General features: G+C 44.8%; 3 protein-coding genes, 1 long non-coding RNA gene and 2 other non-coding genes across 9 annotated transcripts; 5 read left to right on the top strand and 1 right to left on the bottom strand.

Moving 5' to 3' along the window:
- Positions 1 to 4,958: 4,958 nt before the first annotated feature.
- Positions 4,959 to 50,768, top strand: phf21b (PHD finger protein 21B). 3 transcript variants are annotated; one of them, XM_069519925.1, is made up of 14 exons: positions 4,959 to 5,358; positions 26,754 to 26,798; positions 39,220 to 39,480; positions 44,159 to 44,251; positions 44,379 to 44,711; positions 44,977 to 45,105; positions 45,207 to 45,258; positions 45,373 to 45,449; positions 45,564 to 45,618; positions 46,075 to 46,097; positions 46,538 to 46,696; positions 47,007 to 47,073; positions 47,185 to 47,288; positions 47,514 to 50,768. In XM_069519925.1, exons 1-14 carry the CDS (start codon positions 5,305 to 5,307, stop codon positions 47,766 to 47,768), a joined length of 1,707 nt encoding a protein of 568 aa, XP_069376026.1. In that variant the 5' UTR covers positions 4,959 to 5,304; the 3' UTR covers positions 47,769 to 50,768. The 3 variants fall into 3 exon arrangements, with proteins under 3 accessions (XP_069376026.1, XP_069376025.1, XP_069376027.1); XM_069519924.1 differs by lacking the exon at positions 4,959 to 5,358 and adding an exon at positions 5,627 to 5,826; XM_069519926.1 differs by lacking the exons at positions 4,959 to 5,358; positions 26,754 to 26,798 and adding an exon at positions 30,492 to 30,513.
- Positions 28,346 to 28,946, top strand: LOC138406779 (uncharacterized). Its single transcript, XR_011240154.1, has 2 exons — positions 28,346 to 28,447; positions 28,663 to 28,946. It is a non-coding gene; the product is annotated as an uncharacterized lncRNA (long non-coding RNA).
- Positions 50,769 to 50,927: 159 nt separating the features above from the next.
- On the bottom strand, positions 50,928 to 56,331 carry LOC109644584 (rho GTPase-activating protein 8-like). Of its 2 annotated transcripts, XM_020110001.2 has the most exons (13): positions 56,162 to 56,331; positions 56,009 to 56,050; positions 54,960 to 55,091; positions 54,589 to 54,676; positions 53,147 to 53,278; positions 52,990 to 53,076; positions 52,817 to 52,915; positions 52,627 to 52,737; positions 52,470 to 52,543; positions 52,167 to 52,244; positions 51,887 to 52,015; positions 51,701 to 51,804; positions 50,928 to 51,430 (listed from the first exon to the last, which is right to left on the bottom strand). In XM_020110001.2, exons 2-13 carry the CDS (start codon positions 56,046 to 56,048, stop codon positions 51,233 to 51,235), a joined length of 1,272 nt encoding a protein of 423 aa, XP_019965560.2. In that variant the 5' UTR covers positions 56,049 to 56,050; positions 56,162 to 56,331; the 3' UTR covers positions 50,928 to 51,232. The 2 variants fall into 2 exon arrangements, with proteins under 2 accessions (XP_019965560.2, XP_069376033.1); XM_069519932.1 differs by lacking the exon at positions 56,162 to 56,331 and having other exon boundaries at positions 56,009 to 56,155.
- A 1,785-nt stretch (positions 56,332 to 58,116) lies between these two features.
- Positions 58,117 to 61,776, top strand: rpl18a (ribosomal protein L18a). The gene is made up of 5 exons (XM_069519921.1): positions 58,117 to 58,277; positions 59,680 to 59,859; positions 59,941 to 60,070; positions 61,253 to 61,362; positions 61,630 to 61,776. Exons 1-5 carry the CDS (start codon positions 58,203 to 58,205, stop codon positions 61,720 to 61,722), a joined length of 588 nt encoding a protein of 195 aa, XP_069376022.1. The 5' UTR covers positions 58,117 to 58,202; the 3' UTR covers positions 61,723 to 61,776.
- On the top strand, positions 59,480 to 59,610 carry LOC138406869 (small nucleolar RNA SNORA68). Its single transcript, XR_011240271.1, has one exon. It is a non-coding gene; the product is annotated as a small nucleolar RNA SNORA68 (small nucleolar RNA).
- On the top strand, positions 60,833 to 60,963 carry LOC138406870 (small nucleolar RNA SNORA68). Its single transcript, XR_011240272.1, has one exon. It is a non-coding gene; the product is annotated as a small nucleolar RNA SNORA68 (small nucleolar RNA).
- Positions 61,777 to 62,448: the final 672 nt, after the last annotated feature.

Genomic DNA, 62,448 nt, shown 5'->3' with positions numbered 1-62,448 from the left:
TTGAAAGAAAATGAATGAATAATACATTTTCCTTTAGATTTTATTTTAAATATTTCAAATGTTTCCTGTAGCTCTCGTTCATCTTTTCTGTTTGTGTGAAGACGAGACATCTTCTCTTAATAATCATCTCATGTCATCGACCTTCACATTGACTCTCCGTCGTTGTATTTCATGCGTCTCGTCTCTAATTGGCCGCTCAGCAGACAGATCTATGTGTCAATTAGGCCTCAGCAAATGAAGCTATAATTAGGTTGAATTAATTGACAGTAATTAGTACAGTGACAAATTAAAAGGAAGCAGAACTGATGTTTCTTAATGATCCCAAAATACCATCCCCATTTTAAAAAGGTGAGACGACAAGTTTTAATCATCTGACGTATGTGTTTTTAATTAATCTTCTGAGTTTCTGGATTAGAAAATAAGGTAACGCCTCTTAGTGGCTGAGAAATGTACTGAAGTGACTTTACTAATCGTTCTGGCCCATAATGACCCACGAGCTTGTTTCACTGGCACGCAGAGAAACGATGAAGCTGACGTTCGACATCGTTTCACTCAGTTTTCTTTGAGATTTAAAAAGTTCTCCTCCATTGACCAACCTGAAGGTTCAAAGGTCAGAAGGAAAGTGTTGCATGCTGGGAAATCCCTAAACCCAGCACCCTGCAGTTTAACTGCAGAGTGAATCGATGAACCCGGAGAGACCAGAGGCCTGTTCTGTTCCTCATGTGTGATCCATGTAAGAAGCGTGTGATGTTCCCCTGCTGGACGTGGAGCTGCAGCTCGGTGTCTGACGGTGTGTGGGGACTCGACTCTTCCTGCTGCTCTGGATCAGAGCCTCGAACAGTCTGTGACGCTGACTCTTCACCTGGGAAATCTCTATGTGATCTTTAAAAGTGCCTGATTGGTTTGATGTGAAGAGGCTCGGCCAACACGAAACAATCAGACTGAGACGATTGAATTATACTGATTAATAATTCAGCCCTATTAAATCCTCACTTAGCTCCAGTGATCGGCTGCAGCGGTTCCTCTGAAGAGTTTAAATCTGTCAGCGAGTCGTTCACCAAACAACAGAACTCAACGTTACATTTCTCACCAGCTGCTGAGTGACTGAAATAATGAAACTGAGCTGAAACAGAAAAGAATTTGAATACGACTTAATGTTTCATCCTCACGCTCAGGAATTAATTTGCTTCAAGAAGATTATCTTCAAATATGATTTAGTTTGATCTTAATTTCACAAATATAAAACTTGTTTTACTCAACCACTTAAAATCCAGCTTGAGTTTCAAAGTGTAATTTTTGTCTATTTACCCAAATTTAAAAGCTTATAGAAGAACTGTGAGGTTAAAATACACAGAGACGTCGTTTGAAGGGTAAAGTCTTATTTTTATTTTTCACATGACGAGAACACAATATATCATAGTTTTTTATTATCCGAACTTTGCACTCTTTAATTAGAGCTCATGATGACGTCTCTTCAGACAAACACCATAATGAGTGATTTTAATAATTCGCACCTAGTTTGTTGTTGTCATGTTGTTGTCATGTTGTTGTCATGTTGTTGTCATGTTGGTGAAAACAGCTGTTTTGATGGATTGATAAGTTGTCGTGTGGAGCTCCTCTGTTCAGGTTCAGTAATAATTGTTTTGCAGATTTCTCCTCACAAGCTGCTCCGTGTTCCTTTTTCTTTTCTGAACCTTTGCAGCCTCTTAAAGTAATAAAACCAGAGATAGTCTTCAGTCGTGCTGCTGTGCGTGTTTCTGACACACAAAAACACAGTGAGTCATTATTATGTCAGCAAATTATCTCCGCATGACAATTTCCGGCTGAACAATGAATGTTTCTCCCATTCACAGGAGCAGAATGGCACCGCCGCCTCCTTTCTGCTCAGATTCGACTCCTTCAGCGGCTTCGAGCTGCAGAATCGCTCGTCTGAAAACTTGTGTTTATTGTTGTTCGTTCGAAAGAAGCTCTGAGCAGGAAACTGGGTCACAACCACGACGACAGAGAAACTATTAGTTCAGAACAGAGGAGTGTTTGGAAACAGGAGCCGTCGACTGTCAGGGACGGTGCATTGAACAACGGGCCTCGAACCTGAGATGTCGGTTGTTTAGCATGTTAGTCTCTTTCAGTGCGAGGGCCCTGCTGGAGGGGCCCCTCTCTGTGTCCAGGGGCCCATCATGTCTTTTCCTGGGCAGAGGAATGCAGTGACTTCTCTGCTGCCAGCGCTCTGACTGCTCTTGGCTGACATTTATGTCAAAGCTCTCATAAGCCCAAAGACACAATCCTCACAAATGTCACAGTATCTTCTCATCAGCGCTGGAGGAGGAGGAGGAGGAGGAGGAGGAGCTGCAGCGATGCACTTTGCCAATCATCCATTTGGAGGAAACAAATAAAAATGTCAGAGCAGCTCTACAGTGATGGAGAGTGTCGCTGATGTTAGACCTCAGCTGTCCACCTGTTTGTGCCACGTGTTCGTTCAGAGGTGTGTGTGCAGCAGGTTCCTCCTGCAGCTAAATGAAAAATGAGAAGGTTCATTTGGAAATAAACACACTGCCTCCTTCCTCCTCCTCATCGTCATCTATCTGTGAGACTGTGCTTTGTTATTGACTCTTAATTACACTGCAGCTCAGAGCAGAACATATTCAGAACAAATAATGAAAGAGCTTCTAATCTCCAACCGCCGGCTCATCACGCTCACTGCGAGCTGCTCGTCAATAAAGACGACCCACTGCTGGGATTTCTTCTTCCAACTCCTCAAACTGCTTTTCACTGAAGAACAAATGTATTTACTTTATATATTACTTTACCTGTGTTTTTTCTGTCGGCCTGAGGTTGGTTTTAATTGTCTCTGATCTAGTTTTTATTCTCGTGGTTTTTGTTCTTAAGGGTTTTTCCTCTTCTCCTTTTTCAGGTGCTGTGTTATGAAAGCCATCCAGAGCAGAGACGGTAAGTTATTCACCTCAACTTAACTTTAAAATGTGAGTGAGACAATAAAGAACATCTGTGAACATGTATCACCAAACAAACTCCGACACAAAGAGACTCAGAATGTCAGAGTGGTTATTGATGTCAACTCTGGGGCAGAACAAAGTTGTGTGTCTGTGTGTTTGTGTGTCAGCGTCCAGTCGAGCAGCTTGTGAAACGCTTCCTGTGAATGACGACCTCGGCCGGGTCCAGGACCGGCCTGCCTCCAGTGGCTGCTGCCAGCACGGACAGATGGTCGGTCCAGGCCTGGCCGGGGCGGACGATCGGATAAAGACGAACATCCAGCTGATATCAAATCTGTCTGAGTTCATGTCTTCCTCTGATTGGAGGAAGAAATATTTCAGTTCTGTCGACTCTCCAGCTGCTGTTTCAACAGAGACATCAGCTTCTACTTTATATCTTCTACTTTATTATATCTGCAGCTCCTGAAACCTACAAAATAAAAGGCTTTAGGTTTTGAACCATCTACAGGTTTTCTTCTGAGCCCTGACGTGGTGACAGCGGAGGTCACATGAACCAGAGTGACGTGAAACATCTGTGTCACCTCCAGGTTTTCATTTAAATACGTTTTGAGCACCATAGTGAAAAAGGAGCCAGAACTCTGCCCTCGGTTCTCTCAGAGATTCTCCAGTAGAATCCTCTGGAGCTGGAGACAGTGGACGTCACCTCGGAATCTACCACGGCCGCCATGTTGTGTCCACACACACACTGACTGTGTTCTATCACAGTTCAACTTCTTCTGTCTCTTCTTCATCAACTCACACTGCTGCCTGTGGCCCCGCCCACACTGTGCATCCTCTAATGCTCATTGGTCCTGACACCCGTCCCTCCGCTCTCACAACTCCTGATTGGCTCATCCCCCCTCGATTTGCTGGCCTCTCACCACTGAAGCAGCAGCTTCAGCCAATAGCAGCTCAGCGTGTGTCCAGAGGGCGGGAAGAGAGAGAGAGGGACAAGAAGAAGACAAGATGAAGAGGAGATGAAGAAGAGGAGATGAAGATGGTTTTATTTCTTCCTCGTTTCTTCTTCTGTTGTCTCAGTTCAGTCTGAAGCTTTTCAGACTCATGTTCCATAAACACCCACGTGTCAGTCTGGATTAAGATTAGGATGAGCTAGAATAACTTAATCTCCTGAATGTTCACCCACATGTTACGACAGTGTTGAAACAGAGGAACTCTTCATGTTGGACGTACATCTGTAAAATCATCAACAGATCACAGTTAGATCTGTCTTCAACGCATCAGATCAGTTCAATGTGTTTATTCAGCACAGTAAGTGTAATTGTACAGCTGTACCTAATGAAGTGACGTCTGAGTGTGTATAATATATATATATATATATATATTTATATATATATATATAAAGTATTAGCTCATTTGGCCTGTTTATAACTCTTTATAAATGCACATGTACAGGAGACTGTTTACAGACGTTAGATATCAAGATATTGATGATGAGTAAAGAGAAAATATATTTTATATTTTATTTGTTGACCTTTGACCCACAGCATATCGTGTGTATTGTGTTTTTCTTTGCACTTGTGACTCTGACTCCTGAATCGCAGACTTTAATATGTTAATTAGAGGAAGTGGAAAGTTTATAACATTAATGTAATCATGGGGATTGAAGCTGAGGATCTCTCAGGGTTTTGATGCAGTTTTCAATAACTCGTCCACACACTCATTGTTTGATAGTGTTGTATTATTTGTGTTTATGTTTCTTTGCTTTTTATTCTCGTGATTTAATTTCATAATAAACATGTCTCTTCTGAAATACGACTGAACAACATGATTCTAGTTTTTATAACATTACAATAATACTTTATATAGAGTGACTCACTGCGCATGACTGTTGGGAGGGGGGTCTCTCTCTCTCTCTCTCTCTCTCTCTCTCACTCTCTCTCTCTCTCTCTCTCTCTCTCTCTCTCTCACATCCGGGAACTTCAGAATTACCATTGACAGCCGCAGCGCAACTTTTCCCGAGGCAAAGTGAAATCAAGCCGCGCACTCGGACAAAATATAGTCCCCGCGTTTCAACTTAAAATTACCGACGGAACCCGCCGGTCGCCGCCCGCCGGGACCCGTCGACGTTGGGCCGAGCTCCGGGGAGGAACCAGCCGGGCGCGGAGCCGCTCTCGCCGGGTTTGGAGCACTTTTGTGCGCGGGGCGGAAAGTGTGTGATGAGTCCTGGGCTGCGAACAGAGAACTTGCAGCTGAGGAGTTGTTCTTGTTGTTGAGCCCGAAAAACTGTTTCCTCTCCGGGAACTCTGCGGCGGCGGCGGCGGCGAAAGTGCGAGAAAAGTGTATTTGTGGCGGGGACATGGAACTACAGGGCCTGCACGAGGCGCTGAAAGTGGAGCTCCAATGTCATCAGGTAAAGAAACATGGTGTTGTTCCTGAGAGGAGGAGAGAGTGACGGGGAGGGAGAGGGGAGCTCTCCCGGAGCCGCCGGAGCTGCCGCTGCCGCTCCGCCGGCTCCGGGCTCCGGGGCTTCGTGTCGCCTTCTACCGTCTCCCTCCTCCTCCGCTGTGGTCCAGGCCACTTCGGGGAGTAGTTTGCCCGGCGGTGGGAGCTGTTTTCTGGGGGAATTTGAAGCTGTGATGCGGTGGAGGAGGAGGAGGAGGAGGAGGAGGTGGTGTGTGGAGATCAGGACGCGACCTGAATATTTATGAGGATCCGGGCTGGTTGTCTGTGGCCGTCAGCCCCGCTTTGTTTCCCCCGCACACACACACTAAACTTCGGGCACTTCTCCTCTGAGCCTCCCCGGTTCCTGAGCTGGTTCCTCCGGCCGCTGCTCCGTCAGGCCCGTGAAGTAGTTGCCCAGATGAAGCAGGACCCACAGGTAACAGACAGCCAGGAAACTTTACCAGCATCCTCCTCCTCCTCCTCCTCCTCCTCCTCCTCCTCTTCATGGCCGCTCTGCTGCTAACATCAACTTTCATTGTTCGGAGCAGACTCCTGCTGCACTGTTGTGTTGTGTTGTTGTGTTGTGTTGTTGTTGTTGTGTTGTTGTTGTGTTGCAGCTTCTTCCTCAGCTCAAAGTTGTGTAATGTTGAGAAATGTTAGCGTCCATTTTGTGTGTGTGTGTGTGTCTCGGCATCATGGCTGAAGTTTGACGTGGTCTCATTATTCCTGCGTCTGATTCTCTGAAGCTTCGTTACTTCTCACGTCGCTGGTTCTGCTCGGTCACATGATCGGTGCCTTTGGGTTCGCCCACATTCCGCTTTCACTTTTTTCTCCTTTAGCGTTTTACCGCGCGGCCTGCGAGTGTTTCCGGGAAGTTTGCAGCAGGTTCCCGGTGTCGGTGCCGGTGCCGGTGTCGGTGCAGCCGGAGCTGGAGGCTGGATGGAGGCTGCGCCAGTGTTCAGCACCACGGTCAGCTCCTCCAGCCTCCCCCGCTGCACCGCCCCGCCGGTCGGTCCCGGCCCGACAGCAGAGCACCCAACTTCCCATCAGCCCCAGCTTCTCCACAGAGACGTGCGTCTGTGTTTCAGCTGCTCGGCCTCAGTTTCCTCTGCTCCTCTTCAATCGATGCCATTTCCTGTGGAATGCAGTTTGTTGTTTGCTGCAGTTAAACACATGGAACTGGATTTGTCTGTAAAAGCTGCAGCTCCGCTCTCATCCTGTGTTCTGTCAGTGTTCTGTCTGTGTTCTGTCAGTGTTCTGTCAGTGTTCTGTCTGTGGTCTGTCAGTGTTCTGTCAGTGTTCTGTCTGTGTTCTGTCTGTGGTCTGTCAGTGTTCTGTCAGTGTTCTGTCTGTTCTGTCTGTGTTCTGTCAGTGTTCTGTCAGTGTTCTGTCTGTGTTCTGTCTGTGGTCTGTCAGTGTTCTGTCAGTGTTCTGTCTGTGGTCTGTCAGTGTTCTGTCAGTGTTCTGTCTGTGTTCTGTCTGTGTTCTGTCAGTGGTCTGTCTGTGTTCTGTCAGTGGTCTGTCAGTGTTCTGTCTGTGTTCTGTCAGTGGTCTGTCAGTGTTCTGTCAGTGTTCTGTCTGTGTTCTGTCAGTGTTCTGTCTGTGTTCTGTCTGTGTTCTGTCTGTGTTCTGTCTGTGGTCTGTCTGTGTTCTGTCTGTGTTCTGTCAGTGTTCTGTCTGTGTTCTGTCAGTGTTCTGTCAGTGTTCTGTCTGTGTTCTGTCTGTGTTCTGTCAGTGTTCTGTCAGTGTTCCGTCAGTGTTCTGTCAGTGTTCTGTCAGTGTTCCGTCAGTGTTCCGTCAGTGTTCTGTCAGTGTTCTGTCAGTGTTCTGTCTGTGTTCTGTCAGTGTTCTGTCAGTGTTCTGTCTGTGTTCTGTCTGTTCTGTCTGTGTTCTGTCAGTGTTCTGTCAGTGTTCTGTCTGTGTTCTGTCTGTGGTCTGTCAGTGTTCTGTCAGTGTTCTGTCTGTGGTCTGTCAGTGTTCTGTCAGTGTTCTGTCTGTGTTCTGTCTGTGTTCTGTCAGTGGTCTGTCTGTGTTCTGTCAGTGGTCTGTCAGTGTTCTGTCTGTGTTCTGTCAGTGGTCTGTCAGTGTTCTGTCAGTGTTCTGTCTGTGTTCTGTCAGTGTTCTGTCTGTGTTCTGTCTGTGTTCTGTCTGTGTTCTGTCTGTGGTCTGTCTGTGTTCTGTCTGTGTTCTGTCAGTGTTCTGTCTGTGTTCTGTCAGTGTTCTGTCAGTGTTCTGTCTGTGTTCTGTCAGTGTTCTGTCAGTGTTCTGTCAGTGTTCCGTCAGTGTTCTGTCAGTGTTCCGTCAGTGTTCCGTCAGTGTTCCGTCAGTGTTCCGTCAGTGTTCTGTCAGTGTTCTGTCAGTGTTCTGTCTGTGTTCTGTCTGTGTTCTGTCAGTGTTCTGTCAGTGTTCCGTCAGTGTTCTGTCTGTGTTCTGTCAGTGTTCCGTCTGTGTTCTGTCTGTGGTCTGTCAGTGTTCTGTCAGTATCTGTTCTCCACCTCCTCCCTCTCGTTCCTGATGTTTGTGCTGTAGTATTTTCTCCTCATTCTTCTTCTCTCAGTTTGGTAGTGGAAGCTTCCATTTTGAGAGAGAGAAGGGGGTGGTCCTGCCCCCCCCCCCTCCAACATGGAGAGGAGAAAAGTCTGCAGAGTTTCGTGCAGGAGGAGGTGGAGGAGGGGGGGATGGGCCTCATTCATGCCGAACATTACCATTTTGATTGCTTTGATGCTGTTTTTGGTTTGGAGGGGGGAGGGGAGGCAGGCGGAGAGAAAAGAGAGAGACACAGAAAGCCCAGTCAGCAGCAGCTCGGCCACCTCGCTTTGAATCACTCCTCCTGCGTTCTTTCTCCTCCTTCTGTGTTCGCAGCAGAAAACGTGACCTTTGCTTTTCCTCCGCACACGTGTGAGCATCAACGTCCGACAACACAACCTGAGATCAGACAGGAAGACAACGTCTGCTCAGAAACTCAACTCCCCCAACTTTCATTAGCCAGCGAGCGTAACAGAAACACTGAGACACGTGTGACGGAGGAGGCGAAGGAGGCGACGGCCTGGAGGTCGTTTCATGGTCACAGTCTGAGGCCTGTGATGGAGGGAACTTTCTCTCTCTGGACCTGGAGTCCATGTTGTCAACCATCCTGCTTCTTCTTCTTCTGTCTGTGCACATGTGACACTGAGACAGGAGAGTTGAGCAACATTAGTTTTTTTCCGTACTGATGCTACATCAGTACTTTTAAAACAGAAAACGACGGTTCATGACAATAGCTTATTTTTAAGTTTAAAACCTGAACTGGGAACAGTTTCAAATAAACGTCAATATACAAATGTAAATAAATCCAAAACACGTTTCCATTAAATTCAGAAGAACGTAATAATAGAAGTGAGGAAGCCTCTTGCATCAGAAACAAGAAACACGTGTACAACAAGTAAGAAACACAGCTACAGTAATTTAACGCTCACACGTCACGTTAACAGTCAAACACGGAGCGTCGCTCTGCTTTCACATGTTTCTGTGTTTCTCCCTTCAGCCTGAATCCTTTTCAAATCCTTCCACGTGAAATGCAGACACACTTTGACCGTGGAGCTTTTGGTGTTTTGTTGTGGTGTCGACTGGAGTTCGAGGTAGCTGCTAGTTAACTTTATGCTAACATTACGGAACCAGAGCCACGTGTGGAGTGTGTTTCCACCAGAGTGTCATGTTAACTAGTCATGTGTGGGGATGTTTCTGTTGCCTGTAGCAGAGAAGCTTTTTCAGAGATCAGGCTCCAAAATGAGGCACAGAAATCTGCGTTCTTCAGTCTGGTGGGTACGGACTGTGTAGGATTGTAATACCCATGAGAACTAGAGGCAGGACATGACGTTTAAATTCTGCTGTGTAGAGATGTCACGTGTTAGAAACCTGTCAACACGTCCACTCGCTCACTGGGAAGTTTCCAGATGTTTTCCTGCTGTTTTCATTTTACATTTGACTAGAGGCTGCAGGAGAAGATCCAGAACATGTCCAGAGACACTGACTCAGACATTTGTTCTCACATACAGAACCTGCAGAACATGTGAGGGACACGTCAGGAACACATCAGGAACATGTGAGGGACATGTCAGGGACATGTCAGGACTTCAGTGCAGGTCTGAAAACAGTTTTAATAAACTGGAGCAGAGTAGAAATAGATGTGACGTGCTCTTGAATCTTCAATCTCCTCCTCGTATGTTCACATTCACTATCAAGGTCTCTCTGTTCCTCTCCGTGCTGCCGATCGACCTTCATCCATGATGGTCGTGTTGTTGGCCCTTGAAGAAGAATGGATTCATTGATTCTTTTTCATTCTGCTCCACTTGCTCTCTGTTGCATCATGGGCCCAGTTTGTTACGACTCCTCAGGTGGAGAGAGACGTTGTTTTCCTTTTTCTTCTTTAACAGACGTTTCTGCTCTGGTTGCAGTTTGTTTGTATTCATTCCCTGAAGCAGATCGTCATCGATCACTGAGTTAGCAGCTTCTTAAGTGGATTTATGTCTCAAAACATCTTTTTAAAACTAGTTTTATTCAGTTTCTGGAGTAAAGCCATCGAGTTTCTTTTGTTTAAGAGCCCAGGTGCATGACGTGAAAGATTTCCAATGTCAGGAGTAAAGTCCTATTAGAGGCAGCATCTGTAACCATGGATACGCCTGCTTCTTACACATTCAGAGTGTAAAGCTCGTTAAAGCTTTGTTGTTTTTATATATTTATGTTCACAGTTATATATTTCTTTTGTTTCAGTGCGACTCTTCAGTTTCTCTGTTGATCCATTCATTTAAAAATCGTCACTTTAACAGAACGTCCGTGAAAAAACAGTCCAAGTGATTTCCTGCAGGATTTTTTTTTGCTGCTTCAGTTTCACAAAAAATGTTTTTTTGATTTTCCAGCTGTGAGCAGCTGCTCTGCTTCCTGTGTGTCACTCTGTGGGACGTCAGCCAGTGAGTTCACACAGGAAACCAGGTCAGTTCAGGATGAGTGAACATGAAGTAACGTGCTGTATGTGAAGTTTATCTGCAGGTCAATCACATCGTCTCTCTGAGAATTATTCAGGACCTGTGAGAGTTCGTTAGAGGAAACTGTCACAGACTTGGACAGTCTTCGAAGGATTTAAAGTACTCTGAAGACGACACCTGGTCTAATTGTCTTTCTGCTCGTACATTAACTCTGTAATTGGACGTTTGAGAAGCTGCTGGTCGCTTCCTGCTGGACGAGGGGGAAGCGCTACAGGAAGCGGTGTCACATTCAGCCGCAGACGTAGGGCGGCCTCGTTTCTCTCATGGTCGCCAGTGAGCAGGTGAACTTTCTCAGCGGCTGAAACCAAACTCTAATCCCAGGACGTCTCATTACTGGCTCCTGAAGCGCTGATTAAACCAGCAGCAGGTTCAGGGATTTGTTTCTGGACTAACTCTGGTTCTACAGAGCGGAGGGTAGTAAATTACCCAGGATCCCTTCAGGCAAACACACACACACACACACACACACACACACAGGTTTGAACAAATCTCTCGATTTAGACTCTTCTTCTTAAAAAATGAAGGAAAATAACCTGAGTAGTTTTTTTACAACACAGTAAAGTTCCTCAAACACATCATGTACTTCATTAAGTCAATTAAAGTGACTATACTGACACATTAATACTCCGTTACATTACTGGATCATATTAATACTCCGTTACATTTGTACACAGTAAAAATACTCCGTTACATGCAAAAGTCCTGAATTTAAATGTGGAACAAACAACCACTTGATTTGTTGGATCCTTTTCATTTTGCACTGGTGTCCACAGAGAAATGATGTCACAGTGGATCTCTCAGACGGACTCTAAACAACATTGTTTGGTCTTTAGCACAAATGACATACGTGTTAATTGCATGTGGAGCGGGGGGGTGAGATGGGATCACAGGAGACACATTCAGGACACATTTTAACACCAGGTGTGAACACGTCAGACGTCTCAGGACGGATGTCTCAGTGTGTTGTCAGAATGTCGTCTCGTGGTCACAGATCACGTGTTTAACATCCAGCGTCCAACTGTTCACGGGTTCTGAAGAAGCGTCTGTGACTTTCTCAAGTCCGAACCTTCAAACTCAACTTTTTAAGCTGAAGAGGAAGAGGAGCAGTTTAGAGTCCCTGACTGGACACGTGACCCGAGTGTCACATGACGTTAGCCGTCAGTCAGACGAGTGCAGAGCTGCTGTTTATCATCGCAACATGAACTCAGATTCAGATCCAGCTCTTGCGGCGGCAGCGACTCATCCTCTCGTAGTTTTTTTGTTTGCAGACTTTTTAATCATCACTGGAGGCGCGCTCGGCTTTAATTAAGAGCAACGTGGCAGGAAGCCCTGCGATGACTCTTCCTGAGGGAGGGCAGCGCTGCTCAGCGACGCTGCCGGCTGCAGCTGCTCCGACAAACACGAAGCTCGTCTTCACGTCCAGTTTGAAAACCTCACAGGAGGAAGAAAGTTAAAAAACTTTGCTGACAGAGGAAGGAAGGACGTAGATCTTCAGTTTGTCAGGAAACATCTGCATGTTTGTGTCTTTCAGCTCGTTCTTCTCTCTCCAGTTTCTCCGATCACTTCGTTTGAATCATTGATATTAAACAGCTGAGACGTCATGATTGACAGCTGACACTGACTCAGGATTGGTCAGGTGCCTGAATGGGTGGGACCACTCCTCCATCACTGCTGCTCAGACTCTAACTGCAAATGACGACAAAATCTCAAGATGGCGGCGCCTGTGTCCGAGACACTCTGTTGTCACTTTTGTAGAACAGGAGGGAATCTTTGATTTAAACATCATCATGAGAAGATTCACAGAAGTTCACGTCTCGGGGCGTTGCACCTGAGAAGTCACTGAGTCACAGAGCGTTCAGTTGTTGGTGAACAGGTTGCTGAGGCCCCCCCCCGTGGCGTCGGCCTGGTTCTGTGTCTTCCTGCAGCCGTCGTGTGACAGCTCCTTATTACCCAACAGCAAACAGTGATTTCCAGAGACTGAGAGGAAAGTGCTGACGTGGCTCGGCCGCCGCCGCAGCAGCAGCAGAGAGGCTGCGATGAATTAACCCGTGTTGACTGCTGCGCTGCTGCTTCCCTCTAAACACTCTGTCATCTTTCTGCTCGCAGCAACAGTTTGTAGACAAACGAGGGACCAACACTGCATCTTCTGTTTTTAAATCTGAGCAGGGTCATAATTCACGCGCTGCACAGACGGATGAATACGACATAAATCACACTGTCAGTCGCTCACCAACACATTTACATGTGACGTATCATTTCCCAGAGAATTAACCTGGAGCAGTCTTCACACTGTTGTTCTGCAAATCCTCTAAAACACTATTTATCTTTATTTACAAGTGAAATCTGATTTGTCCTTCCTAATGTTTCAGCTCGTATTCTTTTATTCTTTAATTATAGAAACACTGAAGAGCTTCTACATTTATGTAAAACTAAAGACACCGTTCTGTTTTAACCTTTGACCTTAACTACTAATGATCTATTTTCTAGTGTCAGATTCATGTACCTCTGTGTATTTTATAACTTTATCTCAAAATGAAGTCCATATTAAACAATATAATAACTTAAAACTTTTATGAATTTATCATTATATGATGTTTTGGTGATAATATGTGTCATAAGTATAAGAAATCATATTTTTTCTTGTATAATTAAGTAAATTCAGTTTTTTCTTTCAAGAAGTTTCAGCGTTGCTTCTGTATTTGTAGTAACTTAGATTCTGTCGCACTTTCCTCGTTGTCGTCTTCAGTTTTGTAATCACATGACCACAGACGTATCCTCTCAGGTGTCGTGACACCAGGAACAGACTCACACTGAGGCCGTGGCCTCGTGTTGAACTTTCTTCTTCCTTCTCTCGTCTCCAGAGAGTTAAGTCGTCGTCAGGTGGAAACATCCTCACCTTCATCAGTCCTCCCTTCAGGGAGCGTCAGCGGGCGGATCATCCTCCTCAAAGAACCATGAAAATCGCTGTAATGATTCAGAAACTGCACCGAGCCGGCTCCTCTGTCTGAAGACGATGTTTGTGCCGACAAAGCGACGCTGCGCCTCAGTAATTTGCAGGTTTTGTTTACGGGCGTCGTCTTCTGCCCTTTGTGCTGCTGGTGTTTTCAGCAAGAGTCCGTGTCATCGCTCAATTTCACGCAGACCTGAAGTTAATTGTTGCAGTTTCATGGACGTCAGAGTGTTTTCACTGTCAGAGGACACACACACACACACACACACACACACACACACACACACACACACACACACACACACACACACACACACACACGCTGTAGAGGGAGGCAGGTGACTGGGTTCTGGTGAAGGTGGTATTTACACAGCTCAGCCTGGTGGAGGCAGCGTCACAGATGAAGCAGGTTGTGATGCTCAGTGATGATGTCACTCACAGGATGTAGTTTCATGTTGTGTAAGTTGAAGGATCCTCTTCTTCCTGCACTGACCTTTGACCTCGTTGGACGCCACACTTTCTTAACCATAGAGCTGTTTCCACATCTGGAGGATGCAGTCGGCTCGTCGGTCGCGAGGGTCCAACGGAGACTGTCTGAATCTTGTCGCTGTCGAAAAGGCTTCGGGGGTTTGGTTTTTCATGTGTACCGTTGGTTTCAGTTGAACTGATGTTAGCGTCACTTAATACAGTCACTGAAGTGCAAGGAATCCTGGGAAAGGTTAGCCCGAGCAGGATCCACCCATCGCAGCTTCGAAGGAGCCTGTCAATGTAACGCAATAACGACGGTTTGGCTCCACCCACGAGACAAACGCCATGTTCTTAGCTCCGGTGTCGAACACGTTTCTCTAAACACACAGTTAGCTTAGCAACATGAAGGCTAAACCTGTGGTGTGTGTGTGTGTTGATGAACTCCTCTGCTGTAAGTTAAAGGGCAGTTCTGTCTTTTTCCTTCTCAGATTAGAATCAGCTACTTGTTGAATCACGCTTCCTGTAAAGGTCACCTCCTCATCCTCCTCCTCCTCCTCCTCCTCCTCCTCCTCCTCCTCCTCCTCCTCCTCCTCCTCCTCATCAGCAGCAGCGGCGGCTGTATTGACTTTTCTTCTCTCTCCCCTCGATGAGGTTTTCCAGCTCGTCTCTGTGCAGATAACCGAGCAGAGCGGCGTGCCGAGGCTTCGGTCAGCAGTCGACCGCGCCGCTGTGCACAGTCAGCAGCCGGACTCGGCCAAAAGAGCCAGTTCATCATCAGATGCTGAGCCGCAGCATCTCTGCCGCCGCGGCGCTCTGACAGTTACCATGACAGCAGCGGTGAAAAGAGACTGGATGTCAGGCGACGACTTTTTAGATTCTTATGAAAATAACATTTACTTACTACTTATTACTTAGTTAAGAAATCAACATAGGATACGGATTTACATCGTCTTCATCATCTTCATCATCACACCTTCAGAATAAAACACACCTTGAAACACAACCTGATATAAATATAATAATGGTTAATTCAAAATGAACAAAACTCCTCCCGCCTAGGAAAATATTAAGTAACTTAATATAACTTAAATAAGTACAAGATAATATCCAGGCTTCCAATGGACGAACGCAAATGAAGAAAGTTGTTTCCTGAGCAGGACAGGAAGTGATGTCACTGGGTTTGCAGCGTCCCTGGTGTGGAGCAGCAGAGAAACAGAATCATGTTTGGGACTCTGAGGGCGGGGGGGCACTCTGCTCACATGTGATTGAATGAAGCGTGGGACTGACGAGGTGACGGACTGAAGCCGCCCGCTGCTCGTCTGACCCCGCCTCTCCTCCATCGGTCTGACGGAGTCCATCGAGCTTCAGCTCCTCTGGATTCTGTCCAGACCAGATTTTCTTCTCCGTCATCGTCTCAAACTGAACTCTGCTGTAACGTGGCTGAAATATGAACGATGTGAAACGTGTCGGCTGAGCGTGGAGCAGGAGTTGAACATGCATCTTTTAGTATCGCTGGTCGCTGCAGCTTCAGGAGCTCAATGAGCTGATTTAGCAGATTTCTGATCTGAATGTGACGACACTGAGGCTCCACCCACTGTTGCTGCTGCTTGTATAGATGATGTCGCTCTGCTGATGCTCTGGTCGTTGCTGCTCTTGCTGTGATTGTCACCGAGTCAACGTCTCTGAGCGTCTCACTCGTCTGATGCTGTTGCTACAGTGGCTCCTGTTGCTGTGGGTCGTTGTCGGATGATGTGAGTTTTCTTTCTCCTCTAATTCATCCTCTGAGTTAAAGAGCTCGTCCTGACGTCTGACCTCTGACCTCCACAGCTTCAGAAGAAGAAGTGTTGATCAGTGGTTTTCTTCAGAGACTGAAGGAGATAAAATGTTCAAGGAAACTAAAGACGAGCATCGTGCTCGCTGAGCTCTGATTGGCTCAGATGTCTTTGGTAGTTATGGCGAGATTGGTGGTGGCGCTCCGTGAATAATGCTGAACCGCCGCTCGCTGCTAATTGTTCATAGTTTAACTTCATCTGTCGCATCTTGGGGGGCGTGTCACTTCTTCCTTGTCATGTGACCTGCGTCGCCACGTGTCAGTAACGTCAGGTTCCAGTTTTTAAAGATTCATCATCTCATGGTTTAATGTTCCAGTCAAAGTTCAGGAGTTTACAGTCAGCCGGTGAAGTTTCTCCTGCAGCAGGTTAACAGATTAACAGATTAACAGATTAATAGTTTAACAGATTAACAGGTTAATAGTTTAACAGGTTAGAGTTTAAGTTTAAGTTTCTTACAATTGAAATAAATATTAGAAAGAAGTCATAATAAAGTTCTTCTGCTTCTTCTTTATTCCTCCTCTCATTCTTTTTCCACCTCTCTTCTTCCTCGTATTCTTCTTTTCCATCTTGTACAACTTCTCTTTTCTTTTTTGTCTCGATCATCTTCTTCTAATTGTTTTCTTTCTTCCTCTCCTCCTTCAGTCGTTTTACCTGAAAGCAGCTTTTTAAGAAGCATGTGAACATAAAGTGATTCAAACTCATGTAAATGTCTTTAATTATTAACTGTCAAACTTAATTATTATGTCGACAAACTTATTTTACTCACGACAACAAGAGCAAACAGTTTTCAAACCTTCACACGAGAGTTTTTCTCGGAGATGTTTCCGGTGCCTTCAGTATAAACGTGTCTGAAACTGAGTCGGAGACGTTTCTGCAGCGGCAGTTTGTCTCCGCAGGTCTTTGTCTCTGTGAGACGTCGAGCGGAGAAAAGAGACGAATGGTATTGTCTTTCCCTCAGCAGCTGGTTCCCTCTCAGCCCCTGCTGCTCTGTGTGTGTGTGTGTGTGTGTGTGTGTGTGTGTGTGTGTGTGTGTGTGTGTGTGTGTGTGTGTGTGTGTGTGTGTGTGTGTGTGTGTGTGTGTGTGTGTGTCTGTGTGTGTGTCTGTGTGTGTGTGTGTGTTAAACAGAAAGAGGTCAATTATGAAAAAGGCCGAACAAAGCGAGATGTGTGAATGTCGAGCTGATTGGTCTTTGTTCTGAAACAGTTTGAGACTTCAGCTCCACGTCGCGCTCTGATTGGACGTCTGAAAATATGAGCCAGTGCTGATTTTCTAGCTTCATGTGAGAAACACAAACTTCAAACTCTGTGAAAATCCTCGTTGACTCATTGTAAACCAGAATAACATGTGGGAGGAGCCGAGTGCCTCATTTACATACTCCTTCAAGGCCGCCCTCCCACAATGCTCTGCTTTTTTGATGCATTATTGAGTCTCCTCGTAGCGTCCTGAAAAGGGGGAAGAGGCCCCGCCCATAAAAGGAAGTAGGACTCTGTGGAAAACAGATCAGTTCTGTAGCTGAAGAAGATTCAGGTTAATAACATGAGACAAAGAGAAACCTGGTGAAAGGACACGACGGAGGAGACGGTGGACGTTTGACTTTATTAATCTCTTCAATCAGTAAAGTGGATAATTCCTCTAATGCTGTTTTTGAATTGATTCTACTTTAAAAGAAGTTTCCAGCAGCTGCTCACATGTGAGCGTTCGCAGTTTGTCTTCATGTCATGTGACGCTGACGTGCGTCTCTGACATCGACGTCTTCTTCTGGTTTCCATGGTGCTGTAAACAAAACAACTGAGCAAATATAACCATGAGAAGAATATTTCACAACGTGAAAGAGAAACTTTTAAAGTTCTCTAATGTGTCATCAGTCCTTTGTGTCCCACGTCCTCCACACCTCCAGAAGGTCAGTTAGGAAACTTCATCACATGAGACATGAGACATGTGAGAATGTGCAGAGACATCGTCAGATACAGAAACAGGTTCAAGGACCAACTAGGAAAAACTTTAATTTAATAATCAAACTAATTGATAATGGAGAGATGATGGATGGATGGATGGAGAGATGGATGGATGGAGAGATGATGGATGGATGGAGAGATGGATGGGTGGAGGAATATCGACGGCGTCTTGGGACCACGCCTCTCCTAAGCAGTGACGAGCTGTCAGGTTATGTGACATCACGATGATGAGGAAACACGTGTCCAGCAGTGACGAGTGTGTGTGTGTGTGTGTGTGTGTGTGTGTGTGTGTGTGTGTGTGTGTGTGTGTGTGTGTGTGTGTGTGTGTGTGTGTGTGTGTGGCAGGAAGAGGAAGTGATCTCATGATGTTTATGATCTTCTGGTCGGAGTGATGTCATCGTCTGTGACTCAGACTTCAGCTGAGCTCATGTTCATATTGATTTTACTTTGAGGCGGCGACCTCAGAATAAATCTAGAGACACCCGGAGTTAATGAAAAAGCTTTTTCACGTCCACGTTAAAACCAATGATCAGGATTCATCCTCTGAGGATCATGAATGTTTCTTTTAGTTTCCATGGAAACGAGTTGAAGGTGAAATGTATGTGAAGCTTTGAAGTGAGGCGGGTTTTCTTACTCGCGGCCGTGGATGAGCCTTCATCCAGGCCCCTCCCACCTCCCATCGCCAGCGTCCCCCATCAGCTGCAGAGTTCAGGACGTTCCTGAGCTTTGAAGTGAGAACACGGCGACAACACAGAGAAAGAGACGACACTTATCCTGCCGTGGTGCCAGGTCTGTGATTTCACTGCCGCAGGTTCGTCAGGAGCGAGTGAAGCGCTGAACTCACAGCGACGCTGATTCTGCTGAAACACAAACGTCTCTGACAACGATCCGCTCAGTGTCTGCGGGGGGGAAGTGACGACGTCTTGCTTTGTGATGTTGAACAGGTCACTGAGAGTTTCTGTGCTGCAGACTCATACAGAACCAGAACCACGTCACATACTTTATACACAGTCTGTATGTACCTGCATGTAGTGTGTACTAATACCTTAAATGTACCTCTGCACCTTTAAATCCTCATATTCTTCCCCGTGACCTCAGAACGCTCTTTAGCTGCTCGTTGGATTTTATGTTTGATTTCATGTTTAAACTCTTAAGTCTCGTGATGAAGAAGCAGGAACCTTTAGAACATGTAGAACACGGAACACGGTACATGGCACATGTTCTTGTAGAGAATCCAGAAATGAATCCTCGTCATGGATTCAAATGTGAGAGAGTTTCAGTCTGTGTTCACTCATGTTCACTCAGTCCTGCCCCAGTTCTCCACCAAGACGTTGTGTCAAGAAGTGAGAGACGTGTGTGTGTGTGTGTGCGTGCATGTGTGTGTGTGTGCATGCATGTGTGTGTGTGTGTGCGTGCATGTGTGTGTGTGAGTCACGCACCTAAATATATCGTCCATGTTCCTCCCGCTGCCGGTTACACTGACCCGTGACTCACTGCTCCAGCTGGAAACGTTAGGAAGCAGCCGCTGTTTATTTTGGGGGGGGGGTGATGTTTGTCGGGGGGGGGTGAGGTCATGTGACTGTGGCGTTCAGACGCTAAGCAACTTCCACAGGCCTGATACAAAATGGCCGCTCTGTTAGCAGAACAACACGTCCTCATCACATCTGCGTGATGCACGTCGAGTGGCCAGTCTGACACGCCCCCTGACGGCTCATCGGAGGTCAACATTAAACACGGACATAGACGTACGGAGCAATACCACTGGAAACCAAGGGGGGGCAGTGTAGTTCAAGTGAGACGACCACAGGAAACAAGGAATCATTTTCACCTTTTGAACCTTTTGTGGACGAGTTAGAACGAGTTAGAACGAGTTAGAACACGTGACCAGGGCAGAACAAACGAGATAAATCCTATATGAGCTGGTTTAACGCTGATTAATGTGATCACTCTGATTCAGAACATGTCTCCATCTTTAACTTATGAGCTTTGAGTTTGTCTAACGACGGAGACGTTGGATCTGACGTCTGCTTGTCGTGTCTGATTCTGTGGAGAAGTTTGGTTCAGAGCTTTGAGGTGAAACATCCTGATACATGAACTCTGCTCGTCTGTGATCGCTCGTCTGTGATCGGTTGTCTGTGATCACTCGTTTGCGATCGGTCGTCTGTGATCGGTCGTTTGCGATCGGTCGTGCCGGTGATGTTGTGGTGAACGTGTGCTTGTTGATTTCTTCCTCCTGCTCATCGTCTCTGCTGCAGCCAGAAGATGGCATGGTTCGTTTGCACTCTCCTCTCAGAAGTAGAGAGCTATTAATATCTGTCGTCCTCTGAAACGTCTGTAAATAAACTGCTGCTTGCTGAGAACTGAACGAAAAACAAACGTGCACACGCAGCAACATGACAGTTTATTGCCGTGTTAGTGGCTCATGATCGTGATTAAAGCTGAGAGGGGATTTCCTGCTCTGAGCTGAGGTTCAGGCCGTCACCTTCTCTTCTGACGAGACGGTTTTCCGACACGTTTCCTCGGCTGCAGGGCGCCATCGACAGCACTTTATTTTATCATGCGGCCGCAGTCGCTGGATGAAAAGGGAATTAAAAGCAGGAGTCACAGGCTCAGGGCCGCCAGAGCGGAGGATCATCACGTCTCATATAAAAATGTGCTGCCAAGTTGCCTGGTAACTAACGTGGAGCGGAAGTGGTTGACTTAAGAATCACGATTTAACAAAAGCAACAGGAGTCAAGGCCTCAGAAATGTCCCTGAACGTTTCAGTGCGATGCTGCGTCGCCTTCAGGATCACAGGCTCCTGCTGGGAAATTTCACGAGTCTGTGACGACTCAGCATCTGAATGAAAGCTGATGAAAGGAGCAGTTAAATGTGTCGTCAGCAAATTATTCACAGATGATGTTAACAAGGTGCAACAGCCTCAGTTCTTCAACCTCAACAAGAGTAAAGCTCTCAGTAATATTTTTCTCATATTCATTTACATGTTGAATTCAGGTTTAAGTTTATTATCAAGCCTGGATTCATTAATCCTGGTTTAAATATAACTTCACAAATGTAAATCATGATAAAGTGTTAAACTCGTCACTACGTTATAATAAAACCTTGAGTTAAAGTCCGATGAAAACACGTCGGCTCTGAAGGAACTCCTAAATAATAAAAAGATTTCTTCATTTCTTCTGTGAACGAGAGGTGACGAGGATTTACAGCCGCAGACGAGCCGATGCTGTCGGAGCAGAAAGAAAGTGGTGTTGGTTTGACTGGAGGAAAAAAAAAAGCTATTAAAGCACCGAGGAGCACCTGTGAGATGCTTCAGTGTCTCCATGGCAACAGGGCCTGTAAGGTTTATGGATGTTGTAGTTTTTAGAGCGGGGGGGTGGGGGGGTGGAAACACTTCTCTTCTCCAGAGGTCGTCTCAGCTCCTCCTGATAAAATCTGGATTTCTCCTCTCTGACTCTGAGGGACCAGCCCCCCCCCCCCTCCTCATCCAGACGGCTGACTCGTCCTCTTTGCCCTCTCTCTCTCTCTCTCTCTCTCTCTCTCTCTCTCTCTGACTTACACTGTGTTTACATGTCGTCCGTCCGGGACGCTGGCTTGCTCCCTGAGCACGTGTGTGGAAATCTAAACGCCGTGCGGAGATACGAACATACCACAAGTTTTATTTTAGAGGCTGACATTTCAGCTCCTGTCTGTAAATGTATTCAAATTAATTTCCCATTATTGCTTTGCTTATCTGAGGCGGCAGAGACGCAAACAAAGATGAGAACAAACGCTGGAAAGCAATTAAAAATAAATGGAGTCTGGACAGAAGAGCCGCAGAGAAACAGATAAAGGCAGAAAGAGTCCGAGCTGCTGCTGTCACCTCTGCTGGATCTTTTTGTTTTGTCTTAAAGGGATAGTTCACCCAGTGTTTTGTGGACTCACACACTTCGCCCCCCCCTCCGTCGGAATAGTTGTGAGTAGATGATGAGAGAATTTCTTGTTTTGGTGAACTATCCCTTTAAAGCTGTTGCGGACGTGTCTTCAGGCGCCATCCTGCGGCATCATGGCACTAAATGGTCACGTTAACCCAGTTATTTGGAGCAAGCTGACGCGGCGCTGCGGCCTGCAGGCGCTGGGACTTCAGAGGCCTGAGCATCCATATTGTCTGTCCACAGCTTCTGGTCATGAGTGTGTGTGTGTGTGCACATTAGTCAACGGTCAGCTGAGTCTTGGGAAGCAGAGTGATTACCATGCGGCTTCGCTTAATGAAAAATAATGACTCCTTCTGTTTGTTCTCGTCGGTGCCTGAGCTCCATGTCAAAGAGCCACTTCATAAATGAAAAGAAAAGCTCAGCACAGTTTGTTCTGCCCTCCGCAGGAGAGGCAACAATGGTTCTTAAACGAAGGCCAGTTTCCGTAGCAACACGCCAAATATAACAAGGCTTGTGCTCGCATTAAAAATAAAGACACACGGGTGCAGACGAGCGGCGCTGCAGAGGGCGTGAGGACTGAAGGCCTCGTCTCATTCCAACATGGAGTTTAAATCAACGTGAGCAGAGTGACCAGCAGACTCTCCGTCTCTGTGACAGGAAATCTACATCATTGTGGTTTTCTTCACCCCAGATTATGGGATGTCAGAACTTTATCTGCTGAAACTCTGTTTATTTCTCCACTAATTGGAGATCTGACCTTTTGACGTGTTTTTCTGTCTCGGTGTTACGTCAAGTAAACGTTTAAGATCTGGCTGAATTTAGAAACGCTGCTGCTGCCGCGTGCGACCGAGGAGACGCTTCCTGTGTGAACACGGTTAAAAGGTTTCAGGCTGCAAACAAGAAAATCTGTCGCACAAAGAAAAGGAGAGAGACGAGTGTTCACTGTGAAAATTGGAACCTGTGGATGATTTACTGGAACATTACACTGAGCCGATCAAAGCCTGAGGAGTTATTCTTATTATACAAGTGAACGTGGGGAACAAAGAGCTGATTTAACTGAGAAATCTTCTCCCACAGAGAAAAGACGAGACTCAGGATGAACGTGTACATTTATGTATATTCATATATATTTATATATGTGGACTTTGATCAAATATTCACCTGGAAACTCTCAAAGACGCTGATTCCAGGAACTGTTTGTTTTTCTCTGAAGTACTTTTGTTGTTCCCGTCGAGAGCAGACGAACCTTTCGGGTTCTTCACCTCAGAATCAAAGAGCCGGTGGAGCCGAGTGTCTTCCAGGCAGAGACGTTCTGCAGAGGAGATAAAGAGTTTCTGGAAATCACTTCATCCTGTGAAGGTAGATTGTGGAGGACGAGAGCGTGAGGCTGAGAAAACAAGGACAGTTTGTCAATGAAGTGAGAATCACAGACGTGGAGCTGCTGCTCATGAATCTCATCAACTGTGAAACCACAGAGGAGTGAATCTCTGCAGCTGCTGGATGTTTGTCAGGGATCTTAGTGTGGAAAGATGCTGCTGGGTCAGAAGTAAAGATGGAGGACATCAGATGTTTACCTGTAAAACATCATCAGAAAACAAAGTCACCTGACTCTTCAACCAGTATTTACATTATTGATCAATCTGTCAGTCGCTCCGGATCCATTGGTTCATCTATAAAATGTGAGCTTTAGTTCACGTTTTGTTTTATTTCACCGAGAGTCAAAGTCTGTGAGATGCAGAGGATGAACCGCCATGAAGCTGGAACCAGAGAACGTTAAAGATCTATCAGTCGTCAGATGAGACGGATTCTTTTACTTTATTTGATTTATCGATGAACAGAATCTAATTGATCTAATTTACTCTGTGAAATGATGCAACTCTAAAATCAGAGGAGGAGACACGACGAGTCTCTGAGAAGAGGCGGCAGCATCAGAGGTGTTTCCTCGGGCAGCGGGGGTTTCCCTCTGTGACGCTCGTCTGCGTCTGTCGAGGACATAAACAACGTCCGTCTCACAAGAGGAGCAGCAGCAGAGACGATCTCATTTACCTGCGTCTAATGAAAAGCCAGTTTGTTGGAGGAAATGATGGAGTGAGACGCTCTGGGTTCAGACTAGAAATAAAACAGAGTGAGAGGCCGCAGCTCCGCAACCTGGCGTCCGAGAGGACGAGCACAGCGAGCGGAGCGTCACAGAGAGAAACAGACGAGCAACCAGACAGAAGTGCATTTCTCTGGTTTTATTTTTCTGCTGGTCGTTAACCAACAACAATAAAATATTATTCGCCACAAAAAAAGATTTTTCTGATTTTAAAAACTGAGCTGGTGAAACTAAGATAATTACGAATGAGCTTTTTGATAAAGCTTCCCCCGGGATGAATAACTGTTTACATGTTTCTGTAACAAATCATTTGTTAAAAATAACTCACACACATCTGTACAGCTCAGTTCAATTATTTATTGACCATTAAACCCATGAGGGGTCGTAAACCCCTCTGTGAACGCTCTGTTATTAAGAACCAGCTGCTGTCGGAGAATCCTGCTGCTGAGAAGAAAAATGTATTTTCTGTAAAAAGTGCCGAGCAGCTGGTGAATGGAGCTTCCAGGAGCTTCCTTTAATTAACATGTAGAAACAGTGTCCACAGGCGTCCTCCGCGATGCTGCTACACTCGCTAAGTGACTCTTTCTCCTGCTGGAGCTGTGAAGATGTGAGGGACACACCTCTAATTGAACGCTGGCATGTCGGAGCATGTTTCAGCCGCCGTCACTGTGGGGACCACACGACTCCTCCTCCTCGCTGGGCCTCCGCTTCAGCATCGTCACCTCCTGACACCTCCTCACAGTCAACGTCTCTTATTCCTCTCCATTAAAAAAAAAATATATATATATTATTTCTGGATATTCGTTATCCTCAGAAGCTGAATCTGAAAGTTTGTAGTTCAGTCATCAAGCCACAATTTCACCTCCACTAAACTTTTAATCATGGATTTGTTGTTAGCAACATTTTCCGGCTCCCCTCGTTCTCCTGCTGCCGTCCTCAGTCAAAACACATCCACGACATTTGACTCTCTCTGTAGATATTCTCAGTTCCAGGAGGACGAACCATTTCTATTTTGAACATGTGATCATCATCTTCTGTAAGAAAATGACACTAAATCGAATATAAGTATAAATATAAGTATGAATATAAGTATAAATATAAGTATGTATATAAGTATATATATAAGTATATTCATTCCCTGGACACCACACAGTGTTCCTTGTTTGTCAAGAGTTAGATTTGGGATTGTTCTGCATCGTACGGCGCAGCGTTGGGAGGAAGCGATGGCGGCCGCTGGGCAGGTGGTGGTCGTTTCCCATGAGTCTCCACGGCTGCAGGTTCTGAGAGATGAAGCCGGTAAAACTAACAACAGCAGAAATCTTCCTGACGAGAAAACAGACGCAGGCTGTTTGTGGATTCTGAACAGATGCTCAGGATGTAAATATTCGGTGGGGGGGGTGGGGGGGGGGGACATTTGTTTTCATTTGGCTGCGTTCAGGTGCTGGAGGGGGCGGGGCCGTGTTGTGTTGTTTGTGTTGTCAGATGTGATTCTGACGTACGAGCTCAGGTCTGGTTGTTGGTGTGGACGCTGCTAAAGAGTCTTTATATCAACTCTTCTACTTTCACTCAGCTCTGCTCACCAAACTTTTAATATGTGAAGTTAGAAAAACTGAGCACACACACACACACACACACACACACACACATACACACACACCCTATACTGCTGCTGTCGTCGTCACAGAGGTCACTTCTTCAGTTATTGGCTGCTGACGAATGAAGTTACACTGAACTGAAAACTAGAAAATCCTCTGCAGCGACACACACACACACACACACACACACACACACACACACACACACACACACACAGAAGTAACAGCCAATGAGTCGACATAGTAAACTGTCAGACTCAGTGTTGCTGATGTAAAACCTTTGTGGGGCAGTAATCTCTCTCTCTCTCTCTATATATATATATATATATATAGAGAGAGAGAGATACAGTATATAATATATATATATATATAGAGAGAGAGAGAGAGAGATACAGTATATAATATATATATATATATATATATATATAGAGAGAGAGAGAGAGAGAGAGAGAGAGATATTATATACATGTATAATATCTCTCTCTCTCTCTGATGTAACTCCGTATGAACACCCGGCGTGTTCAGCTGATTTGGAAACTATCAGCTCTGAGCTTATAAATTTCCCCTGTGTGAAAAGCAATGCATACAGAATGAATCCGCTTGTTTATCTGCCCCACCACACACACACACACACACACACACACACACACACACACACACACACACACACACACACACACACACACACACACACACACACACACACCCTGTCCTGCTGGAGGGAATAAAGAAATAGAGGCTGTGGAGTTTTTCCTCTCCAGATGTTTGAACACATACGTGTCAGATCACAGGTGACAGATAAACACGTCTGCAGCTCGGATGTTGCAGCATGACAGCGTCGCGGTTCCACTGGTTAGGTGCATGCTGGGTAAAGACGAGGAGTGTGAAGTAGATCAGACTGAAGGATGAGAAACTCTGCTGATGATTAAAGAAGAGTGACGTTAAAAAGACTTTTGTTTTAACAGGTTCACTGAACTTTTATCCTGATTGAAGAGCGACTGGTTCCCAACCTAAGGCTCATGGTCCAAAAGATGGCCGCAGCAACATTCTTGTTTGAAATACTGTACCGTGCTTTTATTTTGACAGCCAGGTTTACAGTATAAACAGCCAGTCAGACAGATGAAAGATTTTCTGATGATCAGATTTCTATTGGAACGGTCCTGTGATGGATGTTGAACTCCATGTGTGTGTAGTTGTTGTGCAGAGACTGTGTCGTGTTGTCAAGTCAGAGAAATGAATTGATGCAGAGTTCACATGAAGGTGATTCTGATGTTTTAGGATAAAACCAAAATAAGAAGTGTCTGTTGTGTCTGTTGTTTGTCTCGAGTTCAGCTGTTTGAAGATATCAACATTAAACTGGTTAAAATAAATGTGCAGCTGCAGAACCTCAGTTCAGTCTGAATGTCAGATCTGGGAACAGTTGAAGCGCTGTGACTCGTCAGTTGTGTAACTGATGTGTCCAGTTGTTATTGTTGTCGACTTAAAGATTTGGAACATGTGATTTTCACTCATGTTGTCTTGTTGCTCTTCCACAGAATCAGACGTTGTGTAAAGGCCTGAACGAACTTCAGAATGGACAGGTAAGAGACGCACACCCGCTGTGTTTCATCTGTTCACAAACACACAAACACACAAACACACAAACACACACAGCTCAATGTGTCAGAGTGTCAAACTGTGGAAGATCACGACACGTGTTAGAAACCTAACACGCCCACCCGCTCACTGGGAAGGTTCCAGATGTTTGAGGTCTGAAGAATATAAAAGTTTTCCTTTGGTTTAATGCAGAGACGAGAAGAAGAGACAACATCTGTCCTGTCACATGTCTCAACACATGTTTAATTTATTAGCTGCTGTGTTTCTTCTCTCGTCTGTTTAAAAACCTGTTGAGGAATTTTATTTGAATCGTTTTATTCCTGTCGAGCTGATGAAAGCTTCGCTCTGTGTCGTCGCGTGAACTCAGATAAACACAAGTTATGTTTTGAAGACTCACTGAGTCGTCCTGCAGCAGCACCTTCGTCCGTTTCCTCCCGGAGACGTAATGAGACTGAGAGAGACGAGATCAATCGTGAACGTCTTAATAGGACTGAGTGAAGCTGTGAAATGAATCTCAGGAGACGTTGAACAGCTCGTCAGCGTCGACAGAATCAGCTCGTCTCAGGACGATGAACGTCTCGTTAAGGATCATTACACCACTTGTTGTTGTTTGATTGTAAACAACTCACTGACTTTTGCTCTGATTCTGCTCAGTGTCGTGGTTTTTCTTGGTTTTGTGTCACTTTTAGATTTTTCTTGTCTCATCTTGTCGTCTGCTCGTCTTTACGTCTTTTCCATCTTTGGAATGAACGGTCCCTCGTGTCCCTCCTCCCTGTCTCCGCCCCATCCCTCGTCAGACGAGACTCAGTCTTTGAGATTCCGAGGATCCACCCCGTCGCCGTCCAACTCTCCACCTGCTTTGAGCAAATTAAATATTGACTTCTGGTATCGACCGGTGGATCTGATTTGAAGTGATTGTGGAGAACGAGTCAAACACCTGCATTTTATGAACCAATCAGAGACGATGGACTGAATCAAGAGGACGGAGCAAAGACAGCGATTTTAAAACTTCCATGAATCAAAACCAGAGGAGGTGACGGCAGCTCGTGATGAGATGAGGCCTCACGCTGCCACCAGGTTATCCTCCACCCTCCATCCTCCACCCTCCTCCTCCTCCAACACCCTCCTCCTCCATCCTCCACCCTCCTCCTCCACCCTCCTCCTCCTCCAACACCCTCCTCCTCCTCCAACACCCACACTTCCTCCTCCTCTGGTGGTGGCGAGCAAACTCATCTCTGAGCAGCGGTGCAGAGCTGCCAGCGTCTTTCACTCAGATCCACTCGGTCAATATTTGCTTGTCGGCCTCAAACTAAATACAGCGATATTGAAAGTCGTCACGTGGAGCGAGAAGAAGAAGAAGAAGAAGAAGAAGCAAAATAAAGAGACGGAGCTCCTCCAGAAAAAGATTTAAAGGAAACGTGAGCAGCGTCAGAGTCGAGCTGATTTATCACATTTCACTGGACCAGTCACAGAAATATCACTGTGCTTTATTCATGTGCAGTTAAAAGAGTGGCAGCAGTTCAAACCCCCCTCTGCACTGACTTTCACATGGTACACTCCAGATCCCCCCCCCTGTAAATGGAGTTGGAATCTCCCACTTCCTGTTTGCCAGTGGAGGAGACCCTGCATGAAGGTGAGGGGGGGGGTGAATATAACAAGACACTTTAATACATGTTGGTGAAGTAAAACTTCAGTCTTAAAGGCTCCAGCTGTGTACTCTGTGTATAAGTACAGAGTCCGGTGCTAGCTTAACATGCTACCATATGCTACAGTCATGCTAATGCTACTGATACTGAGGTGGTGCTCCCACAGTGAGCACATGGTGTCATGGCGTTCTCTCTCCACCAGGGGGGCTCTGACGTCATGTCGAGCTTCCTGCTGACGGAGCAGTTGGAGACGACCTGGTTCAAACGAGCAGGAACGTGAATGAGTGCAGACGATATGATGAGCGTGAGCAGCTTCCTGTGGAACCAGAGTCCGCTTTGAAACGGAAGCAGAACCTGGAGTTCCACTCAAACGTTCCTCCTGCACAGTTTGTACTTCCTGTTGCTGTCGTCAGCTGAGGTGCACCAACTATAACTGTCCCTCGCTGTGAGCACATTCAATATCCTGTTCGTCAGGATTAAGATAAATTCTGCTGCCGATGTGGTCTACTAACTGTAGGGGGCGCCGAGGAGTACAAGTGTGTGTGTGTGTGTGTGTGTGTGTGTGTGTGTGTGTGTGTTGGACTCATGTGAACTCAGATGTTTTTTGGCCCCTCCCCCTCTGTGACATCACAACAGAGAGATGTTTCCTCTCTTCCTCAGGCTGTGTGGACCCCCCCCCCCCCCCCCCCCCCCCCCCACACACACACACACACACACACACACACACACACACACATGCACATACTTGTATATACATGCACACATCCATGGATGGGTGGGGGTTGGGCAGGGTCTTTGTCCCCCTGTAGACCCCCCACCCCCACCCCCCCTCCACAGGAAGCTCTCAAATGTCGGATGAGACGCAGCGAAAAATCTGTCGACAGATGTTCAGAGTGAAAGTTTGATGTCATCAAGTGAAAACTGTCGGATGAACATTTCACTGAACTCTTTATATTTGATATCTTTACATCTTATACATGTTTAGATATAAAGTGATTTCACTTCGGAGGAAAACAAACAGAGACGCTGAATTAAAGGAAAAGCCTGAATTAACAACAGGAAACAAACAGGAACACAAGTGATTATTATTTTCTGTTTTTCATCAGTTAAAAATATAAAATCTTTTTTATTCTCCAGACTCAAAGCAGACGTCTTCAATCCAATTTAAAATAAAAGAATTAGATCGTTTCAAAAGATACAACAACCAGAACACGTTGGACTTAATCACTTTGATTATTGAAGTTAGTTTAAATAAGTCTTTGTCTTTTTCATGATTCACTTTAGATTTATTTGCATACGTGTACATTTCCTTCCTTCAATGTAAAATCTTTCTGAAGTTAATTATATTCATCTCTATATGTGTGTTTTTTAATTGACTCAAGGAAAATAAGATATTTAACACTTTATCAAAGTCTCTGATTAAGAAACTTTAACTGTGACGAACGTTTTACAGCTAAAAAGTTTGTTTTATGAAAAAAGTTTCCATGAAATTATCTGTTCATTAGAATTAATTTATTATATTGATTAACTTCAGAGCCTCTGCCACAGTGTGTGTGTGTGTGTGTGTCTGTGTGTGTCTTTGTGTGTGTGTGTATGTGTGTGTGTGTGTGTCTGTGTGTGTCTTTGTGTGTGTGTGTGTCTCTGTGTGTGTGTCTTTGTGTCTCTGTGTGTGTGTGTGTGTGTGTGTCTGTGTGTGTGTGAGTGTCTGTGTGTGTGTGTGAGTGTCTGTGTGTGTCTGTGTGTGTGTGTGTGTGTGTGTGTGTGTGTGTGTGTGTGTGTGTGTCTGTGTGTGTCTTTGTGTGTGTGTGTGTGTGTGTGTGTCTGTTCTTTGTGGCTGCATCTGTCTGAATCTATTGTTCCCTGACGTCCATCTGCTGGCCCCCAGCTAACCTCCCCCTCCGCCACTGAACACCCCCACGCTCCCCCGGCTCCTCCCACTCTCTGAGCGTTCTCCCAGCTGCCCCCCCCCCCTCCGTCAGTGACGTTAGTGTCGTTCTCACTTTAATTTGAGATTAAACCTCAGAGACGACACACACAGGCCTGGTGCTGAGCAGTAAGTTCACTTTTCTTTATGTCAGAGACTGAAAACATCTCAATCAGGACTTTTACTGCTGAACACAATCAATGATTTAAATTCTAATGTAACTTTAAGTCTCCTGCTTGTTTTAGTTTCTACATTTCTAAAAGAATTTCTGCTTTTCTTTGTCTCTTTCATGTTAAACTTAATATTTTATTCAAAAAGTGTTTTTCTAAACAGTTTGTGACAATTTTCATCATTTTCTGACGTTGAGCATCTTGAAGACTTGAATTTAAATGAAGAGAATAAGTTAGAGACTGAGTGATTCTGAAAACAATCCATATCTGCAGCTTTTTTATTTCTGTTTCTGTGTCTGACTTTTGATTCAGTTTTGTGTCGACTCACACAGAACTGAGTTGATGAAATTTGACCGAGGTTGTGATACCTGCAGATGGCGCGGGGCTATAAACGTCTGGTGAACGGCTGCGATGGGTTTAGATTTACGTTTGTGATCGATAGTTCAAACTGACGACAGTGATTATTGATCGAGATGAGACCAGAGAGCAGATCAGGATTCAGCCTCTGATCGTCCGTCTGACTCATCACCTCATACTTTGTTCAGTTGTTAGTTTAGATCGAACTTTACTTCATTTATCTTCTTTTCTAACTGTAAAAGAGAGAATATATTGAAGAAGAGGGAACAAGCTAACGTTGGTGTCAATGTGTGAATGGTTGACACTTATTGACCCGGAACCTTCATCAGTTCATTCATATTTCACAATTATAATGTGATTGAAGGTTTTGTCACATTAATAATCTCCAGGTTTGTGATTCTAAATGAAATGAACGTCTGAATGTTCAACACAGAGTGAACAAGTATGAACTGTGAGTCTTTAGATGATTGAAGGTTGAGACTCAGGATCGTGAAGACTTTAAAACAAGGAGTCAGAGAAACTCCTGCAGGAGAAACCTTCACTCTTCTGTCAGAGAACCGAGCTTCAGCTTCAGTTTTATTCTCCCTCAGTCTTTGACTCTATTTCTCCTCCTGGTTCAGTCGCTGCTTCTGCAGCAAAGATAAAACACTCGTCTCATTTCGCTCAACAGATGTCCGTAATCCCAGCTAATCCAACATGTTAAACGGTTGTTGTCTCTGCGGCGAGCGCAGGGCAGCGACCCAGCACCGGGGGCTTCCCACGGGCCAGTTGGACTGTGTCAGGCGCCCTCTGGTCCCGGTCGAGTGCTCTCAGCTCCGAGACGTTCTGCCAAGTCCGGGCTGAGAGAGTCGAGTGCCGTTTGTGAGGCTGGAAATGTGAGCTGCTGGTTGAGGAGGAGAAGTTCTCTGAATGTTGCTCGACCTTCGATCCACGACATGTTCCAGCATCAGGAAGTCACATCTGCATAGATGGATTTCACGACAATCCACGAGTTCTTCAAAACTCACAAAAGCAAAATTCACTGATTGGACATTTCTGAAAATAATGTTTGATCAGTTAAATCAGTTAAAATTCTGTGGTTGCATCGTTTCTGATCTTAAATAAAACCACAGGTTTAAACTCGTGCAGTCGTACGACAACAACAGAAACGTGCAGCTGATGAATCCGTTTGTTAATGTGGTCGTTTAAAAATCAGCTCCTTAAATAACCTTTGAGTTTCTCCGTTTATGAACTCACACGTTGACGCTTCAGTGTGAGCGAGCTCCCGGTGGCCGAGCTGCTCACACTGACACTAACCAGCCTTTTAATCAGCACCAATAATGTCCACTGCTGCTCTCGCCGCCGTCTTTCATGACCCTATTATCAGCGATTAGAGGAGCAGAGTGATCAGCGGACGCAGCTGCGGCGCCATCACTTCTCCTCGACTCTACACTTAATATAGACTTTGACCTTTTGACGCTTTGTGATTGTCGCTGTCGCAGCCGGTCAATATCCTCTCTCTGAAGGTGTGCGAGCTCGTGGCAGATGTCTTCATTACGGCCTCGAGACACATTCCTCTCCGTGACGTCCAGATCGTTTTCATTTCACTGATCTGATTAACTGATAACTCTTAACCCTTCAGAGGACGGAGAGCGAAGTGAAAACCTTCAGGTGATTCACTGAGATGGAGGAGAAACCACAGGAAACAGGAAGCAGCAGCGTGCGTCTGCATCTGTCCAACAGGAAACTTAAATATACTTTCAGTATAAAAGCATCAGCGGAGTCACCTGCTGGGCGATGGGAAGCTCTGAAAGGAGCGTGATGCACATACACACGAAGACGTTGCCCTGACAACAACAACGCTGAGCTTTTATCAAAACCAGGGCCGAGCGGCGAAGCTCTAACGAACCCCGGGAGGATTCAAACCTCAAATCAAACTTCACTCGCTTGGTTTTCCTCTTGTTGTTTTCATTGACACACCGACTCTCCCGCCGTGCGCACCGCCGCTGTGATCAAGTGACACGTCGCTATGGCAACATTTCTCCACACGCTCGTGAAGCTGCACACGGTGGAGTGAAGACGGACAGATCACAGACACGGAGCAAACTGATGCAGTTCAATCTAACGCAGAGGAGGCGGCCCCGGCCACCAGCTCTCCGAAACAAGGAGTTTCCAAACTTTACAACTGAACCTTTGTCGACCTCAGTCCATGTGTGTGGCGCCGCCGCTCCGTCCCTTCTGAAAACCCAGTCAACACTGACTGATGGTGTAAATGTGAGGCCTGGAAACCTGTGGCGGTGACATCGGCTCAGAAACAGTTCTGTCTGTTTTTAAATTCAGCCGGTGAAACGTCTTCAGGGCTCTTTGCTGAGAAGTTAATTGAGATGAAAAACAAACTGATGCTGTGAGTTCCTGAGAGAACCTGAAGGCAGCACGTCGTCAGAAAAACAAAGTGATTAGTGTCGACGGCTGCGATCGATTGAAGACACGTCGTCACCGAATCTGTTTCTGTGATTAAAGCTTCTGTCTCGTTTCACAAGTCGACTCAGGAAACAGCTCCAAACATTCCTTCAAACTTTCTGTTGAAAGTTATTTTCTGTTTCCATCAAAGTGAATTTCCCAGTTTGAGAATCTGTTTGAAGTTAAACATCTGAAATACTTAATTACTAATTGATCCATTAATCAATTCATCGATTGATTGTCTCTGCACTGTGTGTGTGTGTGTGTGTGTGTGTGTGTGTGTGTGTGTGTGTGTCACATTCCGGTGAACATGAGGGAGATGAAGCCCAGGGCGTGTTTGATTTGCATTTAAATGGATTTATTGTCCGCTGCTGGTGTGACGGGCGGAGACTGACCACATGATCACATCCTGTGCAGCGTGAACAGAACGTCACAGTTTGACTAAACGCCTCCTCGTGTTTGTGATGCAGCTGAATAACCACATACATATATATATATATATATATATATATATATATAGATATAAACATGTCTCTACTTCCTCCTTTTGTATAAACATGAAGCCAACACATGTGGACATGTGTGTCGCCATCTTGTGCTGGAGTCAGTGATCGTGGAGGTAAATGACATCATATTCATTAGATGTTAATAAGTGAAAACTAAGAATATTAAGTCTAGAACTTAATGTCAGAATTTATCATCAGTGATTTTGGATCAAACCTTGAGCTCATGAAATAATTTTTATGGCGTAAGTTTGACTTTTTCCCGTTTCCTGTTGACGAAGCTTGTCCGTCTCTGAGCGTTGTCTCTCTGCTCTTTTGAAATGTGTCTCAATGGGAGTGAAGTGGTTTAAATTCACATTTGTCTCCCTCAGAGTTTTGTCTCCTGAGCAGCGAGAAGTGATTTTTATTCTGTTTCCACCTGCTTCAATATTTAACCACAGGCTGACGTCTTTCAGCTCAGGGACTAAAACATTCATCAGTTCAAACCTAATCTGACTTTAAGAGACTTGTCTCTGTCCTCTGGTCGAGCGTCCTGCTGCAGACTCACGATGAGACGGTCCAGCGCTGGACGAACCTGCTCTGCTTCACAATTACATCCTGAGCCGGAGGGGGAGCGCAGGGTCTGTCACATTTACACACACGACAGCGGGTCAAGATATTCTTTGTCTCAGGGGGACAGACGCTCGGCGAATCCTGTGCTGGGTCTTGGCCACCGGTCTCACCGCTGCCCGAACCCACGCTGTGTTTCCTGGCTGCAGCTCCACCTCCACATGTGGAGCAGCAGGGGCCTCTGTCTCTGTGACGCCCCCTGCTGCCAAACTGTGGGCCGGGGGCCAGACTGTGTCCTGTGTGCCCCTGCTGATAAGACGACCCACTGCCGGGGGGGGGGGGGGGGGGGTCGACTCTGCAGGAAATGACTCAACAACAGGAGCTGAAACACTGAGGTTCTGTTGGTTCTGTTCTGTTGGTTCTGTTCTGTTGGTTCCGAGTCTGTAGATGTTGGATCTGATTTGGGATCAGCTGTAGTTGAGTTTATCTCCACTGCACCAACGTGAAACCTCAGTTTATTTAAAGGTTCATTCTCCCCCCCCCCCCCCCCCCCAACGAGGCCCCATGCTGCTAACTTTCTGTTTGAGTCTGATGCGGGGCCCCTCTGCCCCTTTTACCTGGGGCCCTCAAACTCCAGTGAAACGCTCCTGCAGCATAAAGGACCTGAGCTGTTGGTAAATGGACCTCGGGGGGTTCGGTCCGCTCCATTCATGCTCTCGCTCTGAGGACACTCTCAGCTGATCATCTTTCCGTGCGTTGGACCTTTAATGGAGTGTTCTTCTCTTGTTTCACTCCTGAAGTGAAGGATGTGAGTTTTTCTTCTTCATTGGTGGAAAAAGGACGGACTGCAGCCGCCCGTCTCCTCAGCACCTTTCAGGAGTGAAGGGCCTCACTGGTAAATGGAGTGTAAACAAAGAGAACGTCTGGCAGCTGCGCTGATGGAAATCTGAACAGCTACTAATGCGTTTTTCAGCAGCGCTGTTATCTCAAAGGCACACTATCAAAACGGAGCACATAATGAGTGTGGATAATCCTGTCCGCTGCTGGATCCGCAGTAAACAGCGCCGGGCTGACGGATGACCTTAACTGTGGCCTTCCAGCGAATTAAATTGTGCCAGTGGAGAGCAGAGAGACTACGTGTCCACAGATCCTGTTAAACTCGTCCTGGACGAGACGTTACAGCAGAATGTCTTCAATCTGTAACTCAACAACCAGACGTGTTGTATCTTCAGACACGTTCCTACATTTAGTGTTTGTTAGTTTGAATCAAGGTATTTGACGTGAAGCTGTTGGTTCAGCAGAGGAGGAGCCGGAGGAGAATTCGCTCCAGATAAAAACCTCCTGAGCCATCAACACTGAAGGAGTCCTCCCCAGGAGAAGGTTCCTGACTCTCCCGTAGTTCCGACATCAGTAAACATCAGCTCTGGTTAAATATCTCGAGCGTGTTAGCGGCTCGATCTCCTGTCACAGCTGGGGGTTGATTTGTGGCAGTTGGAGGTTCACCAGCTCGGGTACAGAGACGAGACCAAAGTGAATCATCGACTCTTAAGTTAATTCACGTAGCTGCGGAACATTGGGCTCCGCCCCGCTCAAGCATCACGGCGTGCGGCCGTCATTAGAGCGTGTGCATGAAAGGTGAGCGCTGAGTGGACGTTGATGAAAGCCTCCGCTGCCTACGTCCAATTAACACAGTCGGAAACAGAACACAGAGAAAATGGCTCGTTAGGAGGCGGCTTTTTAAAAACTGTCAACGTTCTGCGCGCAGACGTCTGGTCAGAGGTCAACGTCCCAGCGTGATCCGCCAATCAGGAGCCTCCGCTGTGTGATGGACGGCAGCTTCCTGCTGACAGACAGAATGTTAATAAGAGTCAGGTATTCAAATGTCCTGAAGCCAGAGGTGATAAGTGGATCAGCGGCAGCTGTTAGACCATAATGCAACACGGTGAAAACACTGTGTTTTTGTGTTAATTAACCAAAACGAATTCTCTAGTTTGTCAGGAGCTGAGGAACCAACACTTAAAATAACATTCGATCCTGTTGGAACGAGGAGAAACAAACTCTACGTCTGTTACGTACGTGTTGAGAAATTAGAAACACTCTGTTTCCTCGGGGGAGGAACCGTTCATCACATCGTTGTGATGAACGGCGAAGGACGCTTCTCTTAGCAGCGCTCGATTCTGAGGAGGACACAGTTCGGCGGCTGGATAAAAACACTGAGGAGAAGGAAAAATGTTCAGATCCTTGTTTTACTGCTGTTCAGTCTCACGAGGACGTCCAGTGAGTCGGCCGCTGCAGCGAGACGTCCGTCAGCCGACATTCTGACCTCGTTCTCCGGGATTTTAACCAGAGTTTGAAATCGCCAGAGGCCGGTTCAGAATGAATTAGGTTTCTCTGACATTTCAGTAAATCCCCCTGTTAGTTGGATGTTTCAGATGGATATCAGTTTCATTTCAGCGTGTCCATTACTGGGAGACATGTCGGGCCGTCGTTGTATTCAAGTCACAGGTTTTCTCTTCAGGATAAATCCCTCGCAGCTTTTGAAGAACCCAGAAGGTCATTTACCGACAGTTAATCCTGGTTTAAAGGTTCCTCCAGGAAAACTGTTTCAGACCATTTCACAATATATTTCAACTTCCTGATCAAACCAAGAACAAAACAGAGGATCGTCAGTTAATGGTTTTTAAGTGAAGTATTTTTATTTCTGCTTAAAGGCCAAAATTCCGTTTTCAGTTTTTTTAAAGTTAATACATGATTAATATAAAGTATAATTGAAGATGTGAAAGTAATTTGTTTGTTCTAATAAAAACTTGATCCTCTTCAGACAAACAGATCACGTTAGAATGTTTCACTACTTTATTTTTTTATCAGAGAATTAGAGAAAATCACCTAAATGAGAACTCAATAATATTTAAACTGTATTTGTGCTCGTGAGCTCGTCAGTTAGTTTCTACAGTTATTATTTATATACTAATCTTTTATTTTAATCGTTTTTATTCGTCGAACCTCAAACACAATACTAAAGAATTTCCTGCAGCTGAAAACATTTCCACCGATAACTGTCACAAACCCAGTTATTGAAATGATTATTAATCAAACAGATCGACATGAACGAGCTGCAGCTCATTAAGGATCCACAAGACTTTCATTCAGTAGTTTTCAACCAGTTTTACTTTATTAAAAACTAAAAAATAGATAATTATATATATTTAATAACTTGACCCACTTTCTTTATGATAAATCCAAACTCTCTCTGCCTTCTTAATATTGATATAGTTTTTAGTTAAAGTATTCACAGAATCACAATAGAGATCTCTCTGAGCACCTTGTGTCTGTGATACCTGCTGCCCCCCCGTCACCTCTCTCCAGGAGGGTGAGGCTCGGCTCTCAGCCCCGAGAGGTCGGTGGAGGAGTAGTGACCTTTGAGACAATCGGAGGTGGCTCCGCTCCAACAAACGCTGAATGGCGAGTGGCGGCCCTCGGCCCTGATGCGGGGCCCGCCTGTGGATTACATTGATCCTGTGAAACAAAGGAGCCCGACAGGCTCTTTGTTAATAAATAACAACATGAGAATGAAAGAAGGCGGCTGACGCTGCTTCAGTGAAACTAACAGGAAGAAGAAGAAGAGTTGGAAAAGTAAAATAACCCAGAGACACATTCTGAGATCCTCCACCCTCTGAAAACACTTCAGTTCCACCTTAAGTCTCCGGCCTGTTTTTTAAGGAGGACTAACTGATTAGTGATGCAGCAGCGAGGCCCGAAATGAGTCCGTCAGCCCCCCCGCCTCCCCTCCTCCTCCCCCTCTTCCTCCCACTCTTTCTCCCCTTTCACAGGCTGAATAATAGAGACTGATGCTGGTGTGTGTGTGTGCGTGTGTGTGTGTGTGCGCGTGCGTGCGTGTGTGTGTGTTCCTTTAAATCAGCTTGAATCAGCTCATTTAGAAACTTTAGTTGAATCAAACAAATGAAGCTGCAGACAGAAAATATAATCAACACAGCGACTCTCTTCTTCAAACACGTATATAAATATATAAATATATAAATATATAAAGTAGGAGTGTTCTACTTCGTCTCTCGTATCTGATGTCGTGTATCAGAGCGTCGGCCTCTTTGCTGATGTTTCTAATCGCTGCAGCAAAACGCACTCGGTCTGAAAATGCTTTCAAAGTGTAAGATGTGTTTTATTTGTATTTTTTAAAGCGGATGCAGCCCCCCCCCCCCATAGACCCACTGTAGTCCATAGAAAAGCATGAGAGTGGGGGGGGGGGGGGGGGGGGGGGGGGAGAAGGGCAGTGGGATGGAATATGAAATATTTACAGAGCTTCTTCTTTTCAGCAGAGCGAGGGTGAAGCGGAGGGGAAAGTGAGACGTACTTATCTCGAGGTGTATTTTTCTTTTCCAGGCTGAAGAGGAGAAGGTGGGGGAGGGTTGTGTGTGTGTGTGTGTGTGTGTGTGTGTGTGTGTGTGTGTGTGTGTGTGTGTGTGTGTGTGTGTGTGTGTGTGTGTGTGTGTGTGTGAGGACACACTGAGCTCCTGGACTGTTTGTCAGCAGAGACTCAGCAGACGATGAGCTTCAGTTTTACAGAAGCAGTAACAGCAGAGTACAAACATTCTCCAGTAAAACGACTGAAGTAAAAGTACAAGTACTGATTCAGCATCTTTCCTCCAGTAAAAGTCTAAAAGTTCAGGTTCTGAAAACTACTCAAAGTATAAAAGTAAGAAGTGTGATCACTGCCGACAATGACACTACTGTACCGCAGCCAGCCACCAGGGGGCGATCCACATGATCTAACCTGTCTGTCCCTCTCTCTCTCCTGACAGAAGCTGGCGGTCAGATCTTGTCCTGTAGGGACGACCAAGCCGCTGTCTCTCATCAAGCCGCCCAGCCAGAGCATCGCCATCTCCGTGGTGCCGGCCAAGGCTCCCGTTTCCATGGTGACCGCACACATCAACGGACAGAAGGTGGCGAGTTCGGAGCCGCTGCAGACGTCCCCCATCAACCTCCAGACCGGCGGCAGGGTGGCGGCAACCGGAGTCCACGCGTTCAGCAGCAGGAGAGCAGGGGAGCTGCCTCCGTCTCAGGTAACACCTGAAACATGTGGAACACCTGAAACATCTGGAACAGCAAATATACACATCGATACAGATGTGAGCAGTTTGTGATTCGTCAAACTTAACGTCTCAACACTCTAACTGCAGATTAAAGTGTCACATGTGATCTACACACGTGTTCTGCGGAGCTTGAGCCCACACAGTTATCGAAGCCAAAGACACGTGTGCAGCACATCTGCATCTTCTCAGTCCGCACAGGAAATCAGCTGTAAAAACTGTGACATCACAGATTCTGTCCTGTGTCTCTGGACGTCTGTTCTTCTTCTCGTCCCGGCGGTTTGTTGCAGTCCGCGTGTGAAGCCGATGATCGGCTGCGCCTTTGGTTCAAAGTCACTTTGTGTCGTTGAGTGAAGCAGAAAACGACTTCCTGTTTGTCTGAAGGTTCAGGTCACAGAGAGACGTTAATGAAATCGAAGCGCTCAGATGCTCTGAAGTGCGATCGTCCAGTTTATCACTCAAGTGTTTGTCTCTTCGTGAGGATTCAGTCTGGGCTCCTCTCGCTCTGTATTCAGCTCCATCAGCTCCGTCAGCTCACAGCCGGGATCAGACTCCACACTGGCAGCCTGCGCACTTTTACTGTAATTGTACGACCCTGTAGAGGGGGGGGGGCGAGCCCTGGGGCCCCTCAGGCTCCTGATTCATGATCCATGAGTCCGTGCAGCAGATTCTGTCCGTCCACACGTCTCTCGTACGATGGACCGTGTTTGTTTTCTGAACGTTGGAGATTTGTTGTTGCAGATTTAAATCCTGTGAAGTAAAAGAAACCCCAGATGTGTTTTCACATCACGACCTGACTCCTCGGAGGTGTGTGAAGGAGAGCTGCTGTGACTCCCTCCTCTCCCTCCTCACCCTCCTCTCCCTCCTCTCCCTCTCTGTTGGACGGTGGAGGTGAGCAGGTCGAGGTGGGGGTGGGGGGGGTTCTTTATGACTGTATTGTTCGGTGTGAACGCTCCTCACCCAGCTGCTCACCCGTTATCACAGAGCAGTAAAAAGAAAAAAACCCTCACAGGCTTCTGCTCGTTTCTCACCTCCGCCAATCGAGAGTCATAAAAGCTCGGCCAATCAGAAGCCGCACGCAGAGGAGGTGGGGGGGGGGGGGGGCCTCTCGACCACCTGGCTGCTAATTTGGAGATCAATAATGAGGTGTAATGGGTTTGCTGCTCCGCGTGAGTGCACATGTTAAAGCTGCATTGTCCCAACACGTCAGTGAGAGCGGCTGCAAACGAACAACACGACTCAGTGACGTGAACTTTTTATCTCACGTTTATATTTTTTCACATCTTCTCCTGCAGCCTCCCGGAAACACGCGTGTAAGATGTCAGAGTGCGTCCGTGTGAGAAAACACGTGAAACTCGACGAAGCTTCGGTGAATCTGTCTGAGAATCTGCTGCTTTAACGTCGATCCTGCTTCTGTGTCGAGGCTCCTCATCGTCTTTAACCAGCCGTCGACCTCGCCTTCCGCCTCCGAGTCTCATCAGAGCTGGAGGACGGCTGAGACGGCGTCTTCGAGCAGACCATTTCGCTCTCAGAGCCGAGAGTAACTAACGCATCTCCATTTCCTCCCGTTAAAAGAAGTTAAATATCTCAGATGAAACGCTGCCATGTTGTGTTGTGACGTCATTTGGCTTCATGGAGGAGGAGGAGTTTATGACCTATACTGCAGCCAGCCACCAGGGGGTGTTACAGATGTTTTGGCTTCAATTTAAAGGAGCTGTAATGTCGTCCATCTTTATTTACCCACAAATAATAATTGAACCTAATTTTTTAAATAATAATATTTGTTTTTTTAAACTCCTCAGAAAACCTGATTATATTTAAAGTACCCTTCATTTGTTCGAGGAGAAGTTCTGCAGGTCACGGAGCAGGTTCCTCTGGTGCGTGAGCAGCAGAAGAAGTTATAAAAGTCTGTCTCATATATCACAGGAGAAGCTCCTGGATCAATGAAGGAGAGATTTTATCATCAGAGTTGAACGACTCTGTTTCTTTTATTAATGTCGTTTTTGCAGCTTCAGTGCAGATGTTGTTTTCTCCGTCTTGTTCTTCTCTGATCCAGTTTGAGTCATGACCAGGTTTATTTTGAACTCCTGATAATGAACAGTGACGTTGAACCTGCGTCTTCAGTTTATCGTCCTGCAGCTCAGAGCGTGAATGAAAAGATTCTTTATTCACCTTCATGCTGAAGTGTGTGTGTGTGTGTGTGTGTGTGTGTGTGTGAGCCTCGGGCAGCGTCCTCTGCTGGCGGCTGCAGGAACAACCCACTGTGCACCAAAACTAGAAATTGAGTTTCTTCACATTTTCATCCAGATAATTCAAAAGATTTTCTTCAGTTTGTAAACGGACGTGTTGTCTGAGGAAACTCCACCACAACTGATTCAGGTTTATTTAAGTTGAACATCAACAACTACAGGAGTTTAACCAAAGTGTTGAACAATCCTGGACAAAGGAAGTAACACAAACATGGATGAAGTAAATAGAACGACATGAACAGAATCATGAGGCGGTTTAAGAATTAATGTTCAACTTGTGGTTGTTTGATGAAGTGAAATGTAAAATACAGTCGTGACAGAACTGAACTCTGCTGAGAGGAAGCGTTCTGAAAACACCACAACATCCAGAAACAACTCTGTGAGAATCTATGTTCCTGATTTAATCTTCACGTTTTCAGAACAGGCGACTCGAGTCCCTCTGGTGTCGTGTTTTCAAACGAGAGCTGAAACAGAATCAGGCCGAGCCGTGTCTGAGCGATGTGTTTAGCTTTAGCTTAGCACAGTGACTGGAAACAAAGGGAAACTGTTAGCATGACTCCATCCTCATTAGAAAGCATGATGCACTTTCATATGTTTCCAGTAAATACACAGCTCCCTCCTCTGTGTGTGTGTGTGGGGGGGGGGGTTTGCTGCAGAGCTGCCGTCTGTCAATCATCGTGTCGACTTTAGAATTTGAAAGAAGAAAAGAAAGAACAATCATAAAATAAAAAACAGTTTCATGGTTTGTTAACGGCCGACACTGGAGAGGAGGAGGAGGAGGAGGTGGAGGAGAGACGGAGGAAAAGAAGCAGCAATTACTAAATGAAAGACTCTGCACTGCAAGAATTTTCATCTCTGCAGTTGCCATGGGAACAGGCCTCGGCCGCCTCCTCCCCCCGCCTCACTGAGCGGCTGCAGCACAATACAAAGAAATGAAGGGGGGGAGGGGGACCGCGGGGGGGAGGAGAAAGTTTCCTTCCTTTTATTTGTCAGATTTTCAGATGAGGGGTCGAGACGACGCAGGGCGACTGAAAGTCTGAGAGAAAGTTCCAGACAATGACGACGACTTGTTTTCTTTTTGATACCAATGGTTCAGATCTGATGGATCCTCAGAGTCTCTGCTGCTGTTGCTCCGTCACACTGAGGCTCATGTGCTGCTCGGACGTTAACGCAGGTTTGACCTTGGGGCTTTGCTCCATGTCAGCTGATCCACGGCCTCCACGTCAGGTCTGAGCTCAGAACCAGGAACATAAACAGGAAACACCTTTCTGAGAACCTAGAAACGCTCTGTGTTCCAGTAACGTTGAGATTCACACACTGTGGTAAAGTCACATGATTAAATCTCAACGTCACTGAAACACTTTTTTAATTATTCAGAAGTTTTTAGAAAACCTATTAGTTACTTTCATATGAAACTCCACCACTAGAGGGCACCAGAGTGAGGCACCCTGGACTCATAGATCAGATCCAACGAGGCGCGACGTCGTGTTTGTTTCTCACAGTTTCACTGACGAGAAAATATGTTTTGATTTCTGTCGTTGAAAAATTCAGGTTTTTGATGAAAAACAGATTTTTTAAAAACATAATTGTAAAATAAATGAACAGATAAACATCGTCCAAAATCTGAGACCACTTAAAAATGAAAGTGTTTCATAAAACACTAATTTAATGGAATGGTAATTTATTTAAAAAGAAACTAAGACAGAATTAAAAATAAAACTTAGTTTTTTAAATTATATTCATATGATTGTCTTAAAAAGTAAATGTTTATTTTATATTCAGACAAATGTACATATCTATATTTTATATATGTAGCATGTGCAGACATATATAAAATATTTAATATTTGAGACGTCTCCTCTGGGTTAGATTGTTTGTAATGTTTTAAAAGTTGTAGTTTTGAATCTACAGGCAGCTGCTCTGGTGTCAGATTTAAACAAATAAATCTAATCTGCAGAGACTTCAGCTGCTTTTCTTTCATTTCTAAAGCAACACGTCTCCTCTGATGAGGAAACTGGTTTAATGGAGGATTTCCGTTTCCTTCAGGAGGTTTAGTGAAGCTCAGACTTCCATCAGAGGTTAAACTGAATTAAAGCTGCGTTCATGTCGCCTGCAGCGTTTTAGATTCGCTGAGTCTTCACAGGAATCAACCCGTCGTTCAGGCTCCAGATCAAACCTCTGGATTTATTTCACTTGTTCTAAGTTTTAGAGATGTAGAGGATGATGAGTGTAGTGTGCAGCACAGTGGGGCTCCCCTTGTGGTTGTTGTTGGTCACTACAACAACAGAACGTGTTCTTTAGATCCGGTGACGTCGGTGCAGATGTTTCAGAAGCAGCACGTGTGTAACACGGCTGACGTTCATGCCTTCGTGTCCCTGAAGTAACTGATGCATGTGTTTCAGATGCTGGGAACTCTCGCTGCTGTGCCCATCAAGGTGCCTCAAGTCAGCTCCCTGCACCGGCTGGCAGGACAAGCAGCCACTGTGCTACCTCAGGTAAGGTTGAGTACAGTGGTTACTATGGTAACCTGTCCCCTCAAAGAGAGACGGGACCTGGTCCGAGTTTAGTTCCAGGTCCTGAAGGCGTCTGAGTCATTAACACTTTCTCGTGGTCGCTGTGCAGGTCAGGCCAAAGACCCAGATCCCGGACAGCCTTCCCCACAGCCCCTGTCAGGAGCTGCAGCCGCTCAGCCTGCAGAGGGCCACCGCCGTGGTCAGTCCCAAGAGCCAGGGCCCCACCCTGCCCACCGCCAACAGCACCTTCAGTCCCGACCACCAGCCCAACGGCCAGAGCGACGCCTCTTCGCCACCCGCCCCTCCCCATGACCCGTCGGGGAGCCCAGACTCCAGCAGTCCGACCCAGCACGCCTCGGCCGGACCCGGCGTGGCGTACGCCATCATTGCCGCCTCTCCCGCCACAGGAAACGGAGTGTCTGCTGTCAGCGAGGCCGTCAAGGTGCAGCCACTGTTTATCTGAATCAAAGTGTCGATCGTCTCTTCGTGTCACTGACGTCTGATCAGTTTATTATTTTCAGACACCAGCTTTGTTTTCAGCGCTGAAGAAGACTTTTATTTTGAAAGAGAAACTAAAGAGATTATTAACGGTTTAATAACGATTCATTTTTGAGAAATTTCATTTCATTCATAAAATAATTAGACTGATTTTAAATGATTCCTCTGATCAACAGTTGAAGATTGAAAACACTTGTTTGTGTTTCCAGGTGATAATAATCCAGCCTCAGGCTCCCAGCAGCACTGACGGGCCCCCGGGGGCCCAGGCTGACCTGCCGCCGCAGGAGGCGCCGCCCGCCCCGAAGTCCCCGTCGCAGAAGAAAGACGAGGATCCTGAGGTGAGAAAACCTGATTCATGAAAACAACAGCGACGCTCTGACTCTTTGCAGCGTCGCTAACGTCGCTAACGTCGCTAACGTGTTCTCTGCGTCTCTGACAGAAAATCGCCTTCATGGTCGCGCTCGGCCTCGTCACCACAGAACATCTGGAGGGTGAGTTCACACGCCGAGCAGCAGGAACACACTTCACATGATGAACGTTTAGTTAACGAGGAAGAAAAGGTTTGTTTGTTTCATTGGATGATTGTCGTCTTTTGTTTCGAGCAGAGATTCAGATGAAGCGACAGGAGAGGAAGAGACGAAGCACAGCCAACCCAGCGTACAGCGGCCTGTTCGAGCCCGAGGTCCGAAACATTCTTAATACAGCGGAACTGTCGGAGATTAAACTTCATCGTGGAAACAAGTTACACGCTTTAAACTGATCACATTTAAATTCATGTGTTTTTGTTTCTCTGCAGCGGAAACGTCTGGCGTCACATTACCTGAACAGCTCCCTCTTCCTGTCAGCACGAGGTAAAACACTTCGTTCAGAACCGTTACAAACACAATTATACTTTGATTCAATTAAAAACTTATTAATGACAAAGAAAACATTTTCTAACTTTCATACATGTTTCATGTTTTCGAAGTTAGAAAGAAAACACTCTGCTTCAGCTGCAGCAAACAGATCAATGAACGAGTCCGGAGAATAAAAACTAATTCAATGACTTCTGCTTCCGTTGAGGCTCCGCCCACACTAACACACCTGAAAACACGTCACATGACCATTCACGCACGCTGGTCATGTGATGTAAACAGGAAGTAGTGTTGACTCGTCTTGAGTTTCAGCTTTTATAGGAAAGGATTTGGACTTCCTGTTGTCTCGTTCTTCTTCTGTGGTGTTTTCCTGCTGCTCGTCTTCACCTTTAACCTTTAACCTTGACCTGTGTGTTGCCACTAACCTCTGCTCTGCTTCCGTTCACACGCCAGACTCTGAGGATTTCTGCTGGAAGGTACGTCACATGACATCAAAATATCTTACTTTGAAAAACTTTCTTTAATCACAAACTCTGAAAAAAGTAAAAAAATAAATTTCAGCTTCTGATGATGATCAAGAAATCAAATGTTTTTCAGAGTAAAATACACGTTTCAGTTTCATGAAATCTTCAGTTTAATAAACACTTTATATTAATATCAGGTTTTTATCTTTGAAAAAAGAAAACGATCAGATCTTGTTTGTGTCATTTCACTGCTGCTTCACGTTTAACACTTCGATGGTTCCTGAATAATTTCAAACGAAACAAACGGTTCATAAAATAAGGTTCTGAAGGTTCTCAAGGTTCTGAAGGTTCTCAAGGTTCTAAAAGTTCTCAAGGTTCTGAAGGTTCTGAAGGTTCTCAAGGTTCTGAAGGTTCTCAAGGTTCTCAAGGTTCTCTGGTGTTTCGTCCCTCAGGAGGACGTGGAGCATGACGACCACTGTGCCATCTGTAAGGAGGACGGAGAACTGCAGCTCTGCCACAACTGCCCCCGAGCCTTCCACCCCAACTGCCTCCACCCGCCCCTCAGAACCCCCCCCAGAGGCCCCTGGTACTGCCCCAAGTGTCAGAAGAAGGTACTGCATTTTATTACACTGACGTCAGTGAGGTCGTTTGTTTTAAATCTGCGAAAAGACGAAAGAACATGTTGGACTGAGAGTTAGCTTAGCTTAGCATAAAGACTGGAAACAGATGGGAACAGTTAGCTTGTCTCCACTAAAGTTTCCACGGATTTTCTTTAATTTAAACAATGAAACAGTTTAAAGAGAAAAACAACTGATGATGATGATGAAGGTGATGATGATGATGATGATGATGAAGGTGATGATGATGATGAAAGTGATGAAGGTGATGAAGGTGATGATGATGATGTCGTCTGCTCCTCAGGTTTTGAACAAAGAAAACATGTCGTGGCCTCAGAACTTTGTTCAGTCCTACGTTACACACAAGACGGGTGAGAACGAGCGTCTGTCTTCACATGAGTGTGTGTGTGTCCTTTTAAACATGCTCTGATGAAGTGTGTGTGTGTGTGTGTGTGTGTGTGTCTGTGTGTGTGTGTGAGCAGTGAGGCAGGAGGAGAAGCGACGACTCCTGAGAAGAAACAACGAGCTGAAGACAGAATGCGCTCATCTGGAGGAACAAGACGAAGAGCTCAACCAGACACTGAAGGTAAACACACACACACACACACAGACACACACACACAGACACACACAGACACACACTGACACAGACAGACACACACTGAGACACACACACACCAGAGAAACGTCTTCTATCTGATGAATCCTGAAGAACGAAGTCGTAGATCAGCTGATTTGACATCAGTTGACAACAGCCGCCTGAGGTCATGTGACTGTGAAAGACAGGAAGTTGACGTTGTTGTTTCCGCAGCAATGTCAGGACCTGAGGGAGCGGCTCCTCGATCAGCAGAGAGACACTCACGCGTCGCTCGACCGCCTCAAGGCTCTTATCAGGCTGATCCAGCGCGACCAGCTCATCCAGGTCACCATGACGACCACGGCCACCATCGCCGCCTCCTTGCTCTCCCAGTCTTGGATCAAACCCACCAGCACCGCCGCCCCGGGGCCGTCGGCCACACCCCTGCCGAAGAACCACGCCCACAGCCAGGACAGTGTCAACAACTAGCCCCGCCCCCTGCGGTCGTCGAGGAAGGTGATTTCTTTCAAGGTTTTCAAACATCTTTTCTCCGAGAGCCGAAACAAACTGAGCCTCGATCCACTCGATTCAAGTATTTTTTAAATCCAACACCTACAGTGCTTACGAGATTTCTTTCTTTTTTAAGTTCTTTTCTATTTATTCATGTTCTTGGCCTTAATGTATTTATTACAAACCGTTAGACGACTGAGCCGTCGCAGGAAACCAGGAGTTTTTCTGCGCGCTCCGAAAGATATTTCCCTTTTTTAAACACAGGTATAATAACTGTTCTGCGTATAGAGAGAGAGAACGGTAGAGTTAGTCGTAGTGGAAGAAAACAAAGCGTGGATGGAAGTGAACGACTGTACATTGATATATCTGAGTAGATGTTTGTTCTCATTCTCCTATGAACAATGTTTTTTGCCATAATAATTCAGGAAGATGTTTCATGGTGTATGTAAACGAGCCTTCGAACAAAAACAGAGAATAACTTTTTTTCAGTATTAATAGAGTCAAAGAAAAAAGTATTTAAGATAAAACTACAGAAATTAGCATTTCTAGTGGAGATTTTAGTATTTTCATGCTGATGCCTGTTGATAAATGTAAGTTTGGAGTATTCAAGGGGATCACTGTACATATGTTGTATTATTATTATGATTATTAATATCATCATCGCAGGTTTTCTCGGTTGTCAAACATCTGAAACTGAAGCGAGTCCCTGTTTGTAAAACTGACGAAACACAAACAAGAGAATGAGTTTGGTCATTTTGAACTGACGTCTCTGTCCATGATCGTAAAACGTTCCGAAGACGTGAACAAAGACAGATAATGGACCGAACGCTCTGAGGACACAGTGTTGAGCATCGACACGAGAGGAGACGCTGGAAAACTTCGTGTCTCCTTTAGATTAAAAATGATTTCATGAATTCAACTTTTTTCTCCTTAAAAAGTGAAAATGTTTTCTTTTCTTCACTAATTTTCTTGTTTCAGTATCTTGAAGACAAATCAACTCATTTTCTTGTTTGAGGAAACAAACAGTTAAAACCAACAGGAGCTCCAGTTTCGTTGGTTCACAGCTGCACTCGAACACAACACGTCGACGTGCGATGCATCCGTTCGTCCCCGCCCCCTTTAACCAGTATAGAAAATATGCCAAAAACTCTTTGTTTTTGTACTGGGGTCGTTCATCTATCAATAATGTCCATTGTGCTTTCTTCTCCTCCCTGCCTGTTTTATATTTCTGCCGTTGAATCTTTTTTTACTCGTGTTTCCGAGCGTTTGAACAGCGACGAGCCTGTTGAGCGACAGATGAACACTGCCTCAAGTACAAATCCTTTCAATCCAGGGTTTTCTCTTTGTTTGCGTCATTTTGTAGAAACCAGTCAATCACACACGGGACAACTCTGTCAAACTGCAACAACTTTGACTGTCGCTGGACGAGCGGATGACGTCGTCCTGGTTCAAAACAAAGAGAAGCAGGACGCCGCCGTCACGTCTCGCTCGCTCCATTTATCTCGCTAGTCTTCCTGCTGGTCCAGAGAGGTTCCGTCCAAATGTGGAGAACGTAGATTTAGTCCATTTTTTATTTCCTGTCTCTCTGACACACGCTGATGCACAAACATGGAGAAACAAATAGTTCAGAGAAAAATGCCTTTTAAAGAAAAGAGGAGATTTGTGACGTTAGAGAAGAGATGATTTTATTTGAATTGAATCATATCCTGTTTGTCCTGTGACGTATCAAAGATACTGAACTGATCCTGGTTCATCCCAAGCTTCAAAGTTAAACGAAGTAAATATATCATGAAGTATATCATCAATGTTCAAGAAGAAATACACGTTAAAAAGCTCCAGATCATCAACACGCGTGTAAATCAATGAAGTCACTTCCTCTCGATCCGGAGTGAACGTCAGAAACTTTAAGAATCTGAAACTCAAACCAACGATTCTTCGGCTTGTTTTCATCGAACTGAGTCAAACTCTGTTTTCATTCGAGTCCAAAATGAAAAGTTAAACTAAAGTACAGATTCAATTCTCTGTAAAGTAAAACATTTGAAAACTGAAACTTTTGTCTGTTCAACAAAAGAAAGATTTGAGAACCAGATGATTTAAAGTCATTTAAACTTTAACATTAGGATCAATTCTACACGTGAAACACGTCTCATTTAAACTCTGTTGGACTCAGAGCTTCACTCGACTGAGACAAATGAAATCCATGGCCGGTGGAATCGTTGCAGCTCAGGAGCCCGGAGACGTTTCTAACGTCTGACATTTGCCTTTTTAAAGAACATGATCGGTTGGAGCTGCCTCCTGTCACTTCTGTCACTGCGGACGTCATGTGATGCATATTCAGTTTCACCGAGAGCCGCCGGCGCTCCAGGTGACGTAAAAAAAAAAACATATCAGCGCTCTGTCACGTCGATGCCGCCCCCTTCAGACCCCGCCCCTGCAAATTAAGCGTTAAAAAAGGCCCCTCCCACCACCACCCACCACCCCCACCCAACCTCGTCATCCATTTCTAGAAATCTTCTCCGGGAGAAACTGTGCAGTGCTTAAACAGATCTATTTTAATACACAACTCAACATTTGAACAAATAAGAAAAAAGACGTAGAACATTTTTATATTCTTTTACCAAGGAGCAAAAAAAAGAAGAGAACAGAACATTGGGGTTTTCTATCGTTTGCTGGTTCTGCATTCTGACTCTTTGTATTATTTGAGCCACAAGGAGGCGCTGACACGACGAGGGCGTTTAGATGGAAATGAAATGTCTGTTGAAGTAGAAGTTTTCTTTGTCATTGCTAAGGGGACTGTCCAGTGGATAGTGTGTATAGGAAAGTGTTTGTCTTAAATATGCCAATGTAGTTTTTTCTTCTTTATGATGCATTAAAAACTTGATGGATGGACGTTGGTAAATGGTTAAAGAGTAGTCTCACTTTTTTGTACCAAGTTCTTACAAAAAATTGAATCATTAATAAACAAATTCAAGAACAAAACGTTTGGTTCAAGAGAGTTTTTGTCTTTTACTCAGAATTTGGTCTCTGAACACGTCAGGTTCCATCTCTGAACTCAGAGTTATTTCACTTTTATTTGTTCAGAAGCTTCTGTGCTGCTGACAAGTTCATTCTGTTGAACCGTTAATTTATCACACGCTCTTTTTTTTAAAGTTTGTTTTGGGTTTATTCTTTATTGGACGTTGTCAGAATGAAATGTGGGAGAAGGTGAGTAAGAAAAACACGCAGCTCCACCAGGTGAGCTAACACGTGAATAACTAACAGCTCAAAGCCGCGCTGCAGAGAAAAATCACAATCGTCAGAGTGGAGGGGTCCACGTCTGGAGAATCTAGATTCTTGAAGCTTAAGGTCAAAACCTCCTGAGATACTGAAGAGATTTCATTCAGTTGATTTAAAAAAAGTAGAAAACCTTGTGTCAGTGGACCCAGAGCTGCCGACCCGCAGCTTCAGGGCGTCACTTCTCCCGCTGCACGGCGAGAAGAGAACACGGTGTGGAAATGTTCGATGAGCAGCTCGGTGAAGATGTTGACGGGCGTCAGAGCCGTGAGGGAGATGGAACCATGACGAGGCCAAACCAGGTTCACCCCGAACACACACGACAAGTTGGACGGACTCATCTTGTTACTGATGCTCTCCTGAGACACCTGAGACGACCAATCACAGAGGGCTTCATCGTTTACATCACGTTACATCATCGTCTACCCACAAACACCTTCAGACGGACACACATCACATGACCAGTAACCACTGATGACATCACACACGTGCAACAACGCGTTAGTGACACGAGACTGAAACTAGAAACAAGCTGAGCTTCATGTTAGAGAATCGATATTTGATCAATACATAATAATAATATATAATACAGATTATATCAGATGAATTCAGATTATATCAGATTAATTCAGACTCACCATGTGGAGGAAACACAGCAGAAACTTCACCACGATGAAATTATGTTCAGGAAGACTTTCAACAATCTGTTTACACCTCGTCACACGGAGGATGTTCTCCACATCTGAGCCACGAGAGAGGAAACACTGATTGATATGAATGAATATATTTGAATATAGACTCTGATCTGGAGACGACAGACTCACTGAGGATGTCCTGGACTTGGCTGTAGACTCTGAATGTGAGCACAGGTTCAGGAAGTTCTCTGAGGAACGTCTTCAGGATCACAGCAGGAACATGGACGTCACCGTACTGAGCAAAGTTCACAGGCTTCCCTTCAAGAATGAGACAAATATATATACACGTGAATATTTATACTTTATAAAACTCTTAACAATAAGTTTACTCTGTGATTTATCCACAAAACAAAGACAAAAGATATTCAACTCAAAGAAACAGGAAAGTCAGATCTTCAGATTCACTCACCGAGATTAAAGAGCTTCTGAACGTCCTTAATGAGCTGAACACGAGCCGAGCGTCTGAAGAGTCCCTCTGTCCTCAGACCTGAGACACAGAGACGGACACAGAGAGACTAAGAGACAGACACATTCAGACGATGACACAGAGAGACTAAGAGACAGAGACATGAAGACACAGAGACAATCAGACAATGACACACAGAGACAGAGATGTCTGTGATGTCACATGACCTGGTGATGAGATCATGAACAGCTGTGTGATTTGTATGACCCCCCCCCCCCCAGACTCTGGTGGTTGTGGGTGTCTCACCGTTCTCCTTCAGGTATCGAACCGTCTGAAGCAGCACAGGCGGAATCGTGGCCCCCCCGTTCTTCTCTCTGATGCTTGGAACACACACGTTGTTGAATCCATTAGTTTTTGCTCAGTGGCGTGATGTTTGAATCAAAGCGTCAGTGAACGGACTCACTACTGAAGACTGACTCCAAACTGCTGAGTGGGCAGGGGGGGGCGTGGCGGCGGCTTCTTCACCGGGGGAGGGGCTCCGCCTCTCTGAGCCGCTCGTAACTTTTCATCGTGTCTGTGAGAAGAAAAACGAATGTGACGTTTTCTTCAAATGAAGAACTCAGCGTTCTGTGTGCACGTCACGTGACTCGTACCTGAGGACGTCAGCAGGGACGACGAGCTGCTCGAAGTTCACGTGTTCTCTCAGCTCGTCCAGAAAGTTCACGTACGTCAGCTTCTTCCCGAACTTGTGGCTGAAGGAAACAAAACGAGCAGAAACTGAGGAAGAGACGAGAGTTTGAGACTCGACAGCCGAGAAGATTTTTACCTGATCAGAGGTTTGAAAATGTTCCAGACGATCCGGATGAAGTTTGTGGGATGAACCACGTAAAGAGTCTTCAGGTTCTTCTTGTATCTGAAACGACGTGAGCAGTTTCATTAGAGGAGGGTTAGGAGGGTTCCACACACACAGAGAGGTGACCTACTTCCTGTCGAACTCGTTGTACGCTTCTCGTAACCATTTCAACGACGGCTTGTTGCTGCTCCTCAGACCGTGATGGAAATAAACCAGGATGTAGTCCATCTCCACGTACTGGTCCAGCGTGAACTTCAGGTACCTGCAGCACAGACGTGTTGTGAGCAACCAGTCGCTCTGCGTCACCTGTGTTTCCCGTGTGTTTCCCGTGTGTTTCCTGTGTGTTTCCTGTGTGTTTCCTGTGTGTTTCCTGTGTGTTTCCTGTGTGTTTCCTGTGTGTTTCCTGTGTGTTTCCCCTGTGTTTCCTGTATCTTTCCTGTGTGTTTCCTGTATCTTTCCTGTGTGTTTCCCGTGTGTTTCCTGTGTGTTTCCCGTGTGTTTCCTGTGTGTTTCCTGTGTGTTTCCCGTGTGTTTCCTGTGTGTTTCCCCTGTGTTTCCCGTATCTTTCCTGTGTGTTTCCCGTGTGTTTCCTGTGTGTTTCCTGTGTGTTTCCTGTGTGTTTCCTGTGTGTTTCCCTTGTGTTTCCTGTGTGTTTCCCGTGTGTTTCCTGTGTGTTTCCCGTGTGTTTCCCTTGTGTTTCCTGTGTGTTTCCCCTGTGTTTCCCGTGTGTTTCCTGTGTGTTTCCCGTGTGTTTCCCTTGTGTTTCCTGTGTGTTTCCCCTGTGTTTCCCTTGTGTTTCCTGTGTGTTTCCCCTGTGTTTCCCGTGTGTTTCCCCTGTGTTTCCCGTATCTTTCCTGTGTGTTTCCCGTGTGTTTCCTGTGTGTTTCCTGTGTGTTTCCTGTGTGTTTCCCGTGTGTTTCCCCTGTGTTTCCCGTATCTTTCCTGTGTGTTTCCCGTGTGTTTCCCGTGTGTTTCCTGTGTGTTTCCCGTGTGTTTCCTGTGTGTTTCCCGTGTGTTTCCCTTGTGTTTCCTGTGTGTTTCCCCTGTGTTTCCCGTGTGTTTCCTGTGTGTTTCCCGTGTGTTTCCCGTGTGTTTCCCGTGTCTTTCCTGTGTGTTTCCTGTGTGTTTCCCTTGTGTTTCCTGTGTGTTTCCTGTGTGTTTCCCGTGTGTTTCCCGTGTGTTTCCCGTGTGTTTCCTGTGTGTTTCCCGTGTTTCCCGTGTGTTTCCCATGTGTTTCCCCTGTGTTTCCCGTGTGTTTCCCGTGTGTTTCCCGTGTGTTTCCCGTGTCTTTCCTGTGTGTTTCCTGTGTGTTTCCCTTGTGTTTCCTGTGTGTTTCCTGTGTGTTTCCCGTGTGTTTCCCGTGTGTTTCCCGTGTGTTTCCTGTGTGTTTCCCTTGTGTTTCCTGTGTGTTTCCTGTGTGTTTCCCGTGTGTTTCCCGTGTGTTTCCCGTGTGTTTCCTGTGTGTTTCCCGTGTTTCCCGTGTGTTTCCCGTGTGTTTCCCGTGTGTTTCCTGTGTGTTTCCCGTGTTTCCCGTGTGTTTCCCGTGTGCAGCAGGATTCATGGTGGACGTACTCGAGCAGCCGCTGATGGTTCAGCTGGTGCGATGGAGGCAAACAGCAGCTGCTGAAGATGATCAACTTCCTGCCGTAGTTGTCGTCTCCTGGAGACAAAACGGACGAGTTAGAAATAACTTTATTTAAACTGAACAACAGGTTTTTATTGATGTGACGCCAGCAGAACAAAGATCCTGTACAGTATATATACAGTATGTATATATATATATATATATATATATATATACATAGATATTTATACTGTATATTTATATATGAATGTTTTTTATGCTAAATTATCGAACGATCACATTTGAGAAGTTTTAATCAGAAAACGTTTGTGAGCATCTGAGTCTGGATTCTAAAAATCTGAATAAGTTCGGTACCGACCAGAGACCTGGACGATGCCGTGTCGAGCCACGTCATAATACGGGTGGGAGGAGTCAGGAAGGACTGACGATGGAGCGTCTGTGACACATGTCTGCTCCTCCTCTTCCTCCTCCTCTTCCTCCCTCTGCAGCTCTGTCCGTTAAATACAAAAACACAAAGAAACGACTGAAACAGACGAGAAGTGTTTAAACTGAAACACAAAATAAAACCAGCGGAGTGAAGAATCTGAACTGAGGTTCCGAAGAATTAAAAATAAATCACAGGTTGATTTCAAATCAAATTCCATCTAGAAAAACATTACGATTTAAATATAAACCAGTTTAAACATGATGATTTAAATATAAACCAGTTTAAACATTAAGATTTAAATATAAACCAGTTTAAACATTAAGATTTAAATATAAACCAGTTTAAACATTAAGATTTAAATATAAACCTGTTTAAACATTAAGATTTAAATATAAACCAGTTTAAACATTAAGATTTAAATATAAACCAGTTTAAACATTAAGATTTAAATATAAACCAGTTTAAACTCTCAGAGACAGAAACATTATTATCAGACGCTGGTTTTTCTGAAGGAAGTTTCTTATAAACACAATCATCTGATAAGAGACAGGAAACAATCTGAGAGCAGGAGAACACACAACACACACTCACCCAGACACACAACACACACACACACACAACACACACACATCCAGACACACAACACACACACATCCAGACACACAACACACACACACCCAGACACACAACACACACACATCCAGACACACAACACACACACACCCAGACACACACACACCCAGACACACAACACACACACACCCAGACACACAACACACACACACCCAGACACACAACACACACACACCCAGACACACAACACACACACATCCAGACACACAACACACACACACCCAGACACACACACACCCAGACACACAACACACACACACCCAGACACACGACACACACACATCCAGACACACGACACACACACATACAACACATGTGTAACTTGTGTGTAACTTGTGTGAACTCACCAAGGTCCGCGAGCTGCTCCAGGTCAGATGCTGACGTCATATCTGCGTCGTCGTTAAAGAGGGAACAAGGATGGTGACGTCACGAGGTTATCGCAACTGAGACATAAAACATCGTTAATCGAACAAAGTGACGATGTGACGTCACTGGTTTACCTGTCTAGGCGTCACGTGGTGTCAGAGGTTTAGCTTCAGGTGAGACAAACAAACAGGAAACAGGAAACAGTGAAACGAGCTCAGGTGAGTTTCAGAGTAAAAATCTGCAGGTGGAGAAAATGAAACCTCCTCAGACAGGAGGAGGATCTGCGCATGCGCAGAAAAGAGAGGAGGGAACTATTCCTCATTTAAATGATAAATCACGTTCTTCCGGAAACTCTCACCGGACATGGTCAAACATTTCATTAACTCTGGTTTAACTTAAAGCAAGTTACTGTAATTATGTTTTAACTAAGTTGTTCTGTCGAACCATTGTTTACCTGAGATAACGTGATGAATAAGTGTTAATCTGGAGAAGAGTCTTTATTAAGAAGTTAGATAAATAAATGTTAATCTGGAGAAGAGTCTTTATTAAAATGTTAGATAAATAAGTGTTAATCTGGAGAAGAGTCTTTATTAAGAAGTTATCACATAAATAAGTGTTAATCTGGAGAAGAGTCTTTATTAAGAAGTTATCACATAAATAAGTGTTAATCTGGAGAAGAGTCTTTATTAAGAAGTTATCACATAAATAAGTGTTAATCTGGAGAAGAGTCTTTATTAAGAAGTTATCACATAAATAAGTGTTAATCTGGAGAAGAGTCTTTATTAATATGTTATCACATAAATAAGTGTTAATCTGGAGAAGAGTCTTTATTAAGAAGTTATCACATAAATAAGTGTTAATCTGGAGAAGAGTCTTTATTAAGATGTTAGATAAATAAGTGTTAATCTGGAGAAGAGTCTTTATTAAGATGTTAGATGAATAAGTGTTAATCTGGAGAAGAGTCTTTATTAAGAAGTTAGATAAAAAAGTGTTAATCTGGAGAAGAGTCTTTATTAAGAAGTTAGATAAATAAATGTTAATCTGGAGAAGAGTCTTTATTAAGAAGTTATCACATAAATAAGTGTTAATCTGGAGAAGAGTCTTTATTAATATGTTATCACATAAATAAGTGTTAATCTGGAGAAGAGTCTTTATTAAGAAGTTACCACATAAATAAGTGTTAATCTGGAGAAGAGTCTTTATTAAGAAGTTAGATAAATAAGTGTTAATCTGGAGAAGTCTTTATTAAGAAGTTATCACATAAATAAGTGTTAATCTGGAGTAGAGTCTTTATTAAGATGTTAGATAAATAAGTGTTAATCTGGAGAAGAGTCTTTATTAAGAAGTTATCACATAAATAAGTGTTAATCTTCTTCTGCAGTCTGTGATTCAGTATAATGTCAGATGAGTGGTCTCTTGATCCCACCTTGTGGCTGGAATAAGTAAATGCAGCTGTTGTGATGGAGGATATATAATATGATTCTGTCCCTTTATGGTTTCTGTAATTATTATATCTGTGGCGATGGTATAATGTTTATACTTTATTGTGTGTATCATTATTATATTTATAGTAATATTACAGTATTTATACTTTATATTTGTGGTGATTTTATAATAATTATACTTTATATTTATTGTGTGTATCATTATTATATTTATTGTAATGTGACAGTATTTATACTTTATATTGGTGGTGATTTTATAATAATTATACTTTATATTTATTGTGTGTATCATTATTATATTCATTGTAATGTGACAGTATTTATACTTTATATTAGTGGTGATTTTATAATAATTATACTTTATATTTATTGTGTGTATCATTATTATATTTATTGTAATGTGACAGTATTTATACTTTATATTGGTGGTGATTTTATAATAATTATACTTTATATTTATTGTGTGTATCATTATTATATTCATTGTAATGTGACAGTATTTATACTTTATATTGGTGGTGATTTTATAATAATTATACTTTATTCTGTATATTATTATTATACACTGTTCCGGTCTGCTTGTCCCGCCTCCAGGTGTTCTCTCCTCTGATTGGCTCTACCTGACGTTCTTTCTCGAACTCCAGCCAATCGTCAGTGTTCATTCTCCGCCTCAGCCAATCAGAGCGCGGGAGGTTGTCTAGAAGATGACAGCTTCCTGTCTGTCGTGCACATGCGCAGTGCGCCCCCTGCAGCTCCCTCTTTGACTGCGGCGGTGAGCGGAGGAACCATGAAGGCGTCCGGAACAGTAAGAACCTGCACTTTCAAACATGTCCTCCGTCCTCAGCCGAGCTCCGACGGCAGCTTCGCTCCCAGGAGCCTCGCCTGCAACTGTCCCAGTGTCCGAGCGACACGAAGGTCGCGTGGCGACCGACATTTAGGCGTTTTTGTCCCGCTGCGTTAGTGGCTCCAACATGGCGGCCTCCGAGCCATGTGGACGAGGCGAGCTGAGACAGACTGAACCCGGAGAATCGGTTTCATGTCGATTCAAGTTCGTCTTTAAGATTCAAACTGATCCGCTGCTTCTCAAAGTTCACATCTGAGGTTAGCTAGCGAGCTAACGCTGCCGGCTAACACACGAGCGAACACGAAGCTAACACGAAGCTAACGTTAGCCGCTAATGTGGCTGTGAAGTGTGGACGTCATCAGTGAATAACGAGAATTTAATGAAAAGTTGATTCTGAGTTTAAAAGTTAAAATGTTAAGAATCTGTGAACCGCACTCAGCGCTGAGGATCATGGGAAATAATTCAGTGCCAACGTTTACACAAACACGTGTCAATTAATGTGGATAATTAATAAATGACTCATTTTAACTTTACTGATTTAATCAGGTTTAATATTCAACAGTGAAAAATACATGAATCTGAAGTGATGTGAGGAAGCAGTGTCATACGTCATGATTAACTTTCTACACAAAGTGGAATTGTGTCGTCAGGACTTTAGAAATGATGGTGAACGTTTCTTACATTTTCTAACTCGTTTCCATGATTAATTAATATGAATTCATATTGTAGATGATGACTTTGATTCAGTTTTCTCTAAAATAATCATCTTGTTTATTAACAAAAGTTTTAAATTTGACCTTTAGAAGCTGCAACTTGAAAAATGAATTAAAAGTAATTTAACTACAAAATAACTTTAAGTGGAATTAAGAATTAATTCATGAAGCTCTAGATTGAACGTTCGTCTCTAATGAGTTCAACTGTCGACAGGTTTTAATTTAAATTCTCTTGATGTCACATTCAGTCAAACACAGTAAATGAACTAAATTAGAGTGAAGCTAAAGTTTTGAATGAAACTTAAGTGCTCAGTGAATTCTACTTTAGAAGAAGTTCACTTTAAAAGCTCTGCAACACTTTGAGGAAGAGTAGAAATATTTGTGATGAATCCACATGGACAGAAACATGAAGCGTGTTTATATTTGAGTGTTCGTCTTCACGTTGGTTCATTTGCACCCAAACCCAAAGATCCCATCATGTCAGTGGTGTGATGTTGCCTGGTGTGCACACAGAAACTGATCCTTGTCGCCTTTCTCTGCCGCTGCCGTGGCTTTGAAAGTGAATCCAAGGCTCCACATCTGAACTCTGGTCGTGTTGCTTCTGTCTAATGTGACGTGTTCCTTGAGTTTATTGTTCGTTCTGCTCTCAGCTTAGGGAATACAAAGTTATTGGGCGTCTCCTGCCCTCTGCCAAGAACCCTGCCCCCCCACTGTACCGAATGAGGATCTTCGCCCCGAACCATGTCGTGGCCAAATCCCGCTTCTGGTACTTTGTCTCTCAGCTGAGGAAGATGAAGAAGGCGTCTGGAGAGACCGTCTACTGTGGCCTGGTAGGTTCTCGGTGCTTCTGGTCCAGTGATGACGTCAAATCCAGTAAAGAATCAAATGTAACCGTGTTGATTTGTGTTCAGGTTCATGAGAAAACTCCCCTGAAGGTGAAGAACTTCGGTATCTGGCTGCGTTACGACTCTCGCAGTGGAACCCACAACATGTACAGAGAGTACAGAGACCTGACCACATCTGGAGCCGTCACTCAGTGCTGTGAGTACAAACACCAACATCTGGAGTCCAGGGTTTAAAAGTGTGAGATAGTTTGGCCCAAAATAATCATAGAAACAAATGCGAAGCAGCAGAGAACGAGGTTTGATCTTCTCCTTCATTAAAGGTCGCAGGTGAACTGTAGGTAAATGTGACCTTTGACCTCTGGTGTTAAACATAAACGACTTCATCATCACAACTTGACAGAAACACGAGGTCATGTGAAGATGCTGCAGAAGAGAAACTCAGACACAAAACGAACAGAATTGTTTGAAATGTCTCGTGATACTTAGATTTTATTTTTCTCTCATGGTTTGATTCATATTTATTATTATTGCAACAACGTCAAATCACAAAACGGGTCTAAGTGTTGGAATAAGAAAGTGAACGTTCCTGTCGCAGCAGGTTTATTATGATTCTGTAACATTTAGTTTTCTGTCAGTCACTGAATCTGTGGATTCTTTTTCTGTGGGTTTTGACAAACAGAAACAAATGGAGGTTTTAGAAACGGAGATATTTTACTGAAGAAAATGACTCAACAGGTTGATTCTTTTATAAACTGTCTCAAGTCATTTGTCTGTCATGTTGAATTATCTTGTTTTTCTCAGTGAAACACAGTAAATGAACCAAATGAGAGTGAAGCTTTGAATGAAACTTGTCAAACTAAAGTGCTCAGTGAATTCTACTTTAGAAGAATTAATGAATCCACATGGACAGAAACATGAAGCGTGTTTATATTTGAGTGTTCGTCTTCACGTTGGTTCATTTGCACCCAAACCCAAAGATCCCATCGTGTCAGTGGTGTGATGTTGCCTGGTGTGCACACAGAAACTGATCCTTGTCGCCTTTCTCTGCCGCTGCCGTGGCTTTGAAAGTGAATCCAAGGCTCCACATCTGAACTCTGGTCGCGTTGCTTCACAATCACAGAAACACAAAGTTCTCAGATGTGAACTCTTCAGTGTGTTCTTGTTTCCACTCGTTCATGTGTCAAAGAGTCTCTGAGGACACATCGATGGAAGATCTGAAGTGTGACTGTAACTGATCTCCGGTGATTTGTTCATGAAAACAGTCAAATTATGTTTTTCTGAACTCAGACGACGTGAAATCGATTAAACGAGTTCTGATCCTGTTTGTAAATCAAGTTCACTCTAAGAGCAGTTATTAAAGAGCGTGTTTGTCTTTCAGATCGTGATATGGGAGCTCGCCATCGTGCTCGCGCCCACTCCATCCAGATAATGAAGGTTCAGGTCATCGCTGCCAACAAGTGTCGCAGACCTGCCATCAAGCAGTTCCACGTAAGTGTCGTCACCGGGTGGTGTGTTGAAACGAGTCGTGTGTTGAAACGAGTGTGGGCGGGTCTCTCTCTGGACCGCTTCAGCTTTGAGTCGGCTCCGGTTTAAAAACCCGCCAAACTAAAAGCCAGATTCCTCTTCCAGATTTCCAGCTTCCATCTTCAAACCTGGCGGTTCTGAAACTGGCGACATCATTAAAAACGGTTGAAATTGATCACTGTGTGTTTATAACGTCACATAAACGTCTATTGTCTCTGTCGCCCCCTGCAGGACTCAAAGATTAAGTTCCCGCTGCCTCACCGGGTCCTGCGTCGCCAACACAAACCCCGTTTCACCACCAAGAGACCGAACACCTTCTTCTAAAACACATTTTTCACTGTGTGCGGGGAATAATAAAGTTTCTGTTATAGAAGACGAGCAGCTGCTTCACTGACTCATTATTTTCATCTTCATTTCCTCAGATTTAATCATCAGAGTAAAGTTCATTCACAAAAGTTAATAAAAACTTGTTTGTTATTTTTCACAGTTTGAGAAACGGAACATTTGACTCGTCTGAGCTGGAAGTGACGAAACCTTTCAGAGTAAATGTTTGAAACTATTTCAAAAGAAAATGAATCAATGTCAAAAAACAAAAATACCAATTTAATACTTTTTCATGTTTGTATTGAAAACGTGAGAATTTATTAAATGTTTGACCGAGTGACGAACTGTTTTCATCTTAACCAGTTTGTTAAACTTAGTGTTTCTCTGGTTTTATCTCAACAGGACAAATATTAATTCTTTATAAACTTTTCATTGGTGTCAGAATGTTCGTGTATTAAAATGTATTTTATGAATGAAACTGGTTTGATCAATGTACACGTTGATGACTAAGTTTGACCTTTGACCTCTGAGGGGCTGTGAAGTTGCTGCAGTTGCGCAGTTTGTCCTCACGGTGTCAGTGTTGTCTCAGACGTGAAGGTGAGAACCTGCAACTTCACTCTGTGACGTCATTAGTCATTTCAGTGACGCTCTTCATCACTGCAGCGTCTTCATCATGTTGTCTTAATGAGTCAATGTTCCAGAGACACAAGTCAATACCTGTGTGTG

Source organism: Paralichthys olivaceus, chromosome 23 (genome assembly GCF_024713975.1).
Source record: "Paralichthys olivaceus isolate ysfri-2021 chromosome 23, ASM2471397v2, whole genome shotgun sequence".
Lineage (NCBI taxonomy): Eukaryota > Metazoa > Chordata > Actinopteri > Pleuronectiformes > Paralichthyidae > Paralichthys > Paralichthys olivaceus.
The sequence above is the reverse complement of the archived record's forward strand: the minus strand, read 5'-3'. Positions and strand labels throughout refer to the sequence as shown.

Bases quoted from the DNA above. Each gene is read 5' to 3' on its own strand.
- LOC109644584 (XM_020110001.2), bottom strand. From the start codon at position 56,048: ATGACGTCAGCATCTGACCTGGAGCAGCTCGCGGACCTTG. The intron at 55,092-56,008 runs GTGAGTTCACAC...TTTAACGGACAG, and splicing joins GGAGCAGCTCGCGGACCTTG to AGCTGCAGAGGGAGGAAGAG. The intron at 51,805-51,886 runs GTGAGTCTGTCG...CTCGTGGCTCAG, and splicing joins CCAAGTCCAGGACATCCTCA to ATGTGGAGAACATCCTCCGT.
- rpl18a (XM_069519921.1), top strand. From the start codon at position 58,203: ATGCGCAGTGCGCCCCCTGCAGCTCCCTCTTTGACTGCGGCGGTGAGC. The intron at 58,278-59,679 runs GTAAGAACCTGC...TTCTGCTCTCAG, and splicing joins CCATGAAGGCGTCCGGAACA to CTTAGGGAATACAAAGTTAT. The intron at 59,860-59,940 runs GTAGGTTCTCGG...ATTTGTGTTCAG, and splicing joins AGACCGTCTACTGTGGCCTG to GTTCATGAGAAAACTCCCCT.
- phf21b (XM_069519924.1), top strand. From the start codon at position 5,653: ATGAGGATCCGGGCTGGTTGTCTGTGGCCGTCAGCCCCGCTTTGTTTC. The intron at 45,259-45,372 runs GTGAGTTCACAC...TGTTTCGAGCAG, and splicing joins CACCACAGAACATCTGGAGG to AGATTCAGATGAAGCGACAG. The intron at 45,450-45,563 runs GTCCGAAACATT...GTTTCTCTGCAG, and splicing joins GCGGCCTGTTCGAGCCCGAG to CGGAAACGTCTGGCGTCACA.